General features: G+C 34.9%; 7 protein-coding genes across 7 annotated transcripts; 1 reads left to right on the top strand and 6 right to left on the bottom strand.

Moving 5' to 3' along the window:
- Nucleotides 1-3627: 3627 nt before the first annotated feature.
- LOC116128982 (caffeic acid 3-O-methyltransferase-like) lies at nucleotides 3628-5350 on the bottom strand. The gene is made up of 4 exons (XM_031414725.1): nucleotides 4932-5350; nucleotides 4525-4841; nucleotides 4079-4143; nucleotides 3628-3978 (listed from the first exon to the last, which is right to left on the bottom strand). The coding sequence occupies exons 1-4, from the start codon at nucleotides 5348-5350 to the stop codon at nucleotides 3628-3630; spliced, it is 1152 nt and encodes a 383-aa protein (XP_031270585.1).
- A 7582-nt stretch (nucleotides 5351-12932) lies between these two features.
- On the bottom strand, nucleotides 12933-24453 carry LOC116128981 (phosphoribosylaminoimidazole carboxylase, chloroplastic-like). Its single transcript, XM_031414724.1, is given in 21 exon segments — nucleotides 12933-13118; nucleotides 13225-13331; nucleotides 13880-13974; nucleotides 14061-14178; nucleotides 14291-14388; nucleotides 14822-14889; nucleotides 15092-15201; nucleotides 15701-15762; nucleotides 15765-15794; nucleotides 15879-15979; nucleotides 20482-20545; nucleotides 20548-20554; nucleotides 20846-21019; nucleotides 21138-21285; nucleotides 21428-21501; nucleotides 22071-22126; nucleotides 22427-22565; nucleotides 22698-22760; nucleotides 23475-23586; nucleotides 23692-23907; nucleotides 24224-24453. Coding segments are annotated over 21 exon segments (2139 nt in total). The 5' UTR covers nucleotides 24427-24453; the 3' UTR covers nucleotides 12933-13024.
- A 6860-nt stretch (nucleotides 24454-31313) lies between these two features.
- LOC116129043 (myosin-binding protein 1-like) lies at nucleotides 31314-37790 on the bottom strand. Its single transcript, XM_031414788.1, has 4 exons — nucleotides 37671-37790; nucleotides 34541-36494; nucleotides 32527-34035; nucleotides 31314-31819 (listed from the first exon to the last, which is right to left on the bottom strand). Exons 2-3 carry the CDS (start codon nucleotides 36381-36383, stop codon nucleotides 32552-32554), a joined length of 3327 nt encoding a protein of 1108 aa, XP_031270648.1. The 5' UTR covers nucleotides 36384-36494; nucleotides 37671-37790; the 3' UTR covers nucleotides 31314-31819; nucleotides 32527-32551.
- A 2561-nt stretch (nucleotides 37791-40351) lies between these two features.
- On the top strand, nucleotides 40352-44087 carry LOC116129044. Its single transcript, XM_031414789.1, has 2 exons — nucleotides 40352-40701; nucleotides 41441-44087. Exon 2 carries the CDS (start codon nucleotides 41554-41556, stop codon nucleotides 43804-43806), a length of 2253 nt encoding a protein of 750 aa, XP_031270649.1. The 5' UTR covers nucleotides 40352-40701; nucleotides 41441-41553; the 3' UTR covers nucleotides 43807-44087.
- Nucleotides 44088-48428: 4341 nt separating this feature from the next.
- On the bottom strand, nucleotides 48429-49283 carry LOC116128980. The gene is made up of 2 exons (XM_031414723.1): nucleotides 49105-49283; nucleotides 48429-49019 (listed from the first exon to the last, which is right to left on the bottom strand). The coding sequence occupies exons 1-2, from the start codon at nucleotides 49190-49192 to the stop codon at nucleotides 48694-48696; spliced, it is 414 nt and encodes a 137-aa protein (XP_031270583.1). The 5' UTR covers nucleotides 49193-49283; the 3' UTR covers nucleotides 48429-48693.
- Nucleotides 49284-65756: 16473 nt separating this feature from the next.
- On the bottom strand, nucleotides 65757-66409 carry LOC116128978. Its single transcript, XM_031414721.1, has 2 exons — nucleotides 66170-66409; nucleotides 65757-66085 (listed from the first exon to the last, which is right to left on the bottom strand). Exons 1-2 carry the CDS (start codon nucleotides 66333-66335, stop codon nucleotides 65757-65759), a joined length of 495 nt encoding a protein of 164 aa, XP_031270581.1. The 5' UTR covers nucleotides 66336-66409.
- A 2758-nt stretch (nucleotides 66410-69167) lies between these two features.
- On the bottom strand, nucleotides 69168-69802 carry LOC116128970 (phospholipase A and acyltransferase 4-like). The gene is made up of 2 exons (XM_031414714.1): nucleotides 69679-69802; nucleotides 69168-69594 (listed from the first exon to the last, which is right to left on the bottom strand). The coding sequence occupies exons 1-2, from the start codon at nucleotides 69764-69766 to the stop codon at nucleotides 69257-69259; spliced, it is 426 nt and encodes a 141-aa protein (XP_031270574.1). The 5' UTR covers nucleotides 69767-69802; the 3' UTR covers nucleotides 69168-69256.
- Between the last annotated feature and the right edge of the window lie 2287 nt (nucleotides 69803-72089).

Raw genomic sequence — 72089 nt, 5'->3', positions numbered from 1 at the left:
AAATACATAGTTGCTACGGACTCTCCCCTTTCTTTATCTGAAAATCATTTTTTTATTCACTTGATTAAAACTGCATTTTGTCCAGTAGATACCCCTGTTAGTAGAAGTACAAGTAGAAGAGACATACTAAAACTTTATAACCAAATAAATATTCAACTTAAAAATGAATTTCAAAATTTTAGGAATATATTTATTACACTTACTTCAGACATATGGGCTTGTAGATCAACAACATATTTTTTAACTATTACAATACATTACTTAGATCATGGTTGGGGTTTACAATAAAAATTGATAGGTTTTAGACCATTATATACTGCACATAATGCTGACACTATTTATTTTACAATACTTGAAGTTTTGCAAGAATATGTATTACCTGATAGAGTTGTAGCACTAACGCTAGATAATGCAGCTACTAACACCGCAGCTATCTCTTTATTTGAAAAGAGATTGGATCCGCATGGTAAAGGCAAATTTTTTCACCAGAGATGTGCTTGCCACATCATCAATTTGATTGTTAAAGCAGGTTTAGAAGCTATAAATTCAAAGACTGAGAGAGTGTGTGCGGCTATCGGATTCATCGTCAGCGGTAGCAACAAAAGATGGCAAGAGTATGTCAAATAGTATAAGCAAGAGGATCCACCGATTCGACCTTTGAAGTTATGTATGGACATGTCTATCTGTTGGAACTCCTCCTACTTGATGTTGGAAAAAGCTTTGCCAACCGGAAAACAAATTACAGATTTCATCAATTGAAAGAATCTGCAGGAAGTTGTCAGCTATGATGTTTGGATGGTTTGTGAACTTTTTTATTCATTTCTTAAAGTTTTTTATGAATCCACTAATACATTAAGTGGTATTTATTATCCTACTACTAATTTAGGGTTAGATATTTTACTTCAAATTTCTAAAACTTTTGCTAAATATAGATATAATAACGTCTTAATGGAAATTGTTTCAAAGATGGAAAAAAAATACAAGAAATATTGGTTAGATATTTTATTCTTATATGGATTAGGCCTTGTTGTAGATCCTATGTTTAAATTACAAGTAGTTAATTGCATAATTACTGATAAGACATGATTATATGTATTATCTGATTAACTTTAAGCAAAAATTGGAAAGCCTTTTTCCTTTATATCAGAGAAGGTACAATGGAACTGGAACGTCCAACAGAGATGACCCTGATGAAGACAACTATCAAGAATTGAGCATGTGGACATATATGGAACATGGCGGTGGAAGTAGCAGCTCCAGCTCGTACATACATAGACCAAATGAGCTAAATCGCTATCTACAAATGGACATGTCCTACATGATGAAGAATGAGAAAACGTGAGATGGATGTGCTTAAATGGTGGAAACAACATCAAAGTCGATTCCCCATTGTAGCCCAAATGGCACGTGACATTTTATCTTTGCCGATTTCTACAATTGCATCTGAGTCAGCATTCTCAATGAGTGGCCGAATTGTTGAAAACAGAAGATACTCTTTAACCAATGAGATGATTGAAGTGATAACGTGTTTACGAGATTGGACTCATGTAGAGATAAGACTACAGCAGCACCTTGAAGATCTCGAACTCTTTAGGAACACAAATTTGCACGATGTAAATATTGTTGACAATGAATAATTTAATAAAAATAAATTTATTTAATTATTTATTTCTGAAGTGTGATTGTGTGAATATTATATTATGTTAAAATTAATTAATTAAATTATCTCTTTAAAGTTTAAATTTAAATCCCCGTATTTATAAATAATTATTAATTATAATTAACCATTAATTTATTTATTATTTTATTATTTTTTAAAATTAATTAAAAATTTACTAATCTCTAGGGGTGGAAATAAATTTTCCAAGCCCCTAAAAATTACGTAAACCCCCCTACATAATTTTTTTGCCTCTAAATATAAAAAAAAAAAAAATTGGGGGGTGAAAAATAATTTTTCAGGCCCGTAGGACTGGTCCTATGGGCCCAGGATCGGTCCAGGTCCTAAATTTCTCATGGGCTTAGGACCGGTCCCAAGGCCATGAGTGACTGGTCCCAACTGGGCCCAGACCCAAGCTCGGTTAGGACCAGTCCCTACCCAGGTCTACTAAAATATATTTCATATATAAAAAAATTACTTAGAGGACTTTTTGTTTTAGAAAATCAACCATTGATTTTATTTTTTTTATTTTTTTAAGTTTTCTTTAAATAAACCTTTATCAAATACTTTTTTAAAATAGAAACAACAAGGATTCAGATTCAATTACATAACCAAAACCAAAAGCCATTATTTTTAACTTCTTGAAGAAACGAGATTTTAAAGAAAGTTATTATTTTCATCTTCTCAAAAATTAATTGAAGCTTTTATAAGTGTTTTTCAAATATTGTAGGGTTACACAAGTATGGCGGAGCTATAGGAAGGCCACCCAACCAACAAAGATATTTTTAATTTATACAAAAAACATGTCATTTTCATTTTTTAATATTCATTTCTTTTAACCTTCTCGTTAGTTGAATTTGACAGTTAAGCCCCTTAAAAAAAAAAAAAAAAAAAAAAAAAGGTGACTTCCTAAATTAATTTTCTATATTTGAACAAATTATTTGTTGAACATTACATGTTGACCCCTAAAAATAAACTTCCTGCCTCTGGCCGTATTCAGCACGGCTCTAGTTTTTAATTACATTAATTAATTAACATTTAAGATTTAATAGAGCTTCTTATCTTGGTGAAGTTGGTCAAGACTTTTGATTTTTGAACTTTTAATCAAGTGAAATACTACTAATAAGAAGTAGTCACTAGAAACTTATCTGACCGTTAACTGTAGGGCCTCGAAAGACTAGTTCAAGTGTGCACAAATTAACCCAAACACCTCCAGATACCAACAAAAAAAAATATGCACAATTGTACTAGATAATCACTTCATCAGTGGCATAACATTAGCCAAATCTATTAAAAACTTAATAATAGAGTTAACAACGTTTTCCCACCAAAAAAAAAAAAAACCTTAATGACGTTGTTTTACCTTCAAACTTTTAAAATACCACTTTAGTACCTAAAACATAATTTTATTAGTAATGTTTGTTATGAGGGAGGATAAGATGGTTAAAAGTCTGTTATAAGTAAGAGTAAAATGGTCAATAAACATTTTGGCAGAGAAGAAGAAAAGAAAAGAAAATGGATGATGCATGTTAGCAAGAGATGGCAACGTTAGCAGCGTCGTAGTCGGTTGTTTTTGCCGTTTTCCGGCTAATCTCACCGTTCAAAATCACTTCCAAGAAAACCCACAAAATCCCCACTACAAAGCCCAAACCTTTATTTGTCATCCTCACTCACCATTTCCCACCACCTCCAATCGCACGACCGACTCTTCAAAAGGAGGATATTTTTGTGTTATTGTTTGATCTTCTTTGCCGTTGTTTTATAACATACTATATAATAATATTTCATTCTGTTTTAATTCTCTTGCATAAAAGACAAAGAAGAATATTTTATATTCAAAGTATTAGCTTATCAATTATTAACACTTGGAGCAAAAGAAATTAAGTAATTAAGGAAGTCGTTGATATATAAATTCATTATTTTATTTTGATAGAATTCTCGCAGATACATCATAAATAGATTCATGATTTTTATTTTTTATTTTGACGGAGAGAATACTCTCGCAGATAGATCATACGCCCTAACTTATAACATTCTATGATTGCATGAATACCCTGAAAAGAGCATACAAGTTGAAAGTTGGAAAATCCAGCTTTTCTGCACAAGGTTTCATGTTCTTTTTCTGTCCTCTCTTTCCCAGCTGGAGTATGCATTAACATAAGGTTGTCAGCTCTAGAAACATACATAGAGTAGTTGCTTGACTCAGGTTCTTCTGGTAATACTGCGCTTAAAATGATAAGTTTCCCATTACTTGGCAAAGCTGTGTAACAGTTCCTTAAAATTTTAATGCAGTTTTCATCACTCCAGTCATGAAGTATATTCTGTAAAGAGGAGAGAGGACAAATTAAGCCAACTAATTAGTCATTGAAATGTTCAATATATATCAGATCTTACGGAAGAGAAGTTTATTTCCAAACAAACCTTTAACGTAATTGCATCTGCTGTTGGGACGTTTGAAAACATATCTCCTCCAACATGTTCGATACCTGTGTAAAATTATATAGAGATTAAGACTTTACGTAAAAGTTTCAAGGTGTTGACTCAGTTGACACTGTTGATACCGTTGAGAATTCCAGTCAACAATCTAACTAATGGTGTCGGAGAAGTTCTACTGAATCTCCTTTGACCAAACTGCCAACACCATTCCTTAGATTGTCAAACGATGATCTCAGTGGTTGTTGCTCCACTCGTCATTGACGGCAACAACGGCAATCGGCCACCAGCGTGGCGACTCCGCTGGCCAGTTTTCTTTTTTTGGTTTATTTCTAATGCTTTTTATTATTATATTAATTTAAATAAAAATCATTTATAAAAAAGATTATTAATTTAAGTATCTAAGAATATAAGTATATACAACAAATTAATACCAGGATAAGATGGTGCGCTTTGTATAACATGAGGCAAATCATAATTAATGCCCTTAATATGAGGGTACTTGGAGGTGATCATGTGTAGGCATTTCCCAATTCCACCACCAACATCAACCAATGACGAAAGCCCTTCGTATCCTCTGTATACCTCTAGAATCCCCTTCATCACAAACTGAGACAGACCGACCATTGCCCTGTTGAAAATATTGTTGAAAGTTGGATCATTGTTCATGTACTCGAACAAAGTCAGACCATGAACTTTCTTGAACAAATCACCGTCAGTTTCTTCAAGAATTGCATCCTTCAAGCGAAACCTATACAAACACAAAAACCAAGTTAAAATAAATACAACATTAAGTGTTGAAGTTGAAGACGTTTTTGCGTATTGAAGTTCCACTGCATACCGAGCTTCCATCACAGCTGGGTGATAGGAAAGGATCGATACGTCTGATAAGCTCAGTTCATCATCGTTGCTGACAAAAAGTTGAGAGGAAGGTGTGAGAGCGTAAAGCTTTTCAACTCTACCATCTTCAAGCGTGCGCAAAGAGCACTTAAGCATGGAATGGCTAGCCAACAACCGCAGCATGCGATCAAGCATTGAAGCTGCGGATGGGTTGTTAGTAGGTAGCCGAGACGCTATTTCAGAGGCGGAAATATGAGCACCAGGGCCTGCTTTAGCCATTATTGCAAATAAATTCAGTTCAATGGCGGCTTTGAGGACAATAGGGAACGCGATTAAGTTGCTGAACATAAAGGCATTCAAGCAATCTTCATTCCCTGTGTTGTTAATGGACTGTTGTTGTTTGTTATCTGGAGAACCCATTTTTCTATCTTCTAATATGCTGTTATTTTAAGATTACAAAGATTTATTCGTAGTTCAATCAGCATTATAAGTAGACTTTTATAGTGATCACTTACCCCCCTCATTGCAATCAATTATAAAAACGTGGCGTCAACAATGTGTCACAATTATTCAACATCAATGACTAAAACAAAAAATCCATAGAAAAATGAGCATTGTTCAACATCAATGACCAAAACAATAAATTTATTTTTACTTTCTAAATACAAGACTTTAATGGTTATATTAAATAAAATGTCACTTGTCCAACAAAAACATCTCCCTGATGGCTTAAAACCAAAAGAAAAATAAAAAAAGAAGCTGAAAGCTGAGAAAAATCAACATTGTTAGGCCAACCCTGGGACTTTTATTGAGATTGAATTTCCCACCTTTTAACTCATGACAGGCCCTTATTTGAATGCATGAATTTAATAGTTCATATAAAATAATATTTTCACTCAAAACAAAATACTCATCCAATTAAAACACTCCTCCCTGATGATTAAAAACAAAAAAAATTCGTAGAAAAATCATCATTGTAATAGAGATTGGAGAAACTATTTAACACCTTCAATTTCATACTGATTTGAGAAATTATTATTTAAAAAAAAAAAAAAAGGTTCGATTGATTTGGATTGATGTTCAAGAAATTAGGAAATAGTAAAATTTAGGTTCTTCTCTCAATATCTTATAATGGGGATTGTTAAATTTTTTTATAATATGTCTTTTGATGCTCTAGAGTTCCTTACTGTTCCTCTTTTGTATAAAAGCCTTCATTCAAGAAATTTGTAATCCTAACCCTAAAGGATATTTTTATTTTTTTGTTCTTATAATTGAGGTATCCGAACATAATTGTTCGATTAGACTAGGACTAAAATAAAAGTTTTAGTCTTAGTAGATTTAGGAAAATATTTATAAAAGAATCATTGAGAAAATATATAAATTCTTGTAGTCTATTGTCAATCAATAAGAATGTTATTTCTTAAATTTTAAATGTTACTTCTCTTCTATGGCTAATATCAAAAAATCTTCTTACAAATGGTATCAAAGTCACACATGGGCGGATCTACATTGTGAGGAGTGGAGGCTGATGACCCCACTCTAAGTATTGTCCCTACTTTGTGTTCATATATAATTTCTAAATCAAGTTCCAATATTTGTGGTATCAAATCCAGATTACCCATCAAATATTCTTTCAACTTTATTTTCATAATTTCTATGTCAAATACCAATATTTGAAGGAGAATATTACAAATAGTGGAGCGGTCAAATGTAGGTTTTTTCAACTCCCAAGATTTTTGGGATATGATAAAAAAAGAATATGAAGAACTAGAAGAAGATAAAAATAAAAATCCGTAGAAAAATCAACATTGGCTTAGGATTTTTATTGACAATATTGAATTTAGTGCCTCATGTCTATTAACTCACTGTAACTCTGTAAGCAATTATCTAAATACAAGACTTTAACATTAATATAAAAGAATATATTACAAAATTGAAATAATAAAGATTGGGGAAATTATTCAAGACTTTCGATGTCGATGTCAGAATGATCGAGAAATAAGAAATTAGATTTGGACTTTTATGTTCAATAAATTAGGAAATTGTAAAATTTAGCTTCTTCTCTTAAATGTCCAATTCATTTTACTTTTTGATGTGCGTTTATTCTATGGTTATTAGTATCCTACAATATGAGTCTTTACTGATGCGTATCAGAAAGTGTATTTTAAACCTTCCGATACATTAATATATATTCTACGATACGATACATATTGGTTTATATCCTTAAAAATATCAATACAAATCAATAAGACTTTATTAATTTGGGCCGAGGGCCCAAAAAAGTTTTCGGATTGGTTCCGGGTCACCCAACCGGATTCACTGAAACTTACTCAAATTCACCTATTTTGTATGGAGAAATTAAAGAGGAAAATGTATTGCTTATTTTGCATGATAATAATAACACGAGTTGGGGGTGGAAAAAGAAAATCCGGAAACTGAATCGAACCGGAAAACCAGACCAAAACTGAACCGAAAATTTGGTTTCTTGAGTAAACCGCTTCAGTTTCGATTCAGAAAAAATGGTGAACCGATTATTCGGATCGGTTACGGTTTGCTTTCTCAAATAATTTGGTTACTTGGATCCGGTTTTTTAACCCGCTTTTTTTAAAATGCCCTAAAACTAAAATCCCTAAAAGTCTAAATCTTCCCTCTATATTAGATTTAGACTAGTACTAACTCTCACCTCTCAAATCTCAATCCTTAGTAAATCCTCATCACACACTTGATTTCGACAACACCTCCACACCAGGCCTTCGATCTATTTGATCTCCTCATCATCATCACCCATTAGTTGTTTACACCAAGAGACCATATATGAGAGCCAAACCGAAGCTGCTGAGTCGTCGACAACACCACCAGGTACCACAGAGCAGGCCGATGACTGAGCAAGGTGATTTTATTCATGAGCTTTCAACATAGTTAAGTAGATTGCAAACTGATTAGTATACACGTACATCCATGGAGATAACAAGTTAACAACTACTACTATGTCTATGAGATTGATTAATGATTGTCCAAAACTCCTTCAATTTCATAGCCCTTTGCTTCAATGCCATGCCCCAGTTCGAAATTCACTTCACTTTCCCATATTTCGGATATCAACATATTTTGGATCAGATTCGGATCAGGATATATCCTGATCCAAAAATCTGGATCGGATCATAAATAAGGTCATTTGGATTGGATATCCGGATTTGAATAGCCCTACGCCCTTGCCTTCTTTTTTAATTAGCTTATAAAAATAGAAATAAAACAATTTCAGTTTGACCAAGTCTTATCTCTGAGAATGAAAAAATATTTGACCCTAGAAGTTAGAAGAGTCAAGTCAACACAACAGTATGAACAGATCAGACAGAAAGGGATCTCCAGTTTGGCTGGTTGTCTCGTGATAAAGCCAACTCAAATTCAGACTTGGTGTCACGGTTTCTAAGCCCTTCCTTACATACTTGTTACCGACAACTTTTTATTAATTATTAAGATTAATAATTATTAAAAAACTTTAATTACTTGACTATATTCACCCACGGTAACATAGGATACTGATATTGAAGTCAATATTAACAACCAAAATTGCCCTTGATTTTAAGAGAACATTAGGAGCATTGTTCAACATCAATGGCTAAAACAATAAATAAAAGACTTTAATGTTCATAAAAAATAAAATGTCACTTGTCCGACGAAAACATCTCCCTAGCCCTAATGGCTTAAAAACAAAAGAAAAAATAAAAAAAGAAGCTGAAAGCTGTAGAAAAATCAACTTTGTTAGGCCAACCCTGGGGCTCTTATTGAGATTGAATTTCCCACCTTTTAACTCATGATCATGACGGGTCCTTATTTGAATGCATGAATTTAATAGTTCATATAAAATAATATTTTCACTCAAAACAAAATACTCATGCAATTAAAACACTCCTCCCTAATGATTAAAAACAAAAAAATTCGTAGAAAAATCATCATTGTAATAGAGATTGGAGAAACTGTTTAACACCTTCAATGTCATACTGATTTGAGAAATTATTATTTAAAAAAAAAAAAAAAGTTCGATTGATTTGGATTGATGTTCAAGAAATTAGGAAATAGTAAAATTTTGGTTCTTCTCTCAATATCTTATAATGGGGGTTGTTAAATTTTGTTATAGTATGGTCCGTTTGGTTCATTATTTTGATACTTTTTATAATAATATTTTGAAAAAAGTTAAATTGGGAGGGTATTACGATGAAGGATTTAAAAATTAACAAAAATACCCCTTATGTTTATTTATTTACTAAACACCCATATAATAAAATATTAAAAGTTAACAAAAACATCCCCAACCCACGCATTAAATACAGACATCCGGCCAATACCGTCGAAAGGTGGCCAGAGTCGCCCTATCAACGCATGACCGGCTGGATCTTGCCGGTCGTGCACCGATATGGCCTTTTCTGGCCAGATCTACGGCTAGATCTGGCCATTGACAGCCAGATCTGGCCGCATTTGGTCCTCAACGACGGCCAAAGATACAGCCGTCGTTGATGGTCAACGATGACCATATCTTGGCCATCGTTGACGACTGTAGATCTGGCCGAAAAAGGTTAGATCGGTGCACTATCGGCCAGATTCAGTCGGTAGTGTGCCATTATACTAGATTCTGACTAGCTTCCGGTAGTGGTTGTCGGAATCTGGTAAATGTGGGTTATTGGGGTGTTTTTGCAATTTCTAAAAAAATATTTGGGAGTGTTTAGTTAAATTTATAAATTTAAGGAGGTTTAGAATAAATTGAATAATATAGAATAATATTTTTGAAAATAAGTCAATTTTACTATTTAACTTTATTGGAAAAACCCATAATAGTATTCTGAAGAGTATAACAAACGAAGTCTTTGTCTTTTGATGCCCTAGAGCTCCTTACTGTTTCTCTTTTGTATAAAAGCCTTCATTCAAGAAATTTGTAATCCTAACCCTAAAAGATATTTTCATTTTTTTATTCTTATAGCTGAGGTGTCTGAATACAATTGTCAGATTAGACTAGGGCTAAGATAAAAGTTTTAGTCTTAGTAGTTTAGGGAAAATTTTATAATATAAATAGTTGAGAAAATATATAATTTCTTGTAGTCTATTGTCAATCAATAAGAATGTTATTTCTTAAATTTTAAATGTTACTTCTCTTCTATAGCTAATATCAAAAAATCTTCTTACGAATGGTATCAAAATCACACATGGGCGGATCTACATTGTGAGGAGTGGAGGCTGATGACTCCACTCAAATTATGACATCAAATATTGTCCCTACTTTGTGTTCATATATAATTTCTAAATCAAGTTCCAATATTTGTGGTATCAAATCCAGATTACCCATCAAATATTCTTTCAACTTTATTTTCATACTTTCTATGTCAAATACCAATATTTGAAGGAGAATATTACAGACAGTGGAGCGGTCAAATGTAGGTTTTTTCAACTCCCAAGATCTTTGTTATATGATTAAAAAAGAATATGAAGAACATAAAAATAAAAATCCGTAGAAAAATCAACATTGGTGCTGGGGGATATGATAAAAAAAGAATATGAAGAACTAGAAGAACATACAAATAAAAATCCGTAGAAAAATCAACATTGGTCCTGGGATTTTTATTGACAATATTGAATTTAGTGCCTCATGTCTATTAACTCAAATAATCTAAATAAAAGACTTTAACATTAATATAAAAGAATATATTACAAAATTGAAATAATGTTGTCTCAAATAAATGCTCGTCCACCAAGGACTAATAGGCTAACACATTCTTTCCAAATGACTAAAACAAGAAAGTCAAAAAAAAAAAACAACACTATTGTTAACAAAGTCATAATGTAGCAACTTGTAATTAATAAAGATCGGGGAAACTATTCAACACTTTCGATGTCTATGTCAGAATGATCTAGAAATAAGAAATTAGATTTGGATTTTTATGTTCAAGAAATTAGGAAATTGTAAAATTTAGCTTCTTCTCTTAAATCTCCAATTCATTTTACTTCTTGATGTGTGTTTATTCTATAGTTATTAATATCCTACAACATATGAGATGTGTTTTACAGTACGATTCGATACATGTCTTTAATAATACGTATTAGAGAGTGTATCATAAACTTTATACGTTGATGTATATCATACGATACGATACATATCGGTTTATATCTTTAAAAATATCGATACGACTTTATTAATTTGGGTCAAAGACTTAAAAAGGTTTTCGGGTTGGATCCGGGTCACCCAATCCAGTTCACTGAAACCTACCCAAATTTATCTATTTTGTATGGAGAGAGTGAAGAGAAATATGTGTTATCTATTTTGCATGATAATAATAACATAAGTAGAAATATAGATATTGACATTGATCTTGGAAATAATATCAATGGTTAAGAGGAAATGATATAGATTCTTAATTTTGTGATTAATTTTGATTATGTAATACTATAATTTAAAGTCAATAATACCACAAAATTCGTTAATTAATCTTGGGGGATGATATTAATTTTTAGAAGAAAAAAAAAATTATGAAAAAGATGTGTCCTACGATACACGATTTAAAAAATTAGGTTTTCGATAAAAAATAAAATACGTGATTTGACAACCATAATTTATTCTATTTGTATGCCTATAATTAATATCTCTTGAGAACGCTTATGTTTTATTTTGTATCGTTCAAATGATAATTTTCATACATATGAAATTTAACGTATGAAATTTGTTAAAGAGACAAACACTTAATAATAATGATTTATTCGACCCTCCTATAAAAACCAATTAATTTTAAGTTTTGTAGTTTTTCTTTTTTTTTTTTTTATAAGTTTTCAGGATAACTTAAGATCTTGTCATCCAACTACAAACCAAGTTGATTATAATTAAACTAATATAATGTTGAGTCTTCACTTACTGGCTTAAGCTTTTATAAGACTTAACACTGTATAATCCAAGTTTTAAGGTTTAAAATTTACTAATCCCTAATTTGAATGTGGATGAATTTAAATCTAGAGTGAAAAATAAATTAAAAGCAATGCTATAATTACTGAAAAAATATATCAAATTCATACACCGAACAGACGTATCATTATCTGCTTTTTTTTAAAATAAAATTCATAATTAATCAATAGTCATAATAATATCACGTCTATCAATGCATAAATTCGATGTCCCTTTTTGAATCATTTTCCATAAATTAAAGCCTTAGTAGCTGGGTGACTGTGGAATACCGCTACGTCGGATAAACTGGGTTCATCACACTATTCTTCTGAACAAAGAATTGAGAGGAAGGTGTGAGGACCGTGAGGTACCAAGTATTTCCCCAAAATTAATTTCTTAATCTTATAACAAATTGCAAAACTAAGTAGCTACTGAAATTAAATAAAAAGAAAAGGTTGAAAAGAGTTTTAATAATTTCACAGGTGATTACCTCTGATATAGGAGTAATACTACACTCACAACCTCTTCTCACAAACTTTTTCTCACAATCCCGACATAACAATTCGCAAATAAATCTCGCTTATTCGTCATGGATTTCACCTGTCTATTTACAAACTGACCAATAACGGACAATCAGGTTGAGAAGGTCGAGATTATGAGAAAAAATTTGTAAGAAGAGATTGTAAACGTACTATTTTTGCTAATATAAATAAGATGCATGCCGAAATTAAATAGTTAATCAAACCAGTACAGGAAAAACTGATTTTAATTTATCCATTAAACCCACCTTATAACAACAAAATCACAGACAAAAGGCTTGCCTCTTCCCTCAGCCTTTTTCCCTACAATGATTTTTGCTACATTTCAATTCTATTAGAGTTGTCAATTTATTCTATCAAGGTAATACTACACTTACAACCCAATCTCACAAACTTTCTCACGCAATTTCGAAGTGACAACTTGCAAATGAGTCTCGTCTACTCACTACGAGGCCCACATGTTCAATTGCGAACTGATCAATTGTGAGAGAAAGTATATAAGATTAGATTGTGAGTTAATCTTTATTGATTCTGTAATCAGACAAATGGTAACCAACTTTTACACTTATTATAGTAGACCCAAGTTTTCAGGCAAAAAACAAAAAACACCTCTCCATAAAAGCATTAACATAGTTAATGATTCAAATAAGACTCCCAACCATCTTGCTCTAGCTTCTCAGTTTTTGTCAAGACATCGTTCTTGATGTCTTTCAAGTACTGGCTCATTCTGCACAAAATTTTTTCAAAACATCAATAAGCAGGAGCAAAGGAAAATCATTTAAATTACTATTTTCATGAATTATCTATATAACCATAGGGAGAGAGGAACCCACCTTCCCAGTAGATCAGCATTGCCAACCCCCAACATCCTTACTGCTAACAAACCCGCATTTGTTGCATTATTTATTGCGACTGTTGCAACTGGGACATCCCCACGCATCTGAATAATCAAATTAGAATTTATCAGTACGAGGAAAAAAAAAATTCTGAAAGCACTAATATAACATATAAATTTCCATCTTGAAGAAATTGATACAAGCAATATGTGCTATGTCAGGCTATACAATTGGACGTTACTTTTGTGCAAGGGAAGTCATCATGGATACACCAACAGGATTTAAATAGTTTTTGTCATTCTGTCATTTAAATATTCTCTAGTACCGTGAAAGTTATAGATCCAATAAATGTGGCCTAACATAATAGCGTCATGATGTTTCTAGAGCTTACATGAGTCAAGAAAATAAACTTACTGAATAGTGATTTCACTAAAAATATCCAAAAGACTACAATGTAATTAGCCACTGGCTATTGCAATAATGCTTATAAGAAAAGAGAACCGACAAACCAAAAGGGTACCTCTTAGATATATCATACATGAATTTTGGGTGCCAATAGATTAATTTCATAAAAATTTAAGACCATAGGAGAATGAATATTCTGAGCATTACATCTATAAATATAATAGTAAGAGTTAAATAAACAGACTACCTGCACAATTGATAAGAGTGAATCAATTCCATTCAATGCAGAAGACCGCACTGGAACGCCAATAACAGGCAAGGGAGTAAGTGCAGCAACCATACCTAGAGTTCATCCCAGAGCTGATGTAATTCCAAACGAAAAATTGTGGATTATGATACTGTTTATGGAGAATATTACTAAAACTTGCCTGGCAAGTGGGCTGCACCACCAGCACCAGCAATGATGATGGAGATGCCTTGATCCTGAGCAGAAGAGGCATAAGTAAACATCATTTCAGGAGTCCGATGTGCTGATACTATTTTAACCTGAGAATTAGAATTACAAAAGGTCAGGTAGAAATAGATTATACACAAATGAATATCACACATCAAATGGCTGAAGAATATGAATATATGCATATAACAGTAAGGTTCTAACCTTATGAGGTAAATCAAATAAGCTAAGGATCTTAGCAGCATCCTTCATAACAGGAAGATCTGAATCAGAGCCCATGATTATCTCAACATGTGGGGTAACTGTATTAAGCAAATAACAGAATTTCAGTGTCATACTTTCTCAATTCATTGGTGAAGGCATTAAGCAAAAGCGCATCCAGCTACAAATCACAACCAATGTAAACAACTGTTGTTTACAGTATGATCCAACAATAAAATGCCAATATGAATCAAACATCGCAACTCTCAAATTGGTGGAAGGGGAAAAATAGTATCATTATTTGCAAACCCAGACCAAAAAACAATAGTTTCAGCAAAGAGATGGAGCTGACTGAAGGAAATAATACTATAAATGTTTTTCAATCTGTCTTGATAAAATCTTAATACTATTTTTTCTGAATTCAAGTATACTATTCAACAAACTAAAACTTACAGTAGCCAATGAAATCCCATATTTAAATATAAATCACCAAAAAAGCATTGAGGTACCCAAGGATTCAATAAAATGACCAACCATCTTTCTGTAACTTCTCTGCTTTTTTTAGGACATCATCCCCTGCATCTTCCTGATACTGGCTCACTCTGCAAATAACATGTCCAATATCATAAATTGGAACAACATGAAAGTTATATAGTTTATAGTGCACCACATTTCAACAAGAGAGAGTAATACAATAATTTTATTCGTTTGGAATTTAAATAAAATTCATCTAATTTTTTATTTATTTATTTTAAAAAATTAGAAGTTTGCATTATTTGCAACCACAAAGAGAGAGGATCCAACCTCGCAAGTAGATCAACATTGCCATTTACCCCCAACATTTTTGCTGCTAATAAGCCTGCACTTCTTGCATTATCTATTGCGACTGTTGCAACTGGGACACCTCTAGGCATCTGATTAATCAAACAGAAAAGCTTTTACGAAGAATATTTTAGAAGACAAAATACATTAAAATAAAAATCAAATTTCATTTTGAATAAAACAATAAACGGAATATGTTGCATGTGGGTACCTGAAAAATGTTTATAGAATGGAACTCGTTAGGCACACGCTAATGGGATGTATACATCTCTTGAAATTGTCATTCAAACATTACTTGGAAACATGAAAAAATTATGCATTCATAAGCATGATGTAAGAGAAATGCCTCAAGAGGCCCATTGCAAACAATTTTCACATGCTGTAAAAATAATTGAAAATGGTAAATTTGCTTCTTACATTCAAAAATATGTAATTAGCTCTCTGTCAATAGATAGAGAAAAAATCAAGAAGCAAACAACAATAAAGGGTACCTTAGGTTCCAGTTCTGAATTTTGGAGATGTGCTAAAATATCCATTTCATGGTATTTAAAGAGGAAAGATAGAAAAAGAAACATTTTTGTACTACAGTACCTGCACCACTGATAAGAGTGAATCGAGTCCATCCAATGCCGAAGCACGCAAAGGGACACCAAAACAGGTAAGGGAGTAAGTGCAGCAACCATACCTAAATATTGAGAAAGAGCACATAATCCCAGTAAGACCATTTGTGCATTACTTCACTATACATAGAGCAGAATGTATAACCTGCCTGGCAAGTGGGCTGCACTACTATCACCAGCAATGATAATCCGAATGCCTCGCTCCTGAGCAGATAAGGCATAATCAAGCATCATTCTAGGAGTTCGAGTGCTGAAATTGTTCTAACCTGAAAACTCATAGTATATACGATTTTTAGAGTTAGCATTGGATGTACGGAAAGATACTTTACATAATTTCAAAAGTAAACTATAAATGTGACTATGCAACCTCGTAAGGTACACCACACATGCTCAAGATCTTAGCAGCATCATTCATAATAGCAAGATCTGAATCCGAGTTCATGATAATCCCAACACGATGTGTGACTGCAATAAGCAATAGTAGGAAGAACTTAAATATCAGCTAAATTGGGAGGGATAAGCAAAAATGTAAGCAATGCAACTGAGATCATAAGAACCTAAGATGGAATGGTCAAACAAAAAAACCCAGCCACAATACTATCTAGTGTAAGCGAGAAAAATATCAATTTGAAAGCTAAAAAAAAATCCCATTTCAGCAAAACCTATGTAGTAAGAAGGAAAGGATACTCCAAATAGCAAAGCGTGCAGCCTATTTCACTTCAATTTTTCCAAAAAAGAAAATGCATAAGCATTACAGTTGTCGGGCAATACTTCAATCTGTTTGAAGCTATCAACACAATGATTTTCAGCCAATACTATTAATAATGAAACTTACTGAAGACAGACCATTCGAGCTTTCTTCAGAGTTTCTGGACAAGTGAATCATCCTTCCTACACAGTTGGATTCCTATATAAATAAAGACCATTAATATTTAACCACAACTATGATTCCTACCATGAAAGGGTCTACAAAAGGTGTTTTGAATAACTATTGAGCATTTCTTTATGGCATAAAGATGGTAACTCTATAGACTTGAGTCTATGCCTACACCTCAATGAGATATAATACTCAACTCCACCTTGGACACTGAGAAAATGTAAAATATAAACCGTTTGAATATAGATACCATTTGGATACTTTGCTAATCGCCCCGTTACAATGCCAAAACGATACTTACTAACTTAAGCTGAATGTCACTAATACAACAGTGTATGCCCAAAGCAAGGATACTGGACTAATATAATTTCATATAAAAGGAACTCAATTTCAATGAATAAACTGTCCAAACAGCAAATCAAAAAGAAAAATAAACAAGTGAAGCAAATTACTGAAATTAAAGTGTGGACCTCGGAGAAGAAGTCCCAAGAGAGTCACGTGAGGCTTGGCAAGTTAGATTCGAGTTTCATAAGACTTGCTAGGTTGATTTTCCATTAGAAAGTCAGTTGTATGGTTTTCCAAGTGAAATTTTATGAAACGGAGACTGAAGGTGAAATTGGGAGTGAAACAGACTCAAAGTTTTTGAAAGCACTACGTTATGAAGATTTTAAGTTTCACTGACTCTGTGCCAGCACCACGGCGGAAGCGGCAGCGGTGGCGACGGCTGTACTTTAATCGCGGCAGGCGTGGCCTTACTGTGGACTGTCTGCTGCACTTACCTGTGATTTATATAGCAGAGAAATTAAGCCGAATTAACCGGGTTTAACCAATAAGAAGGGTCGGGTTCTATCAACCTGTCAAAAGGTATAAAATTAATATTCAAAATCTTTTTTTTTTTTCACAATAAATTTAGAACATTTTAGATTTGTGTTGCCTAATTTTTTTCCCAAACGAATGTTAGTATATATATAGTGTTAGATTACGAAGATTTATAATACGATAAAAATCTAATTAAAAATTATGGAAATAGAAAAAAAGAAAAAGAAAGGGATTTTTAGCATTTATCTAATTAAAATAAAACAAAAACATTTCAATAATTATGAAAATTTAGGATTGTTTTATGTAAGATTAAATGTTAAAAATTAAAACAAAAAAATATAATAGGTATGAATGTATTAGAAATTATAATATTATTCTAGTGATTTAAATTAAAGTTAAATTTATCAAAACAAAAAAAAGATTTAAAAGTGGGGGGGGGAGATCAATTAGGTGGGGGATAAAAATCACTTCTTTTAGAAAATATGTACTTAAAATTTAGTGTAGAAAACAAAATAATGAGGTAAAAAGGGTCCGTTTAATTTATGATCCGAAAATAATTTTCAAAACCTAACTAATATTCAATTTTTTTAATATATAGTACAAAATGTGTTAATATAATATTCACTCAAAGTATTTAATTATAATATATATTTTTTGAATTTTATACTAATTTTTAGGATAATATTCAGAATCTATTTTAAAAAACATGTAGACTCGTTTCTATCAAACGAGTTTCGTACGATTAGCTTTTAAATATAAAACTTTACAAGTTCATAGAATAAATAATACAGTATAATGTGCCTAGGGGTGTATATGAGCCGAAACTCTTGGTGTTCGAAACTTGATTCGTGAAATTGGAGCAATCTTGATCTCGATCTCGAGCCTTGCAAGCACAGAGAATTCAGGCTCAAGATCAAGCTCGATCGAGCATGTGAAGCTCAAGCTCGGATCGAGCTCGACTCGTTTAGCATTCGGTACCCAGCTCGTATAATATACGAGCCGTTTGGGCTTGAGTTCGGCTAACTCGAGCCAAGCCGAGTAGCTGGGAGCTAAATTTGAATAAAAGCTGTGTTTTTAATTAACAATGTAATATGAACACACCCATTTTATAACAGATGAGGTAGGTTTATATTTTTGACCGTATAATCAAATAAAAATTCATTATTGGAGATAGAACATATTCTCAATAACAGAGTTCTTGATTCAGCAAAGCAATTTGCTTTCCCCGAACTTATACAGAAAGATAGCAGAAAACCTGTGTAATACTGTAGTCTGTCAAGACCAAAAAGATAAAAGATTAGCTTGCAAGGTCATTAGGCTTACTAATAATTTTACTTAACTGAATTTGAGTGATCCTCAAAACAATCGTATGCATCCGAAAAATTGTAGCTCTAATTAAATTCATATCTTATGGTTCATTCCTAATGCTATCTGGTTTTGTCGAGTCACTGTTTTTGTCTTCCTGATACCGGTTCACTCTGCATGTATTGTATATGCCATAGATTATATTGCGCAAAATTCAGCATAGAGATCTGATCAACGATGAAACCATAACAGACAGAAAGGGAGAAGAACCAACCTTGCAGTAGGTCAGCATCACGACAACCCCCAATGTCTTTGCTGCGAAAAAAGCTGCACTTTTCGCGTCATTTACTGAACTCTTGCAACAGGGTCATCCGCTACTCCTGAATAATCAAAATATAAAATTTGTAAAGACTTTCAACATTGATGAATAGAAGAGAAAAAATTGCAAAAACAATAAAAAACTTGACCAAATTTAACCATTTTGTAAAAATTAAAAGAATTATGCATTAAATAACTATAGCCTAACAGAAGTATATTCATCATCCCTTTGCCAAAAGTTACTGAACCACAAAGCACATGTGCTAACGTATATTATACTGTTCTCAATAAATCTAAAACCCACAAAGTAACTAGCTCTCTATCAATAATTTAACCCAAACAATAATAATAGCTAAGAAAACCAACCCATAACAAAAAGCGGCATATCATAGATTCCAAGTGTGGTTTCTTAATTGCCCATAATTAATGTGGTATTATTACGTACCCTATAATGTTAATATAAGTTAAAAACAGTCTTACCTTCCATCCAATTCAGAGAGCGAATAGGGACACGATAACAGGTAAGCTAGTAAGGCCAGCAACCATACCTACAAAAAGAAGGCAGAGCTTTTAAACCTGGCGAGGACATTGATGCATTAAACGACATATATGAAGCATTATTATAACTTGCCTGGCAAGTGGCCATCACACAGCAATGATAATTTGAATGCCTCGCTGCTCGAGCAGTTGAGGCATAAGAAAACACAGTCTGATGTTTCTGAAACTGTTCTTACCTGAAAATTAAATTTTGTATTGCAAAAGATGAGATAGAAATGGTAACATATAAGGACGTATTATACAACCAATAACTGGTAAATTCAAAAATCAGAACCAGCAATCAAAGGGTAACCTCATTAGCTACACCAAAATGCTCAATATCCTCACTGCATCCTTCATCACATGAAGATCTGAATCAGAGCTCATGAGGATTCCAAAAGATGCGGTGTCTGCATCAGGCAAACAATAGGAAGCAACTTGAATATCTAATTCATTGAAGAGAAATAAGAAAAAAAAAACATAAAAGAGTCATCTTAGCACCTAAAACAAATGCAATGGGATGGTCAAACAGTAAAGCCAATAACATAACCACAAGTTTGGCATCAGCTTAAGCTTACGAAAAATGACTTAACAATAGCATTTACACTCAAATCATCATAATATTAATCCAATAAGATTTGATACAAGTACTAAGGCATCAAAAGGGCAAATTACTACAGATGGACAATTACAACTGTCTCCTTCAGCATCGAATTAGCGTGCTTCTAGAGTGCCATAGATGGCCCACATAGTTATATGACCATCTTCGTGCTTTCTCATTGCAGGAGCATTATAGCAATGCCAGTACTTGTTACAACCATCAAATGGAAAGAAAACTGAATAAGCGTTGTAATTAGCTTATATGATCAAGGGAAAAATCTAACCGGCTTACATACCAATGAACACTAGCCCCTGGAGTACCCAATGCCCTCTCAATCAATTGATGAGCTAAACGGAAACAGGCTCCCCCTGATCATAAAATCGGGTGACAATCAACATTTTAATAAGTGCTTCTTTCTAAGAACAAAGTGGTAACAGCAATGAACAAATTACTTTATAGGCATTTAATGCCATCCAAAAAGTAGGACCAGAATAATGCACAAGCCAGGTACATCTGTGCATACAAACACACATGCCTAATGCATGTTCACGCACAAAATAACTTTAAACGCAATCAAGCCACATGACCTGAAAGAAAAAGTTTAGGCCCCAGATTTTACAGTAGCATAACAACAGAATGAAAAGAGAAAAGAATTTCACCTCATCTTCACCCAGTAAATTGTACATGATAGCAGCTGGACATTTCATTGATGGATCACCAAGCGGAAGGCCAACAACAGCACGCAAATGCTGCTCAAATTGTGAGGTGTAACAAGCCTCAATTGTGTGGTGACCACTATTGTGAACTCTAGGAGCCACTTCGTTTAGTAAAATCTGTTCATATGTTTATAGTAAAGCATAAAAACAAGGCTAAAAACTTGAAAAAGCTAATGCAGCAGCTTAAAGAAATGAATATGTCATGCAAAGTTAATAATAGTTGCAAAATTACAACCTGTCCATCATTCGTCAAAAATAACTCCACTGCAAACACACCAGCACCCTCCAATGAACTAACAGCTCGGTAAGCAACATCATTGGCAAGTTTCTTAGTTTCCAATGGCACAACAGCAGGTGACTTGACTATGTGGCATATGTTTTCCCTACAAGATCATATCCAGATCAAATGCACAGATTACTTGGTAAAATTCATCTGGAAACTTAGACATTATTGAAAGTTTAAACACAACAGAGAAAACAAAAAAAGTTATCCACAGAAAATGAAATGCTGAATCTAAATCTTACTTGTGAATTGTTTCAACAACAGGGTAGCACAAGATAGAATTGTCTCTTCCTCTTGCGACAATGACAGCCAGCTCCTTTAGTCATTGAAAATTAGAAAGCAAAATGTCATCATTATGAAGACGAAAATTAAACCAAACAATAGGTTCTAGAAAATAACTTGAAATCTTCTCATAAATCAAAGAAATAGGAGGTAACGGGGAGTGAGTTCAGCGCCACTTCCTAGAAGGTAACTACTAAATTTTGAGTAAGAAATAAGAATAAACTTCTCATACTTTTAAAGTTTGGAATCAACAATGTTTCCATTACAGAATCTATGAAGTTTATAACACCTTAAAGTAGAAAAATGTGCTAAGGGAAAAACCTAAGAAACTTGAATTGCACAAGTGACTCTGCAAGTAAAAGATCCAGCAATGTAAACAATTGATAAAAATGCTGGTACTGTTGTGCATCTGTCAAATGATACCATAAAACCTATCTATTTTCATATAACTCTCAAATCCTATTTCGCCTGTTTCCAATAACCTTTTATGTGCATATGAGATTTTGCAATGCGAAGAAAAGGTTTGAGAATAAGACAAAAAGAACCTGAAGCAAAAACTACCATCATCATTATTAGAGTAAATGGTACAAGCCAGACACTGACCTTGACAAAGGGTGCCCATTTCTCAACATATAAACCACGATCAAATCCTCCAAGCGCTGCAAAAGATTGAAAAGCTTAAAATCACATGGAAATAAGAAACACCCACTCATTAGTATTATGAATTCAAAAATAAATAAAATACCACCAGTAACCAAATTTTACACAAAGCATAACTAGGGACGAGGTGACCAGAATATTTATAATTCCAAATAAGTGGCCATTATATTTTTTATCAAACCAAACAGAATCTTCCATAACATGGCAAGTAAGAGTAACATTACTTCATGAAAATAGATGTAGGTTTCAGTTCATTCGGAATTCATATGGTTTACATTTTTCAGGAAACAAAATTTTACCGTTTATTGCAGAAGAAAGCTCCTCTTCACTCTTGGCAACAGCATTGCCACGCCCATCATAGGCTAACCTTTTGCTCTTGATCATAAGAGGGTAGCCAAACTGACAAGCTGCTCTCCTAGCACCTTCAAGATCATCTATCTGTCTCAGCCATATATCAGGATCAAGAAATTAAAATCTGAAAATATTTTCTTTCACGAATAATTTGGTAGGAAAATATGAAAATCACTCTGTAAATCCTCAATAAAACATTTATAATGAATGAAAGCCAACCTGCATGAACTCAGGTAGTGGAATTCCATGCTGAGAAAAATGGACCTTTTGGAGGAATTTATCCTGTAAGATGAAAACACGGGTCAAGCAAAATGCAGATAAAGAGGAACAGAGTTATGTTTGACATCAAAAATTCTGAATAAACAATGACAATAACTGGGTTTAGGATAATTAGGTGGAAATTCATGGAAGAGTTGTAACACATTACATGCACAAAGATGGGTCTCTACAAAATTATATATAACTAAAGATTCTTTAGAGAGACACACAAACATCTAAACCATTTGACTTGATTGTACACATTACACAATAAAAAGGCTCCTCTAACCACCCAAGTGCTAACCTAGCCTGAATAGTAATACAGTAACATAACATTAAAAATCAAGTATTTGCAACTCTTGCTCCTCACATCATCTTCCCTAAGGATAACAGTATCTATGGTAGTTGTCAACAAAAGATATTTAGAGAAACAAGCCCAAAAGAAAAGGGGTACGACAGTAAAACCTTCTTGTTTTCAAATAATTTAGCCTCATACATGCATAAGGCTAAGTACAAAATTTATATTATCAAATACCCCAAATGAAAAGTTTAGCTATAGTATCATACATCCAAGAAGAATCTACATTGGTGAATATGTATATTATCCACTAACAAAGGTACACTGTTCGAGCAGAAAAACTCCAGGCCTAAAACATTTATTTGTATAGCTTATATATGCATACACTTAACAATTTGGAAGATGACATTCAAAAACAATGAGAATGATGAAAGACTTACTTGGATTATCCGAATGGTAGAGGCTTTAGGTTGACAATCTACTCCTTGTTGTTCAAGCTTATGCAATGTGGCGACATCAACATGTTCAATCTCAACAGTCAACACTCCACATCTAACTACCAGCAACAAAGACAGCATATAAAAAATCTGTTTCCACTAAAAACTATAGACATAGTAGCATCACCACAAATTACAACAATTTCAAGAAAAACTGAACCTCTTCGCGAAGTTCTCAACCGTAGCACTATCATCAAAACTACCAACCATGTGATGATAAGAAAGTGCACTCGCCGGACAGTTTTCAAGTGGGTCTAAAACCATAACTTTAATAGCCATTTGTGAAGCCGCTTGGCATAACATTCGACCTAACTGCCCTCCTCCAAGAACACCAACAATCATCTCAGATAATCCATGAACAGGTGTATGATCCTTCCTACACGTACAACAAATAATGAATAAATACTTCTAATTGAAAACGTAATTATCACAAAGTAAATTGCAAATGGTGTTTTTGATAAACATTAACTTCCTTATCTGATCAAATATTACTTTCCTTGCAACCAAACACAAAGCAAAATAAGATGAAAAATTCTAATAAATGATAAAATTTGCTAAAAATAACCATTAATTTTTTATTCTAATTTGAAATAAATATAGTACAAAACATTGCAAACCAAACAGCACCTAACTCATTCTAAAAAATAAATTAAAAATAAAAAACTTCTCAAAAAATGAAACGAATTACTGACCTGGTAGTAGAAGAATCGTGAGAGTCACGGGATGCTCGGCACGCCAAAACCGGATTTTTATAAAACTTTATGCTGTGCTTTTCCATTAAAAAACTCACTTTGTATGGTTTAGGAAGTGAGAGTTTACGAAGCGAAGGCTTGAAAAAGAAACTTGAACCGAAAACGGATTCAGCGTTTTTTGAAAACGCAACGCTTTGAAGCATTTTGTTTTAGCGGTTTATATAAGCACCACACTGGCGGCGCTTCACTCTCTCACTACTGCTACCAGCCCTTCTGAAGGCACGGCTCTCACTACTGCTACCAGCCTATGGCGGCACGGCGGCGCTACCTATCGCCGAGAGTCTCGGTTCTTGTCTGTGTGACTGATGTCTAGTTACTCTGCTTTGTTGGTTTAGAACATAAATATTTCGGGTCAGGTAACCGGGTTCGGCATAGAAATTGGATATTTACTTAAAGAAACACAATATAAATAGGTATTAACCTAATAAGTAATGTTTTTTATTACTCTTCCATTAAACCTTTTAGAGAAAAATGTTGAATTAAAAGAGTAATATTACACTTATAAAGAAATTTTATAAAGATTTTCGTACAAAATGATGTGACAAAATATGAATAGAAAAACGAATTTAATAAGTTTGACTTTTTTTTTCACTCTTTCATTTATCACTCTTCCATTTATAAGTATAGTATTATTAGAATTAAAATCATACATATCTAATTTATGTATTTTATTTTTAAATATATTTATATTATAGGGATATTGTTATTGGAGGACAAGTTTTTTATAAATTTCAAAATATATTAAAAAGAGATAAAACTCCGTTAATTTCATTTAAATTTAACAGAAACATATTGAAAGACATAAATGCTGATACATAAATATTTGTAAAAAATATTTTTAGAAAAATGTAAACAATAAAAAATTAAAAGAGAAATAACCAGTAACGATTATTCAAATTTGTTGTAAAAATTAAAATAACCAAAGGATACATTTGTTTGAAAAATTGAAATTATAATGAGAGAAGCAAGAAACTTATAATTCCATTTATTTTCAAAAATTAAAAACATAAAAAGAAAAAAGTAAAAAAAGCCAATTTAAAAAGAATAAAAACCAAAAAAATTGGAATAAAACGAATCGCCATTGCAACCAGCCGCGGCGCTAGCTAGAGAGTGGCCAAGCCAAGCCACCGCCCTTGCCTAGCCAGGACTATGATCAACGGCTATATTCTAGAGAAACAAACAGTATCAACGGCCTGCGTCTTAAACATCACTAACTATTGCAATGAAGTAATTTTAGCCATTGATCTTACAGTCAATCCGCACAATTTATATCCTCCATAAACTGCCCCATCCATATGAATTCGTTGACAGTGAAGGGTGCGTTTGGTTTATTATTTTGGATAGGATTTTGAGAATAATATTGGGTAGTTAAATAGAGGAGTATTACGAGGTAAAATTTAAAAATTTATAGAAAAGCCCCTAGGTTTACTAATTTAATTAAACACCCCAACATATAAAATGACAAAAATACCCCCACCACCAGTAGTGCCAAATTCCGGCCACCACTGCCAGAATCTGGCCAAAAAATCTCGTTATGACACATACCAGTCGGATTTGTGTCGTAACACGTCTCTATGGCCTTTTCCGACCAGATCCACCACGGATCTGGTCAGAAAAGGTCAGATCTACAACCTGATGTGGTCGTCGACGGCCAGAAAATGCCAAAACGACAGCATGACCAAAGATATGGCCGTCATTTTCAGTCAACGACAGCCATTTCTTTGGCCATCGCTGACAGCTCAGATCGATGAATTACCGGCCAGTTCCGGTCGATAATTCACCATTGTGGCAGATTCCGGCTATCACCGACAGTGGTTGCCGGAATCTGGCAAGTATGGGTTACGGGGGTGTTTTTGTTATTTTTTAAACTTTTTTTTAGAGGGTATTTAATGAAATTAATAACCTTATGGGGCCTAAAAGTAATTAAAAAATAGGGTAATATTTCTGGAATAATGTGTCAAACATTATTTGAAGAATATGATTGGGAATATAGGTAGAAATAATAAGCCAAACATGCCCGAAACCATTCTTTATTTGTTTATTATGGTTTTTTTTTTTTTTTTTTTTTTTAACTACCGGAGTGTCTAGACCAACTTGCTCATGCCTTAACTAATCCCTTAGAACCTTGAAAGTCTGACCAACTAATCCTCTAATGACCATCCATATTAACAATTGGGAGGACTAGAACTTAGGAACTTGGGGAGTCTTCTTTTGTTCTTTTACCATTTTACCATTAGGCCACCGGTTGTGGTTATTTGTCAATTATGTTCCTCTTCCAAAATTGTTGTCTCATGTTGGCCTGAATTGTTTAGTTTAATAAGTTTCCCAAGAAAGTCCAAGGCAAACCAAATGTTAAATTTAACATTTTTTTTTTTTTTTTTTGTGACCCAGGATGTTCGACCAGCTCGCGCATAGCTCTACTAATTCCCAGAGACTCACACCTCCACTAATCTTTCAGGATCCTGAAGTTAACGACCAGATAAACCCTTCAGTGGAGACCTCTATTAACAATCGAAAGGGGATCGAACTCAAAACCTTTGAGTAATATATCTAAGAGTCTCTATCGTCTCACTCGACCACCCTAATTTAACCCTTTAATTTCTATAAGTAAGCTTTTTTAAAATATTGTCCCTCAATTGACAATATTTCTATATTATACAATAAAATAAAAACCAATAATACTATAGTTACAAATAAATTTTACAAAAAATTTCATACAAAGTGAAGTGACAAAAAATGAATGAAAGAGTGAAACAAAAAGTCAAACTCATTAAATTCACTCTTCCATTCATTTTTTGCTACATCACTTTATATGAAAATCTTTGTAAGATTTCTTTACAAGTGTAGTATTACTCAATAAAAACCCCATTCGGTATGATTGAATAATTATTCCACTACATTATTTATTAAGAAACTTGTGTCATAAAATAGGCCTTTAAAGTAAATAATAACCAAATTAAAAATAAGTAGATTAAAATAGAGATGAACTGAGTGATTAACACATAACATAAACGACAATATATTGTTATCAGGGCCAAATATATATATTCATTGATTTTCAATTATATTTAATCACCCTATATAATAATTATTATTTTATTTGTGTTTATATTCGTATTAAAGGAGGAATGCATCGAATCAATTTTTATTTAATTTTAATCTTGGCAAAAATCAATATTCATTTAATTTTGATCTATTAAATATAAATTTATTATTTGAGATACTAGAGGAAACTAATATTAATTTAACTTTTTGATATATCCTATATTTAATATATTTACTCTAATCTACAATAAAATAAAAGTTAATTTTATCATTTTCATTAAAGCACTGACATTACTCTTGTCACTTGTTCTTCCTTCATTTCTAATATAAATATTATTGAATGAAAAGGTATGACTCACACTATCCTTTGAAATATAAAATATTTCTTATATTTGGCATTAATTCAAGTTAAAGTAAATATAAACCTAATCGAGCGATACTTTTGTTAGCAAGCGGAACTTAGTTGAGTATCCATAATGTTTTATATTTTAACAAATCCATAAGAAATTTACTTAGTTTCCAAAATATATGACTCAATGGATACTACATTATTAAAACTTTAAGCGAATGTTGGGTAATTGGACAATGCACATGATCCTAAATTAGTTGGCCACGTAGATGTTTGGTACCTTTTTGATGCCCACAATCCTGCTCACAGACGGGATATGTTTTTATTTATAATGACAGTATGACACTGCAATATCATGACGCTCTACATTGGTTTCTACTTTTTCCAATCATCCGAGATTCTTGCGTTTCATGAAACCAGTTGAGAATGCATATGATTAAGATCTGTCATCCATTATATTAAGAGTACATGCAAGTTCCGACGTACTTTATAAACTCCTACAATCATAAAGGAAGACAATATAGCACATATTGCTCAAGTCAAATGGAGATATATCAAGGGAGACAAAATTAAGGATATTTCACTAAAGTTCTTTTACACTCACAAACTCGAGCAGAGTCGAGAGATTGATGTAAAAAAAGTACGTTATAGTGATAATCTTGTAAATTTATTCACTAAGACCTTACCAACATCAACATTTGAAAAGTTAGTGTATGACATTAGTATATGTCCTCTTAGTAAGCAACTAAGTTAATTTTGTCATTATGAGGAGGAATGTTGATCAGGAGAGCATCAATTAGGGGCAGTTNTCTTAAACATCACTAACTATTGCAATGAAGTAATTTTAGCCATTGATCTTACAGTCAATCCGCACCACGTATATCCTACATAAACCGCCCCACCTGGCCACCCATATGAATTCGTTGACAGTGAAACCATTCTTTATTTGCCGATTATGTCTTTTTTATTTTTTATCTTTTTTTTGGGTAATCATCGGGGTGTTTATACCAACTTGTTTCGTACCTTAACTAGTCTCTTAAAATCCTAAAAATCTGATCAAGTAATCCTCCAGTGACCACCCCTATTAGCACCTGGAATGACTCGAACTTAGGAGCTTTGAGAGTCTTCTTTTATTCTTTTACTATTTTACCATTAGGGCACCAGTTGTGGTTATTCGTCAATTATGTTCCTCTTCGAAAATTGTTGTCTCACGTTGGCCTAAATTGTTTCCAAGGCAAACCAAATGTTAAATTAACCTTTTTTTTTAATGACCCAGGGTATTCAAACCAGCTCGTGCATAGCTCTACTAATTCCCAGAAACTCACACCTCTACTAATCTCTTCGGGACCCTGAAGTTAACGACCAAATAAACCTTCTAGTGGAGACCTGTATTAGCAACTGAAGGGGATCAAACTCAAGAGCTTTTGAGTAATATAGCCAAGAGTCTTTATCGTCACACTCGGTTATCCTAATTTAACCCTTTAATTTCTACAAGTATTTTTGCTTTTTTAAGGCCATTTTAAAACTTTTTATCTTTTTTCTACCGATTTTTAAAAATATTGTCCCTCAATTGACAATATTTCTATATTATACTATAAAATAAAAAGCCCATTCAGTATGATTGAATAATTATTCCACCACATTATTTATTAAGAAACTTGTGTCATAAAATAGACCTTTAAAGTAAATAATAACCAAATTTATAATTCATGACGCTCTACAAAATATGCATTGGTTTCTACTTTTTCCAATCATCCGAGATTCTTGCGCTTCATGAAGCCAGTCGAGAATGCATATGATTAAAATCTGTCATCCATTATATCAAAAGTACATACAAGTTACGATGTACTTTGTAAACTCTTACAATCATAAAGGAAGACAATGTAGCACATATTCTTCAAGTCAAAGGGAGATATATCAAGGGAGACAAAATTAAGCATATTTCACTAAAGTTCTTTTACACTCACAAACTCGAACAGAGTCAAGAGATTGATGTAAAAAAATACGTTCTAATGATAATCTTGTAAATTTGTTGACTGAGACCTTACCAACATCAATATTTGAAAAGTTAGTGTATGACATTGGTATACGTCCGCTTAGTAAGCAACTAAGTTAATTTTGTCATTATGAGGAGGAATGTTGATCAGGAGAGCATCAATTAGGGGCAATTTAGAAATAATTATTGTAATGGACATATATGTATTGTACTATTTTCCCTTAATTAGGTTTTGTTCTACTAGGTTTTTCTAATGAGGTTTTTAATAAGGCAATATTAAGCACGTCCAACACCACTTTTCTGCTCATCATAGAATTGTATTTCCTTACTTAGGTTTCTGTCTCATTGGGTTTTTTCTAAGTAAAGTTAAATGCAATTATCTATAAAGGGTAGATGTACAACAGACATTGTTATCATTATAAGAATTGATTTTTTTTTTTTTTTTTTTTTGGGGTATCGGAGGTGTTCGTACCAGCTTATGCATACCTCAACTAGTCCCCCGGGACTTTGAAGTTAATGACCCACCTCTAGTTGCTATCCCTTATTAGTAGTTATGGAGATTTGAACTCAAAACCTCTTGAGTAATACAAGCGAACCGTCAAACTACTAAGAGGTAGTTGTGTAATTGATTCTTGTGGGCGGTTTGTTGGTTGGCAATGACTATAAACTCAGTCCATTTCTTGCATTCTATGTACACAACACAATTGATAAAACAGATATAAAAAAATCTTCTTATTTCAGCCCTTTCTATTATGTTCATTTACTTTCAGTCTTTCTTAGTTTATCTTCTTGCAAATTACATCACTAAAATTATAACAGTTGTAAAGATTGATGGTAAAATAAACATATATATATAATATGAAATTTCATTAAGTTTATTTCCTTCAAAATTTTAAATTAAACATCTTTTCAACCTCAATATTATAAGTTAACGATAATAATGGTAAATCTAACCAACCACCCCTGGATGGCCTGTAAAAGGGTCCAATATAGGTTTCTGCGACGGGTTATACTCAAACTCGACTCGACCCTACTACGAGCCAATCACAAGTCTAAGTATTTAACGAGCCGAACCTACTCGCAAGCGGACAACCCTGGGTGGGATAATCATGTAAAGATATCTAAAAATGCTGGTAAAATATTGGCAATAGTAATTTTGAGATTTAAGATGATTTTATTTAACCAAAAAAAAAAGTTACAAAAAGAAACTCCACACTTCTATATCATTCTCTTTGAATAAAATCTCAATTCCAACAACAATTTCATTAGATATCTTATAATTAGAATCCCTCTTTCTTCTAGCCAACTCCTTCACTTCTGCAAACCCTAGTTAGATTTAGACATGATACACTTTTGATTTATTGGAAGAACTTAAGTATTCTCTTTCAGATCCAGGAACGAGATTTTTTTTTTTTTCCCTTTGGAAGATACAGTAGCAAAACAATCAAGCTATTGATAATTCCTATACGTATCATTTCTGGGTTCAATGGAATTCATTTCCAAATATAGATTTTTTATTTCACAGGATTACACAGACCTTCCACCCTTGTGTCTGCAGAAGTCATGAAGCAAAACTTAAGACAATGGACACTAAAATGCATGCTAATGCAGCTAACACACCAAATAAATTACAAAAAAACTTGAGCAATTAAAGAAGCAAATCAAATTGGTATGCAGAATTGTAACTGATTTCAACCTTTTTATTGTTGACTTTACACAAAACTTTTACAATGCAATCACTCATTCACTCACTCCCCAACCTTTCCAATGAAGAATAGTGTTGACTTTACACAAGAACTTGTACAATACAATCACTCACTCACTCCCCAAATTAAAGGGAAAAAAGAAAAAAAATAAATTACAAAGTGGGAAAAAAAAAATACCTCACCAACCGCTTGATGCTTGAATGTTAGCCGTAGTATAATAAACAAGGAACCTAGCGAAAGGAACCCAAAAAAAAAAAAATAAAAAAAATAAAGAGCCAATATGAAAAACGGAAGCACACCTTATGAAGTCAAAACCTATTGAAGTCTTTGTATATGAACAAAGCAAGCCTGTGATGCTGTACAATTAATTACCGGTCTTCATTGCCATAACTGTAGTACACTTTGACCTTCTTTCTTGATCATCAATGCATTGCAGGAATCTGGTGAACGAACAAGTAAGTTGAGGATTAAAACTTGTCTTTGTGAATAACAAAATTGGATTGCAGAATACATATAAACTTCAAAATTCATGGAACAAACTAACAACTATAACGTGACCAAATCTAAACTTCATTGTGCACCATTCTACTAGCCTAAAATATAAAACTTCATTTTCAGTCAAAATTGGAATTAATATCTACTATTAATACAGGTCCTTGAAAATATAAAGTCACTTTTTATCATTACCAAAGGGAGAGCAGCTTTAACCAATCATCTTATGCTTAACTATAAGATAAATTAGTAAATATTCAAAGACTAAAAGGTAACTGTTAAACCCAAAATAAAGCACATTAGAAACAGAAAAACTTAATCTACTGATGAAATAACCTAGTTACTAATTGCTAATTAGTAGTCATTTGAGTGTCTCTGTGTGTGTTTGTTTCTCATAAAATGAGGTATCTGTATAGTCTGCATGTAGACTTATATGTATATAAGAATTTGTGTACAAAATAGCTACATTTGTACAATCTTCGCATTACTCACCAACAAACTAAGTTACTTTAGTGAAACTATAAAATCTACTTACCACTATACTAACATGGATCATTTCGACAATTAATTTCCACCGTCGGTAAGAAATAAAGAAGAATAAGATGAATTAAAGTATACAAAGGTGTTGACATGAGTAGAAAACTGAAGTGTTCACCTTGGAGATGATTATGCATATAGCCTCAAGCAAAAGTTTCATCTCTTCTTAAACCAATCCTTCGTAATTCTTGTAGGTGAGAAGCTATCTCCCGAATGAATCTAGTTCCCTCTTCATTTTTGAGTGATTTAATTGTGAGCTCAAGAAAGTTCTGATCTGCCTCAAGTGCTTCCAACCTCTCATTCAGATCAGCAACCTCATTACCAAGAGAAGCTAAATCTGTCCCTCCACAAAGGACAGGAGTTTGCCCACTGCAATTCAATTCGGTATTTTCCTCACTAGTGAGCTGAGGTTTTTCATGTGAGGAAACATGTCCATGAGCACGTGGACTCCCTCTTGATGCAGATGCATTATTTACCATTGACAAGTCACTCCATTCTGTTCTGCTGTTTGCTAGAGGAACCCCATTACAGTTGATATCCTCTGAATCACTTACATTAACTCCATTTCCAGAATATTCACCATTAACCAAGTCTGAGCAAAGCCCATTATATGAGAACATATAAAGCTTCTTCTCCAATTTTTTCAAACTTCGTAAAATATAGGACCTTTCATCTTCAAACTCTAACAGTGAATTCTTCACAGCAGCTGTATTCGTATCGTCAGATGGCATATCTGTTTCAAGATTTTTGATAACTGAGTTTGTAAGAGTAGCTGCCCTATCTTCACCACAAGTATCTTTTGAATGATCCATTCTGATCTCTCTTTCCTTGCAGTCATGAGTTGGCTCCAACATGTTCTCCACCGTATATACATTTGGAAACTTCTTTCGATAAAACTCAAGCTCTTCTTCTAGATCTTGAATCTCTTTCTCCTTCTCTGCTAGAAGGTCATTTGTCTTTTGCAGTGCTTCCATGTCATACTCAGCTTGCTCTTCCATCATTCTCAAGTTCTGCAAGGCTTCCATGTGGAGAGACGCCTTCTCCTCCTGCAGTCTAGTAATCATTGCCATTGATTGATTTACAGCAACAGCTGAGGCATTTCTTTCTTCCTCCAACTCCCTATACAAAGCACTCAATAATTTTTTATCATGCTCAACCTGCCGTTTCAATCGATCAACCACACTTTCACCTTCAATTTCACTGACAGTGCTTCCGTCCAGAGATTCAAAACCAGATTCATTTCTCTCAAGTGAAATCCTCTTTTGAAGAAGTTGCATCCCATTAGAGCTAGAATCATCACTATTGAAAGACACTTTAGGACTCATATCAGGCAGTACCTGCTCAAACCCTCGAGTGGCAGATAGTTGTGACAACAAGAGCTTCAGATCTTCACTAAGTCTAGAAGAATCCTTCCCAGTCCACTGTTCAGCAAGCAGACCAGACAACTGTCTTCCTCGGTTTCCAACTGCTACCTTATAAGCATCGCTGAGGTCCAATAAATTGGAAGCTTGCAGACCAGTATCGCTGGAAACAGAATTTCTTTCCGTAACTGGTTCATTTGATGTATTTGGCTCACTTCCAGCCTTGCAGTTAGATGTCTCCTCATTTTCATCACTTCTTGAAACACCTAGAAAAAAGGATATGAAACAAGATAAATGGTCAGACAATAGCCATTAGTGCTGTAGCATTTCAGGTGTTTTAACAGCACAAATGATATGTAATTCAGGCTTCAATTTGAGAGCTTTGTACTCTCCATAGATTGAATACTTCTAAAACAATATCATTTCTGTATCAGATGCCAATAATTCAATTATCACCCTCTGTTATATCTCACACTTAAACATATCTGATATTTGGAAGTAAGTTCTTCAGTTTATGGAAAATGCATTTAATCTTTTATACATCCTTGAATATATGTATTAATGCACCGCAAACAAAAGGATAAGACCTTAATAATTATGTATACAAAGCTATAATTTAAGTTAGTTTTTGATAGCTAACTAAGAACTTATTCTATAGAAGTTCTAGAGGATGGGCACCAAATTTGTTATAGATGCACGACTGCATGAGGAGAATATGATATGCAAATTGATCAAAATTAATAAAGAAAAATTCAAAAAGATATAACTTACAGCTCTCTTTTGTTGCTTCAATAGAAGATCCAGTATCGTTGGACAATTGTGGGACATCATCAGGGAGAATAACCTTGCTGTCTTCTGACACTTCAGGAGTATCCCTACCATTTGATGGTGAAGGAACATCATCAACAGAAATAATCTTGCTCTCCTCCAATACATTAACAGCAGATTCAGTAGGATTAGACACTGGTGGGACATCATCTAGGAGAATAACTTTGCTATCTTTTGACATTTCAGAGGGGGTATCCATGCCAGTTGAAGAGATGTTACTGACAGAAATAAGCTTGCTCTCTTCTGATACAACAATAGGAGATTGAGCAGCATTAGACATTGGTGGGATATCATCAGGGAGAATAACTTTGCCATCTTTTGACAATTCAGGATGAGTATCCCTGCCCTTTGGTGAAGAAGGAACATCATTGGCGGAAATAAGCTTGCTCTCCTCTGATAAATGAACAGGTCTTTTAGCATCTGATGAGAGATGAACCTGATCAAGGAAAATAAGCTTGCTCTCTTCAGTTGCATCAACAAGAGATTCCCTTGAATTTGATGGTGGAGGGACATTATGATAATTAAGCCCAGTCTCCTCTGATTCGTTAACAGGAGTTTCAGCATTGGATGGTGGAGATACCTCATCAAGGGAAATAAGCTTCATCTCTTCGGTTACCTGAAAAAGAGATTCCCTGAAATTTGATGGTGGAGGGACATTATGGTTGATCAGCTCACTGTCTATTGAGACATCAATAGAAGTTTTTTCTGCATTTGATGAGGAAGGAACATCATTGAGGGAAATCAGCTCAGTAAGTTCAGAAGGATCAGCCTTGAAGCCAATCTGTTCCCTAAGTTCCTCCAAGCTGTGTCTAACTGCGGTAGTAGATGCAACAGATTTGTCATTATCGGGGAGGATGATATCTGATTGTAACTGTGAGAATGGAATTAAAGGCTCAGGTGCAATGGCGGGATCTATTAATTTTTCTAAAACTGATTCATGTGATAGGGTAATAACGTGAGGCTCCGAATGCACACATTTGTGTGCAAGATCATCCTTGGGACCACTAGTTTCATGGATTACAGCATCTGCATCATCGTCATCAGATAAAACTTCAGATTCAGTATCTGAAGTAATCTTCAGCTCTGTGTATCCTACATGAGACAGCGGATCTGGCCCGCTACTCTCCACGTGAGTAGCTCTTATTGGAATTGATCGTTTTTCATTTCTCTTCTTCAAGTAATGCAGGCTATGTTCACCAGCATCTGATACAGGCAAATCAAGTTCAGAAGTCTCTGACCCAATTGATTTAGTCTGTATAAGTTTCTGGGCATACCCTCTTGGGATCCATGGTTCATTGCAGCAAGAACAATGCTTAACACTTGATTGATTATTGTTGTGATGACCCTGAGGCAATGGTTCCTCATCAAATCCAAAGCTATAATCCTCCCCTAACTTACCAACCAATAACCTGTATGTTTCAGTGTTGGACTTGTTGACTGTGGCAAATGAGAACAAACAATTTTCACACATTCCATGGACATCAACAAGCTTATTGTGCACATGGCAGAAACCTAAGGATGAGATTTCCAACTTATGACTGCCGCAGAACAAATCCCAATAACATTTTAATTTTTTTTTGCCCAAAACATGATCAAGTCTTGAGCAAAGCAGACAGGGGGTTTGCAATTCACAATAACAGGCAAATCTAGTAATTAAATATGAAAATATAGCATCGATGAACAAGAAAAATATCAGCAACCATTCAAGAATAGCCGATGCCAATGCTCTGCGAAAACCCTGGGAAGTTCTCTGTTGTTTAACAGCTGAATTTCCCCTGGCAGCCATGCCCTAGCAAAATCAAGTGGCTTTAGAAAGGGATTAATTCCTTGAAAGCTGAAATGCACGAAACTCCAATCCTCCTAAAAGGAAATTAAAAAATCCCAGACAAGAACAACACTGTAACCATCATTGGACAAATAAAACAAATCAGATCCAATAGAAGAAACAACGGCAAAACAATAGCAGTTCACACTTTCCCCACATCATAAAGCTAAAACTAAACAAGATGAAAACAGAACACTTCAACGTGAATGGCTATTACAACGCATCAACAAAAGAAGCTATAGCATTAACAATCATACATAGAATTTAACAAAATATAATTCTTTACCTAATGAATATGATTGTTTACCTAATGAATATGATTGGTACCAATAAAAGATTTTAAGCCAAAAAACAAAACACTATATTTGGAAATTGACCCATTTCCCATGCAGGCTCTCGAAATCAATGAAAACTCTAAAATATGCCTTGAATAAGAAGCTAATAAACCATAACTGATATTATATCCACACACAGATAAACAGTCAGATGAATCCATCTCTTTTCAAGATTACTAATTATAAAAAAATACTCATTTCCTCAGGAAAGTCCTACTCGCCAGAAAACCGACATGCACCAGAAATCTGAACCTCACAAACCAAAATTTATATTGAAGATAAACTAGATTTTCTTACAGGTCACGCTAATAGGATAACAAGCAAATGAAAGAAAAACATTTCTGGGAAGATCAGTCTCACAAGAACACTAACATATGGTTAAAACAAGAAGTTACCAAAGCCAAGCTCATTAGAGGAGATCAAAACAACTCCAAACTTGAGAAGATGACAAACCAGAAGCTACCAAGCCATATTGTTAACAAAGAAACACAAAAACTCAGCAAACTTAAACCTTAAACCCACCCCTTGCAAAAGACCAATACTCATGAACAGGCCAACGTAAGCCAAAAGCAAAAGATGACAAAACTACAAAGATCAATCAATAGCCATCATAATATAGCCATAAACAGAAACCATAAGGACCACCAAAAAAAAAAAAGAGTAAAACTTTCATAGCTTAAAAAAGTTTATCAACCCAATTCTCATTAAAATCCAACACTTCACAGCAATCAATGCAACGATCATATTCATCCAAAACTTAGAACTTGATAGCCAACATCACAATCACAAACTCAATTCTAATATATAATCAACACCGATGACAATCCAATCCACCTCATCATTCAACGAAAAAGGTCAACAAAAAAATCTCAAACAACAAAACTGTAAAAAAAAAAAGAAAAAAAAAAGTTACCTGGTCATGTGAGGCGAAAGAACAAGGAGATTCAGAAGGAAAGCATAAAATCAAAGAGACCCAGATTGAAATTGACGACAAAGAACAGAACCCATGTAGTAGTTGCTAAAGATACAAAGATTGAAACGAAGAAAAACAAATGTTTTTGTATATATACAAACAAGAGTGCACGTAGTTTTCACTTTATATAAAATAAATAAATCAAAAGAAATACATACATAGCCGACAAAAGCCAAAAAGTCGGCTGCCGATGAGAGAAAACGACATGTACCGAAAGTTTAACATCAAAAATAAAAGTGCTTCCGTTCATTCCAATTCAATTGAACTGTCAAAATAGTTTTTTTTTTTTTTTTTTTTTCAAGTACTCAGTATATGAAAAAAATTATGAGAAAATTATGGTGATTAATTTCCATTTACTTAATTAAAATTCCAAGTGAATTCCAGTACTTCAAAAACCGTATTGAAAATTTATAAAATCATGAGAAAATTAAAAAGTAAAATTAGTTGTATAAATTTTAGTCGAGATTAATCCTAATTTTGGACTAATAGTAATTACCCATTTGAAAAAGATGGTTAATTAAGCAATTATGACATGCGGGTGATGAAATAAAGTGACCGACTAACGAAAATGGAGGTTGGCGGGGGCGCCGACCAATGAAATCTGTGAGGTAGTTGAGAAGGCAGCATGGGAAATGAGTAAGAATGATTTGACAGTTAAACCACCTGAAATATTTGTATTTTACCAAAATGACCTTGTTCTTGTTGGTTCCAAAACCGTGTTGACTTGGTTATTCAGGTCTTTGGCATGTTGGGCGAGAGTGATATTTTTGAAAATGGTATAGGTGTCATTTTAGTCATGCCGGCAACGTTTCCATTTAGGAGGAACAATTTCAAATAATTTTAAAAAAATTAAGACAATATATATTAAAATAATAATGTTAATTTATAGGATTTTATTTAATAAATCCATTAATAATACATAATTTTTTCTTTTAAATTCCAAAAATCTCTGTATATACTTAGCGAGCCCGAGTTTGAAACTGGAATTGTTGTTAAATATTGCTATTTTTTGAAAACAAGAAACAATGAACTTTGGTTATGTTTGAGTTCTAAACTTGAACTTTTATTGAACCTTATAATCTTTGAAATAATAAGGAGAATTATTAATAAAGAAAGATGAAATTAATAGTTTGATTATGTTATCACACTAGAGAAATGATATATTTAATTACAGAAAAAGTGTGGTCGGCTTGAATATTTGAAGTTTGTTTTAGTGGCTATAGTCTATATTTAATTAGAATTCGAGAATTGTTTGTGACTAAAAAAAGATGTAATGAAGTTTTAAAACATTGAATTTTTGGAGATTTTTAGTACTTTTGAAAAGTTCTATATAAGATGAACAAAAAAAATGGTTACTAAATATTAAAAAAAAAAAAAAACATATACCAACTATTGTAGTTTTTCAGGCCATTATTCTTTACTCATTTCTTAAAATAGGGTTCGGAGAATTACGTTCGTCACGTATTGTTTTTACCTAACCCCACTCAACGAGGTAGATGGAGGATATTATACTTTACATGATATTTATCTTTTATAAGTTTTGCTGAGTATTTGTTAATGGTTTCAAAGTAAGTTTAACATGAAAATATGAATAATTTTTTTTTAAATTTTAGATGTAATCAAAATAAAAATTACACTAATAATAGGGTATATATAAGAACTAATTTTGTATTAAATAATAAATAAATATAAGAAAAGAAAAGAAGAAAAATTGTTGTGATGTCACAACACACTTGAATAATGGTGAATTGGTTTATATAAAATTAGGTATGATACAAACAAACACAAGATGAATCAACCTTACTTTTATGGGTAAACTTTTTTTTAAATAACCGAGAGTATTCGGGTCAACTCACGTATACTTCAACTAATTTCTTGGGATTTTGAAACTATCGATCAGGTAAGAGTCCTAGTAGACACCTCCTATTAGTGTTTGGGGGACTTGAACTTAAGAGTTTATGAAACTTCACTTTATTTTTATGGATAAAGAGTTGATAAAATAAGAATTCTCTCATGAATTGAATTTTCTTAAACTTTTAAAGATCAATAACGCTCGGCAATATGTTACATTATTGGACCAAATAAAACTAGTTTTTTTTTTTTTTTCAAATAAAAGCAAATTTCCATAATTAATTGAAAAATTAATTTGTGAGGTATAAAAAAGATAATTAATTGATGTTATAAGTATAATGTTGAGTGTTGAATTTTGCAAAAAGAGTGATTGATGTTATATGATGATAACGATATTCACACAACCACAAAACTTATTTGGATAATCTCCCAAATTAATTTGAACAATTATTAATTCAAAATTTACCTAATTAATTAATCATTTTCATATTTTAAAACTATTAAGTCTAGATTCAAATCACAAAAAGCTTTATATCGTTTTTCATATTTTTCTCTCCTTTTTTAATTATTTAAAAAAAAAAAAAATCCATCTCTTTATTTTAGGTAAAGACTTATTACTGGAGTTGGAAAAATAGGAACAAACCCATATATTTTATTAATTAACTTAAAGAAAAAATAATAGGGCCAAAACAGTAAATGTGAAAAACCTAGCAAATTATGACATATATACCCTTGTGTTTATCGCAAACAACAATAAGCTTTGGATTTCCCTTCTCATCCCTCACCACTCTCCCTCTTCTGCCCCTGTAATTCCCTTTCCCAATCCCACCCTTGCCACCACTCTTCACTGCCCTTCTCTTCTCTTGGTATTTACCAGATCAATTTACCCGCCAATTTTCCTTCTTTCCATTTTTTCAAATTTCCCCCAATTCCCACAAACCCTAATTCTTTACTCCGTCCCAACTCCCACTCGTTCCTTGCCGTGTCGTGTGGTGTCGCGTTCTTGCTTCTTCCTTCGTCTTTAGTGATACCCACTTCCTGTTTTTCGCTTGTTCAGTTTATTTTAAGTGGGTGCGGTTTCTGGGCCTAGTTACGTTTCCATGTGCGTTGTGAAGTTCAGGTAATTTTTTGATTTTATGTTCACTGTTGAGACTTTTCTTTGTGGGTTTTTGTTATTTTGTCATGTTTCTATTTTTTGGTGGGGTTTATTGGGTTTTATGGCTGTTTTGATTAATAAAAATGAATTGGGTTCTGTTGAGATTTGTTTATTTTGCTTTAATTTTTTTTTTTTTTTTTGAAGGATTGTTGTTAATTATGTGATTGTGTTTACTGCTCTTGATTTTTGGCTTTAGATTGATGTTTATTGCATTATGTTCTCTATATTTTGGTTATTGTGGCTATAGTTGCAGAAATAAATATATTTTATGGACAATTTGGAGACATATTAGGTTATTGATGTTCATCAGGCTTTGCAAGGTTTGAGAATTAAAAGATTAGCATCTTAGGTGGACTGTTTGATTTGGTATCTTTTTTCTGTTTAAAACTGCTGAGTTGCTACAAGTCTTACTGAAATCATATAACAAAGTCTGAAATTTCATGGTTTATTATTTGATAAGGAGCTTGCAAATTCAATGTAAAACAGTGTTAGGAGGTTTGAAATTTGGTTTGCCCAGTTTCTTATGTCAATGTCATGTATGGAAAATTTTGTTATGTTTGCATTTCTTTTCCTTTTGTTTTGGGACATGTTTGGGGTCATTATGTGGGACGAGACTTGTTTTTCCTTTTGAGTATTTGTGCTGGATTTGAAATAAATGGAATGACTTTTGATTTAACAGTCACATTTATTTAACAACTTTCAGGCATATTTTGACACAAATCGAAAGAGCAGTGTCTTTGACCATCTGAATACAAACTCGTAGTTCCTTTTGACAGCTGATTTTGTGCTGGTGACATATCGTGATTGATTTCTTCAATGGCGAACCACGATTTGATTCTTGGGCAACGGCACAATTTAGGTATGGGGCAGAACCAACAGTTGGTACTAGGTCATAATCATAATTTGGGTCTGGGCCAGAACCATGAGATGGAAATGGGACAAACCCATGAGCATCATTTGGGTTTAGGACAGCAAAACCATGAATTGGGTTTAGGACATCCTAATGATCATGACTTGGGTTTAGGACAGAACCAAGACCAACAAGAGGAAGATGGTCAGGACTACGGAAATGAGAATGAGTTAGCTATGGAACGGAAACCTGATCATGGTGACCATGAATTGGCTCTCACCGAACAAGGTCATGAGTTAGCTTTAGCTGAGCATAATGAATTGGCTGTTTCAGAAAGTCAAGATCTTGATGAGAATCTAGAATTAGCAGTGGACCAGCACCATGAAATGGCAATAGAACCTGTCGACGATTTGAGTCTCCACCATTCCCATCTTATGGTTAGCACTCCTGTCATACAGGCTCGCACTCTTGCTCAAAATCCCACTTACGAGCTGGTGGTCGGGCAAGAGTTCCCAGATGTTAAGAGCTGCCGCAGGGCATTGAGGGACACAGCTATTGCCCTTCACTTTGAAATGCAAACCATAAAGTCTGACAAGACTCGTTTTACTGCCAAATGTGCAACTGAGGGATGCCCATGGCGCATACATGCTGCAAAGCTCCCAGGTGTTCCGACCTTCACAATCCGGACCATTCATGAGAGCCATACATGTGGAGGAATTTCTCACCTTGGCCATCAGCAAGCCTCAGTTCAGTGGGTTGCAAATTCTGTGGAGCAACGGCTCAGGGAAAATCCTAATTATAAGCCAAAGGAGATATTGGAGGAGATTCATCGGGTTCATGGTATTACCTTATCATACAAGCAAGCCTGGCGAGGCAAGGAGCGGATTATGGCTGCCATGCGTGGGTCTTTTGAAGAAGGGTATCGCTTGCTTCCTCAATACTGTGAACAGGTTAAACGAACAAATCCGGGGAGTATTGCTTCTGTTTATGGAAATCCAGCTGATAACTGCTTTCAGCGTCTCTTTATATCATTCCAGGCATCAATTTATGGTTTTCTGAATGCCTGTCGACCCCTCCTTGGACTTGATCGGACATTTTTGAAAAGCAAATACTTGGGTACTTTGCTTCTTGCTACTGGTTTTGATGGAGATGGCGCTCTGTTTCCTTTGGCATTTGGTGTTGTTGATGAGGAGAATGATGATAATTGGATGTGGTTTCTGTCTGAACTTCATAATCTGCTTGAAATTAATACAGAAAACATGCCAAGGCTTACTATTTTGTCAGACAGGCAGAAGGGCATTGTAGATGGAGTGGAAGCAAACTTTCCAACTGCTTTTCATGGGTTTTGCATGCGTCACTTGAGTGAAAGCTTTCGCAAGGAGTTCAATAACACAATGCTTGTCAACCTTTTGTGGGAAGCTGCTCATGCTTTGACTGTGATTGAATTTGAAGCAAAAATTTTGGAGATTGAGGAGATATCTCAGGATGCTGCTTACTGGATTCGGCGAATTCCCCCTCGTTTGTGGGCCACAGCTTATTTTGAAGGGACACGGTTTGGTCATTTGACAGCTAACATAGTTGAATCATTAAATACTTGGATTTTAGAAGCCTCTGGGCTTCCTATCATTCAGATGATGGAGTGCATTAGGAGGCAGCTCATGACTTGGTTCAATGAACGCCGGGAGACCAGCATGCAGTGGACATCAATTCTTGTGCCTTCTGCTGAGAGACGTGTTGCAGAAGCCCTAGAACGTGCACGCACTTATCAGGTGCTTCGTGCTAATGAAGCTGAGTTTGAAGTTATATCTCATGAAGGGACAAACATTGTGGACATTCGAAACCGCTGCTGCCTTTGTCGGGGATGGCAGCTGTATGGTTTACCCTGTGCTCATGCTGTGGCTGCTCTCCTCTCTTGTAGACAGAATGTCCATCGGTTTACTGAGAGTTGTTTCACTGTGGCAACCTATAGAAAGACATATTCGCAGACTATTCATCCAATTCCAGATAAAAGTCTATGGAAAGAGTTGTCAGAGGGAGATCCAAATGCACACAGAGCAGTTGAGGTTATTATCAACCCACCAAAATCACTTAGGCCTCCTGGTCGACCACGGAAGAAGCGAGTTCGGGCAGAAGATAGGGGACGTGTTAAGCGAGTAGTGCATTGTAGTCGTTGCAATCAGACAGGCCATTTTAGAACAACATGTGCAGCACCAATCTAGTTTACTGTTGAACGTGTGTTCACTACTGTGAAAAAGGATTCTTCTTTTATTATTGTTCATGTAGTTCTTGGTAGTTATTAGGATTCAAGTAAATGCTTAACTTAATTTTATGTGACTTGACAGTATTGTGGATTTAGCTCATTATCAGTCATCTTATGAGTGTTCGCTTCAATAATGCATTCATGGTAGTAGTATTCAATGGGCTAGATTTTAATTTTTGATATTATGTAAATCTTTAGTATTCTTGGCTGCTAGAGATGTAAATTGTTAGCTTATTCTCAGCTCTTCATCTAAATGCTGCTGTATGAGAAACCTGCTTGTAGGAAGCCAGGAAAATGTATGAATGAACTGAAACGAGAAGTTGTACACTGTAAAGCACATCTTGGTGATTTTTCAACAATAGAAATTACACATCAAATAGAGACGTGCAATCGCATCACATATGCGATTAGAATTTTACCTCAAAAATTTAACACATTCAAATCATCAGTTTATTAAGGTTGCCAATTATGGAACATGCATTGTATTGCAGAACCATGGCTTCCTGTCCCGGTATGCCAATTCTTTTCCAAATTATTATAAGGGAGAACAACATTTCATTTTCCCACCTAAGGTTTGGCGAAACGACACTTTCCCACCCTTCAAGTTTCAAAATAACACTTTCCCATCTTAAGTTTCAAAATGACACTTTCCCACCCTTCGTTAGTAGGGGTGTTCGGTTCCGAGTATCTTGCATTTTTTGAAAGAACCGGAACCGACGGTTCCTTGAAATTTGGAATTGGAACCAGAACCAATGGTTCCAATTCCTAGGTACCCAGAATCGGAACTTGTAACAACGGTTCCGGTTTCGATTCTGGATACCCTGTAAAATTACAAGGACCCCCCAAAAGTTTTTAAAATAGAAAAAACCCTTAAAAACTTACAAATAGCCCCCACCTGACACTTGTTAACAAAAATAAAATTACAAATTACAAATTACAAACTCCATTACGTTGTGAAGATAGATTCTCGAAAGTCAAACCAACTTACTTTAAATATTATAAAATATAAATATAAATGTATTCACATTATTTTTTCTCCAAAAGTTTTTATTAACCCCTTGCTCTTTAATTTTATATTATATTAGTCTCGGTTCCCGATTCTAGTTTCAAGAATTTGGAACCAGAACCTACCCGTTGACAGTCGGTTCCGGGTAGGAACCGAAACCAAATCCTAGATACCCGTCGATTTTGATTCTAATTTATTCTTTTGAACACCCCTATTCCCTAGGTTCTGTAATGTCTTCCGTTAATATTTTACTGAAAAGATGAAAATACGCTTAAATATTTGATTTTATTATTTTTAATTACCCAAAAAGTCAAATATTAAAAAAGAAAAAAAGAAAAAATAGTTAACCCCACCTAAAAAATTAGGAGTAATGCTATGGAATTGTTTAAAGTTAAATGATTTTAATATTTATTTATTTATTTATGATGTCATCAATATCCCATCATTATTATTCAATAACCTACTAAATTTATAATGTTTTTTATAATATAATGATTTTCATTTTTACTAATTAATATATAAATTCAATATTCATAATTAATTAAATAAACAACGGAAAAAAGATATCTTTACACTTAAGCTAATAAATAATCGAGTAAAGATTTTGACTTAATTAAATTTTAATTTATAATAAACTATTTAAGGGTATTTTCGTCTTTTCAATCAAATATTAACAGAAAATACTAACAGAATCTAATGAATGGTGAGAAAGTGTTATTTTGAAACTTGACGGATGGGACAGTGTTGTTTCGTCAAACCTTGGGTGGAAAAATGTCGTTCTCCCTTATTATAATTTGCGAAAGAGAGCACACTGTCAAATTCTATGAAAGGAAGCATAAGAAATATAAGAAAGTTGATTGAAAAGAAGGGAAAAAGAGGGTGGCATGTGATGAATTGTATGCAGGATAGATGGAAGCCAATATCTTGTGAGAGGGCTGGCAAGATTGTATTTGTATTTGGTTAGCAAAGTAACTTTTTATATTCTGCTCTGCTAAGTTACTGAACATTTCTTTACACAAAGGAAAACAAGAAACTGTAAGACAGAGATTCAAGATTCCTCATTTATATTTAGACAGCCCCAACATACTTGGTGGTAGGGTGCTAAAGTACCCTATCATTAAAGATTGTCACAGTAATTAAAGTCACCATAAGGGAGAAGAACTCGAGGTCTTTTGGACTCTTATCACTCAAGTCACACATTTAAAAAAGGTGAGCAAAAATTAACAAAAGCCACTGTTGCGTCCAATTTCACTGGGTGATGTTAGGTCACAACCTTCTCTTATAATTTTCGGTGTGACAGCTCACAAAATAGGTCAAGGATGCCACACAAAGTCAATACCTGTCTATTTGAGAGCTAACCAATGATAAACTGTTATGTCAAAAATTGTGAGAGAAAGTTGTGAACCTAGCATTACTCAATGAAATTCACTAAGCATTTGGAAACCAAAGGGAACTGATGTAAGAAATACCGTTAAGATGACAACTTATCTTAGACCACAAGCCTCATATAAGGATTTTTAAAATTTCCAGCATAGAAATCGAATAACTTAATTCTCCATGTAATCATGTAATCAACATATATGCAAGGATTTTAAATTAAGTTTGTTTCAGCTTTCATCTGGGACTGATATATATGGAAATTGCTCACATCCTCACATCTAACATCACTAGTGTCTGTGGCTCTGGACTAAAAGCTGACCAGTTTTAGGGTATTTCAATTAGAAATAGTAGATGTATTTTTGAGAAACTATAGATTTGTCAGTTCAGGGTTTTCTGCAATTTGTTGCCTCACAATTTCTAAGGGGCAATATGTGGCTGCAACATTAAGTGTTGTACCCTTGTCCAAGTTCACCTTTCTTGTTAGCTTATCATCTGCTTCAATTCCTCCACTTCATTTCTTTAGAGCATTTATTTGAACTTCCTCCATTTTTAAACAACCTATTCTTGCTGCAATACATAATGGAGTTTTCATCCGTTCGAGTTCTTTTCATTCACGAGCGATGGCTACAAATTATTCATTATTTCTACCACTTTATTCTGTTTGTACTTTGATGTCATCCTTAAGAATTTCATCAAATAATAGCGTTAAAAATGCAAAATTAATATGACACGCTTTTAGTGGTCCCCTAAAGCTGCCGCTCTGTACAGTTCATGGAGTCAAGGAGATAGGTTAGTATTAACCGAAAATGCCAAGTACTCATGAAGATCCATCTTTGTTAGGTTCTTTCTAGAGCGCTTAAAAAACAGCTAGCATAATCTAACAATAGTAAGTTTTTGGTTCAAATTAGTTTAAGCTCAATGCCATCATTCCGGACCAGGCACATTCATACAAAATTTTCCTTTGATATGATAATGAACATGAACATGCTTGATTAGTAAAAAGAAGACCAATTGTTTGCATGATCAGCAGAGAAGAGTTAGACATTGCAGAACTCTTGTTTATTAAACTAAGATTTTTCAGCAGTTTAATGCGTTACTTCTAAAAACCAAAATCCTTCAACCAAGGGCTGAGGATTTTTCTCGTCGCCCTCACCCATAATGACTGCATACTAAACGCCACACCTCTCTTACAGTACGTCCCAAAGTGCTCACAATTTCTATCCAAAAGGTCGTACCCACCGAAAATATTGTTTCCATAAAGTTCTCCATAAGCCAAATCGACAACATCCTGCGGTGACTTTACAGAAGACATTTGCTCCTCTACATACCTACTCACAGTGCTGCATTTTTAGTCATACACATAAAGTGAGTGGCCATCCAGGAAGCAATCCACACAGGTTATTACTATCCCACCCTCGATACTATTTTGACAACATTGACGAGAAAAGGGACATGCAGATTTCCATCCAGATGATGAGGAGCTTTTCATTGCAGACGATGAGCTGCTGAATTTCCCGGTTCCTTTTCTAGGTCCCTTCAGGTGAATGACCATGCCGTGCCCAACATATATTCCTATCAAATGTAAGAAGATTAACTAAACAATTCGTCATCTCACTTTATTAACAATAAGATAATTAGCCAATTAGAAGTGCAAAAAATGAAGCTAACCATGATGATAGAAGAAACCATTCAACCTATCACTACAAATGTGATCACCCTTTTTCAGCAAGTCCTTGCTGGTTTCCTTGCATGGTTGTTCTCCCATATCTTTATCTTCTTTCAACTATACTTCTGCTTTCAGATTGTCTACTGTTTAATACGGATATTACCAATTTATATGTATAGACAGATGGTTTTGATAGAAAACTGGGCAGTAAATCAAGTGACTATTGGTTTCTACACAGGAAGACTAAACGGACACATACAATATTTATTGAGTCAGAAATTCCAGAGATTAATTTGTATGCATCTTGAGATCGTACATGAATCTGAAAGGTGTACGAATATCAAAAAGTAGAATGAGTAATTTATAGAATCAATACATATTTGTTAACATTATTTCTTTATCCCTCAAGAGATTTAAACAGTTTAGCTATCACTATGATAATCTCTATGCAAGACGGTCCTCATCAATAGATAATATTATCTACTAAAGTTTTTAATTCCAAATTATTTATGATGATATTTTAGTAGTACATACTCAAGACAAGTTATATAAAACTCGTCAGATAACTCTATAATTATTTTATGAAAGAATTTTAAACATCCTTCCATTGCGTTAGAACTCGAATTTGACTGCATACACATATTTTAATGCAGGAGAAATCTGAAAACTTTGACTAAAAGTAGAAACTGTATCCGTCCAAGATCGTTCCAACTCTTTATCCTCAGGGCGACTTGAAGGATCGAGGTCACAGGTCCGGTTCCGGGCGTCGGAAAAAGACGCACTGTCCTGACAAACTATTCCCTTTGAGAACATAAACGAAGGCCTGTTTTACAATAGGATGCAAAATCCTCGCAATTGTTAAATGCAAAGTTGTACTCGCCAAAATCTTTTCCTTGGAGAAACTCCATGGCAGTACTGATAACTTCATCAGGTGATTTGCAAGGCATACAATATTCAAAGATATGTAGGTTGTTGCTATCGAGGAAACAGTCAAGACAAGTTTTGACAATTCCACTATCTCTGTCTCGATTGTAGCCACATTTTGGGCCCAAAGAAGATGAACTTTTTTTAATTCCAGCTACCATAAGATGAATCACCATGTCATCGCCCACATATATGCCTATAATAGCAAAAGAAGAATACATTAATCGTAAGAACTAGAACAAAGTTATAATTAAATATAATAGTGAGTGAAAATTACTTACCGTGATGATAGTAGAGAATCCCAGCCCTATTACTAAAAATATGATCTCCCGGATTGAGCATAGACGGAGTGCTTTTTTTTTGTCCCATTTAATTTCTCTCGCTTAATCTAAGCTGATTGGGAATACAAAAATGTCTCAACCAAGGATACAAATAGAGATTTGGATGAGTAGTTTAGCAGCACAAGATCCTTGGGTTTGAAAATTGATCGAATGAAAGCTAAAAGCTTACATATTCCAATATGGGTCCCCCTGATAAACCTGGATAGTCAAGGAATTTATTGCTTTTATATGAATGGTTACAGATAAACATTCAAGGAATTGCTTTATGCAAATGATCCTCATGTAATTGCAATATATGTATTCCATATGTTGAGAAATTCTTCAAAATGTGCTACATGCTAGTGCTTGCATCAGGTGCTTAATTTCATTAAAAATATTCTAGACGTTATTGGCAGTGTAATTAACATAACTTTGTAATTTTGTAATAACACAAACATTAACCTGTAATTTTGCAAAAAAAAAAAATTCAAATAATACATAAGAGATAGGCCTATGCAAATTAGAATTCGAACTATATATAGATATGTTCAAAGATCACAAACATTTAGTCCTACTGTCAGAATTAAACTTTTACATATAATTCTAATAGTGCGTTTGGTTCGGGAATATTGTATTACTGGGAATATTACATAAATGGAAAGATAGATTACTTTAAGGGTGCGTTTGGTTCAGAGAATGTTGTATTATTGAGAATGTTATATTAATGGAAAGATAGATTACCTTGAAGATTACCAAGAATGTTTGGAGAAATGTGTTTGGTTTGTTAGAATAAATTAGTGGGTATGTTATATTAATATGTTTGGTTTGGAGAAATTAAATTGATGGTTATGTTATGTAGATTACTAAATTACCCTTCTTCTTTAATATTATTATTAATTATATTATTTTGTTGCAAATTGGAACTCGGTTTTGCATTTTCCCCTTTTCTAATTCATCGGTATAACATTCTTGCTCCTCACAGTCATCATATTTTTCAGTAAAACCATCTTCAAGAGTTTCTTCAAGATTTAAGAAACGATGAAGCTTATGGTTTCCTCTATGTTGTTGGGTTAAGAAATTGATTTTCACTCATAAGAGAATCATGTTTAGGCAAAAACACAGTTCATCTCATTTCCAAAAGACAAAAAGTAAGAAACTTTTCAAAGACAAAAACACTGAAACATGAAATACTTTTTCCTTTTCAACTAAACACAAATACACAAGTGGGGTTACACTCAATCAAAATTTGAAAAACAGAACCCAGCAAGAAATGACACATTTTGATTACTACAATTACATCATCCACACATTATTTAACAAAAATAAAGAAAAGAAACTGACATTGAGCTTCTACTGAGTGTATAATCAAATATTTACTGAAACACTCAACACCCTCTTGCTGAAATTTGATTTTAGGGCTCATCAACTCTCCGCTCAATTTTGATTTTAGGGCTCACTAACATAGTTAGAGATCCGAAGCTGAAAACTAGATGAGTACCTCGAAGAAGATATCAATGAACTTCTATGAAATGGTTTCACAGGATTTAGCCAATTGTCTTGATCGTGGGATATCATTGAGCAATAGGAATCTGTGTTATCAAAAGATTTCCTGCGATTATTTCTAGTATGGAATGAGTCAATCATCCACTTTGGTATCTTATTGAACAAAAATGGTGATATTCTTCCTCTATTGATTCGGCGGGAGGAGACGCAGAAATTTAAGGAACAATGACGATTTCCTTGGAAATGAAGTCTACTCACGGAATCCACAGAAGACGCACTCCACCTGGTCTGAAGATGAAAGGAAGCTCAAGTTTAAAGGGAAATCCAGTTGGGTTTGTGTTCAACTGCGAAAAAGTGGGAATGAGAAGCAAAGTTCGAGTTCATGGAAGCAAGATAAAAAGGTAATTAATTTGGTAGATGAAGAATAAATGAGTTAGGTTTGGGGGATTTGATGTAGTAATAAATTTAGGAATTTAATTTTGTTGAAATTGAAGGGTATAAATGGGTTTAATTTTTTTGTATAAAGTTAAAAATGTCCATAAATTTTTTGTAAATTATTTAGATAACAAGAGCATTATTGTCCAAATAGTTTATTGATAAGTGATAAAATTATAACAAAATTAAAGTTACCAAGTAATCTTACAATACCTAAAAAAACTGAGGTAATCAAATTACCTTATATATTACCAACAGTAATTATTATTAATATTGGAAGCTTAATGGAATCTTATATTACTTGACAATCAAACGTGGTAATCAAGTAATATAAGATGATATTATCTCAGTAATCCTATATAACCTCCAACCAAACGCACCCTAAAGATACTGAAAATATATATATATAAAAAAAAAAAACAGTATTCCATATATTCATACATAGATAGATAAATAGAATAATTTATGATTGGAAATTCAGTTGGAAAGATGGAACAAAAACTGTTAGTTTGTCAAGGAATCGTTTTATATGAATGGCTAGACTAAAAGTATTAAGGAATTACTTTATATTAATGGCATGGCCTTAGCTATACAAGAGAATACCCTAAATAGTTGAGCAATCACTTCAATGATTCATATATGTTATTTGTTTTAATAGGAAAATCTCTCCTTTTGTCAATCTAATTAATGATTTTCTTTTATGATTTGCTTCTCAATGATTTTTTCTGTTATGAATTAAGCCAAAGATTTTAACCAACCCTCAGATCATATCATAATTAGTATCAAGTCAAGTGTATTAACATCCAACATATATAAAAAAAAAAAAAAAAAAAAAAACATTTACATTATTCTAATATGCTTGATATTTATTATAAGCTGATAACCCTTGTGCTTGGGACATCAAGATATGAAGATAATTTACTCAAACCTCATTTAAACGAGATTAGCTTGTTTTGTGAAGTGCTTAACAAAAGAAAAAGTTAGTCATAGTCCTATTACACAAAACTAAATTTATTTAGAGATGGCAATGGGACCAGGTACCTCTTGGCTTGAGCCCAAGCCCGACCCCATGACAAAGGCTTAGTCTTGGCGCAAGCCCGTCACAGAGATGACAGGTAAAGCTCAAGTCCAACCCAATGGGCTTTTTGTAATCTCAGTCCCGACCCAAGCTCACCCATTTTTATAATGTGAATTTTTAAATATTAATAAATTTTAATTTTTTTTTATTTCTAGAAACAGTTTTTAAATATTAATTTATTTTTGAATACTCACCAAATATTAATAAATTTCAATTTTTTTTTAATATATATGTAAGATAATTCTGTAATTAGATATATAGTATAAGGGTAATTTAGTAAAATTGTCGGGCTAGGTCGGGATTGAAGGCATACCCATGCCCAACCTGTACCCGAGGGCAGGCTTTAAAATCAGTCTCAAGCCTAAGCTCAAGCTCGCTAACACTAGATAAAGCCCGGCCTTTTCAAGACAGGTCAAGCCAGGCCGAGTACCCAAAAACACCGAGCCCATTGCCATCTCTAAATTTATTGTCTTTTAATTCTCTAGTTAGTACATCCTTTTATTTAAAAGTTGAGCATGGTTGACAGACGTGACATCTTTACTAGAAAATTTCCTCCATAGAGTGAAACCTTAATCTAAAACCTAAACCCAAAACTTACTTGTACACCGTCATCACGACCTTGTGGACCAACAATCACTCTACCACCAGATAACACCGCAGAGGGCAAGGCAGCTAATATAGTTGCATTCCTTCTTTGCCTAGATGACTTTTCGCCTGTTTTACAAAAAGATGCAAAGTTTTCACAGTTGTTAAAAGCAAAATTGTAGTCATCAAAGGTCCTTATTCCTTGGAAAAACTCGGTGGCAGTCTTCACAACCTCATCAGGTGGTTTGCAGCCAATTGAAGAATCATAAAAAATATATAATGACTGGCCATCGAGAAAGCAATCCAGGCATGTTTTGACGATCCCACCATGTAAGCTTGGTGTGTGCCCACATTTTTGGCATGGGAAAGAAGAGTTACTTTGCTATGAAAGTGGTAGCAAATGAATGACCATGCCGTCCCCCACATATATTCAAGAGAGTTCTCGACGAAAGAGAATACAAATACATATACAGTATGATTATATATGACTTTTATTGAATTGAATAAAATATAAGAATAACAATTTAAAATATATGGACTTACCTACCAAATTGTCAGTAGTACCACAAAATATAATAAGATTACAATAATTCCATCGAAAATTTCGCCAATTTATCTTAAGAATGCAAATTTATGTCGCTGCAAAAAGTTGGTGAAATATGGAGTTGATATATCATTAAAATTGAAGAAAGCTTAGATCATGTACGTTATCAACACTATATATATAACATATACTAGGTTTTTGTTTTGGAAAGTGAATTATATTTATACTTATATATACTTGCAATTAGATGTAAGTTTAAAAGAGTGTGAACACTGAAAAAACTTACCGTGATGATGGTAGACAAACACGATTCTGTTAGTAGTGATCTGATCAACCGGTTGGAGCCCCCGATGTTGGCTTGAACGTTGTCCCATCTTACTAAAAATTTCCTTTAATTTCTAATTTGTGATTAGAGATTATCTGCTTTCTAATTAAACCATTACAAATTTATAGATAAATGGAGAGAAAATGCAAGAACTATTAGAGATTGGAATATAATCTTAAAATGATATGAATCCATTACAAGGGAATTGTTTTATAATAATTGTTAAACTGTTAAGGAAGAAATTTTAATAATGGCTCTTCTGTGAAGTCTTATTGAGATATGTCCATAGATTAATTGAGATTTATTTATTTTCAGACTAAGAGTACAGTTAGATCCATAATCTAATCTCACAACCTTTTCTTAAAACTCCCATCCCAACATAGCAGTTTGCCATTGATCAATTCGTAAAATAGGTCCCACCTGCTTGTATATACGGATTATGCCTACCAATTTGCAAGTTAACCAATGATAAGCTGTCACATCGGGAGTTGTGAGAGAATATTATGGACCTATCATTATTGTTCAAAATAAAATTAAAAAGAAAAATATATTAGAGTATCTCATTCTAATTGTAAAATTATGAAGAAAAAAAAGTGACAAACCTATCTATAATGACCACGGACAAGTCTGTTCGTTCAATCTCACCAAAAATCATGTCATCAAATATTGGACATGGGCTGGGTAAATAAAACCAGCAGACCCAGAGCCCAAGACTTGAAATAGTTCTCTCATGCGTCAGAATTGGACTTCTTCAAACTTTGATTAAGTCGCATGAATACATATTAGGGACTCATTGGTTGCCCTTAAAGGTAAAGGTCCGTGTCTCTCATTTAGACTTTCATTCAAACTTCAAGCCCCGCGGCTTTCAGTCAACCCCTTCTAAACCTTATAATATAAATACACATCGATTCATCCATCTCCATAACCATTTTTAATTCATCTTCAACCTTCAACTTCCATTTCTTTTCACGAGAAATCTTTCACATCTCAAATGGGTTTACGTTGCTTCATAATACCACTCGTTTCCGTCCTTCTTTGTGCGTCATTTTGTGAACGAACTTCGGCAATGAGGCCGCTCGAAGGAGAGCAATGGAGGCAAAAAAGTCTGATCGTTCAATCTCTACAAAAGGGTCCGGTGGCGCCTATCGGTCGCAACCCATGCACGTATATTCCAGGCCGTGGCAGCGCTCATTGCACGTTAAGTGAAATGAATTTTGCCGCAGCTGTTCATGCACCACCGCCGCCAGCTTTTCCTGATTTCGTCGCAAAATTTGCAGGAGCTTCTACTGTTAATGACAACTCTAGTTCTTGACCATCCTGGTGTATATAAATAATTGTAATTTTCTACTGTTTTTTAAATTTTTTTCGTTTTTGTATTTTGAGAATGGGAGCAACCATTACAAGGCAACAAGCCATGTGGTTGTGCAATTCGATCAACCCCATCATGTGAACTCATATTCATTCATTGAAATTGATTATTGGATTCTTTGATTATTATATTTTTAATTATTTCCCCAAATTATCATATTATAAAGATGATATATCAAAATATTGACCATGCAGCATATATATAATAAATTAATTAATCAAGTTAAATCGAAATTTTTTTCGAATCATTTGTACTATATATATATAATTTCGATTCATTGTACAAGAATGAGAGTATTCAAAATTAACACAATAATATTATCAAATCAGTTAATGACATCATAAAAATGATAATATATATTTATCAATCATGCTTGATAACATTTGTCAGTGGAAGCTTTCTCATAGCAATTCACTACCGCAACCCCACGAGAATGGGAGTTTAGTTTAAAATTAACACAATAATGTAATCGAATCAATTAATGACATCATAAAAATGATAATATATATTTATCAATCACACTTGATAACATTTGTCAGTGGAAGGCTGAAAGCTATCTCACAGCAACTCACTGCTGCTGCCCCTGGGTAAATTATAAAGGAGGGTATTACCTTTGCGCCTAGCGAGAATTAATTTAAGTCTTGATTGTGAGTTAGACCATTTGTAGTTCCCTTGATTTGCCCTTATCGTTGGGCTACCCATGGGTGGTGGGTTATGCTGATTATTTTGATGTTACAAGTTATTAATATGACATCTCAAATTACTAAAACCATTTGTTAACATTATTTCTTTATCACTCAGAGGTTTAAACAGTTTAGCTATTACTGTGATAATCTCTATGCAAGACGGTCCTCATCAATAGATAATATTATCTACTAAAGGTTTTAATTCCAAATTATTTATGATGATATTTTAGTAGTACATACTCAAGACAAGTTATATAAAACTCGTCAGATAACTCTATAATTATTTTGTGAGAGAATTTTAAACATCCTGCTATTGCATTAGAACTCGAACTTGACTACATACACATATTTTAAAGCAGGAGATGTTGATGCTGGATTTTAACACCAACTACTCGCACGTGAGAAATGTTGAGTGTGCTCAGAAGTCACACATCCAAGACTGCCCTTCCAGTAGGCCAGTTGAGGACCTAATTGAAGTACTGGTCGATCAAAATGAACCGAACAGGGTGTTAAGGATCGGTAAAAATCTCAACTCCCAGCTCGCTACCGAACTGACCAGCTTCCTCAAGGAGAACATCGACGTGTTTGCATGGTCGCAAGCAGATATGGTCGAGATCAGCCCGAATGTTATATGCCATGCGTTAAACATTGACAGCGAAGCCAAGCCGGTTCACCAGAAAAGAAGAGCAATGGATTCGGAGCGATATGCCGCCTTAAAGCTAGAGGTAGATAACCTCCTCCGTAACGGGTCCATCCGAGAGGCACTCTACCCGACCTGGGTTGCCAACCCGGTTTTGGTAAAGAAGCCCAATGGCAAGTGGCGAACCTGCGTCGACTTTAGCGACCTCAACAAAGCTTGTCCTAAAGATAGCTTCCCCCTGCCAAGAATTGACCAGCTCGTGGATGCCATCTCGGGGCACGAGCTGCTAAGTTTCATGGACACATACTCGGGATATAATCAAATTCTGATGTATGCGCCAGACGAAGAGCATACGTCTTTCATTACAGATCGGGGACTGTAGTGCTATAAAGTCATGCCCTTCGGCCTCAAGAACGCTGGTGCGACCTACCAGCGATTAGTTAACCGAATGTTCTCCGACTAGATCGGTAAGTCAATGGAGGTCTACGTAGATGACATGCTGGTCAAATCCCATGTTGCTTCAGATCACATAGCGCATCTCGTAGAGATGTTTGATATCCTCTTACTCTACATAATGAAACTGAACCCTCTCAAGTGTTTGTTCGGGGTATCCTCGGGTAAATTCTTAGGATACATGATTAACCAGCGGGGAATAGAAATCAACCCTGAGAAAATCTAAGCTCTCCTTGATGTGGAAAGCCCGACAAGCAAAAAAAAAGTCATGAGTCTTAATGGGCGAATAGCGGCACTAAGTCGCTTCATATCGAGGCTAACAGATCGCTGCTTGCCGTTCTTCAATGTTCTGAAGGCCAATAAGAAGTTCAAATGGACTCCCGAATGCGAACAAGCTTTCCAAAGTATAAAAGAACACCTCGGGAAGCCATCTCTCCTCTCCAAGCCTCTTCTGCAAGAGATCTTGCCCCTGTATCTGTCCGTCTCTCAGTTCGCGGTCAGTGCAACCCTAGTTCGAGAAGAGGAAAAAGTCCAATGGCCTGTATACTATGCAAGCAAGCGCCTGTCGGATGCTGAGATGTGGTATCTGGAAATGGAACGATTAGCCTATGCCCTGTTGATTGCTTCCAGAAAGCTACGACCTTACTTCCACGCCCATACGATCCATATAATGACTAATTACCCCCTCAGGCAGGTCCTCCAGAAGCCAGAGGCCTCGGGTAAACTGCTCAAATGGGCCATGGAATTAAGTCAGTTCGACCTAAAGTACAAGCCAAGGTCGACCATCAAAGGGCAGGCTGTTGTTGACTTCATTTTAGAATTCTCCTATCTTCCAAATGAGTCAGAGCAATAGCCTAGCAAAGCCATCCAGGGAATCATTCAGAATCTATCGACCTGGAGCCTCTACGTCAACGGATCGTGGATCAGGAAGAGGGCGGGTGCAGGTCTCCTTCTTTTGAGCCCCAAAGGGGCTCGCATTCACGGCATCCTCCGGTTCGGATTCAAGGCAACCAACAATGAGGCGAGTATGAAGCTCTGCTCGCTGGATTGCGGTTAGCCAGAGAAATGGGTGCAACTGCGATCAGCATCCATAGTGACTCCATGCTGGTTGTTAACCAGATTCTAGGAGAATACCAAGCCAATGAAGAAAACATGATCCGTTACCTGAAAGAAGGTAAGGCTACACTCGAGTCGTTCAAGCACTTCGCGATCACCCAGATCCCTAGAGATAGCAACTCTGTGGCGGACGCCCTAGCAAGGATTGCCTCATCGTTAGAATCAGAGGCACCAGATAGCATTCCTGTTCGATTGGTCGAGGCCCCGAGCATCAGCCCGACCGAATAGGTCGTGAATGTAACACAATCGGATTCCTGGATGACTCCCATTTTTCGATACCTCAAGGATGGGATCTTGCCTGGCGACAAGGTCGAGGCACGGATTCTGCGAACAAGATCTACTCGTTACTCTCTCATTGGAGACCAGCTATACAGGCAAGGGTTCAGCGCCCCTCTCCTCTGATGTGTGACCAGCGAAGAGGCAGATTATATCATGAGGGAAATTCATAAAGGGATATGCGGTAATCACACCGCCGCACGATCTCTTGCAAACAAGGTTGTTCGTCAAGGGTATTATTGGCCCCGAATTCAAAAAGATACCTACAACTTTGTCAAAAGGTGTGACAAGTGTTAGCGGTTTGCGAACATTCTGCGAGCCCCCTCTCACGAGCTGATAACGATGAATAGCCCCTACCCATTTTTCATATAGAGAATCGATCTTATAGGTCCCATGCCAGTCGATAAAGGGGGAGTCAAGTATGTCGTGGTCGCGGTAGATTATTTCACCAAATGGGTGGAAGCTGAACCACTAGCAGCGATCACGATCAGAAAGCTGAAAGACTTCGTTTTCAAGAATATAGTGTGCCGCTACGGAATTCTTCATACCCTCATCTTGGATAACGGAAAGCAATTCGACAATAAGGAGTTCAAGCAGTTCTGCGACGAGCTGGGCATCCATAAAAAATTTGCCTCAGTCGCAAGACCACAAGCAAATGGCCAAGTTGAAGCTGTCAACAAAACTATCAAGCACACTCTAAAGGCCAAACTTGGAGCAGCCAAGGGGAATTGGGCTGACGACCTCCCCGAAGTCCTATGGGCGTACAGAACAACTCCGAGAACCTCCACCTTAAAAACACCTTTCTCGCTGGCATACGATTGCGAAGCAATGATTCCTGTGGAGGTAGGGACTGGTTCACTTCGGAGGGACTTGTACAATGAGGCCGAAAACGAAGCACTTATGAGAGCAAGTCTAGATTTTGTCGAAGAACATTGCAGCAAGGCCTCGCTAAGGATAGCGACCTACCAGTAGCGCACGAAGAGGTTCTTCGATTCAAAGGTCAAACGAAGAGACTTCCAAGTCGGTGACTTTGTGCTTAAGAAAGTTTTCCTCGAAACCAGAGAACCAAGTGCGGGGGTACTAGGACCGAACTGGAAAGGCCCGTATCATGCCAACAAGGTGATAAGGCCAGGAACTTATCACCTAAAAAGGTTGAACGGTTCCAAAGTACCCCGAGCTTGGAATGCCGAGCACCTTCGGTCATACTATCAGTAATCTCGAAACTTAGTTTTTATTGTAAATTACTTTTTGAAATGATTTCCTTGTAAAGTGTTACTCTATTCGTTTGTAACAGTTTGTATGTAATGTTGTTCGTGTAAGTGTGTTATAGACTTGTTCAAAATTGTACTGCAAACTCATGTATAATAAAACAAACAGAAATTGTAAAAGTAAAATATATTTCATTAAAGATTACAAATGGTGAATTGACAATTATAAGCCTTAATCTCCTAAAGCATGACCTCATCCTAGGGCTGGTCGGCCGGGGGCTTCTCAGAGGCTAGACCCGAGCCTCCCACCTGATCGGGTCCTTGGTCGGTCGCCACTTCGGCATCCTGCAGCACCATGGAGATCAGAGTTTGCCGCCAGTCCTCAGGGAGGTCGGTCAAATCAAGGTGCGGGTTCTTTGGCTGCAAGGCGTAGATAGACCCAATCACCCAGTCGGTAGCTTTCTCCTCGACCTCCGCTGCCTGGTTTTGCGTCTCTTTGGTCAGGGAAGCAACTCTTCCCTGACTTGCCTGAATTTCAGCCTCGAGAGCTTGCCTTTGCTTCTCGGAGGCCTCTCTTTCTTGTTCAGCTCTTAAAGCCTGCATTGAGGTCGCTTGGAGCTCCTGGTCCATCTCTCTGACCTCCTTGGAGAGTTTGGCTACGGTCCGTCCACCGTGCAAAGAGCTACATTCTTCTGGTTCAAGTATTCGTTCACTGCCTCAGCGAACAGTTCTCTTTCTGCTTCGATAGCTTCCAGGCTTCGCTTGAGCGTCACGTTCTCTTCCTTTAGATCGCCTTCCCCTTTTGCGGCTCCCAGCCGAGCCTTCTCCAAGGACATCCGCTTGGCGAGCAGGGCCTGCGAATAAGAAATGAGTTAGAATTATCAAAAATAGCTAAAGAATTCCATGCCAAGGATAGTTCGTTCACCTTGCTTAGGTGTTGAACCGATGTGGTCATCAGGTCAACATCACCAGAATCAGCGAACTACTCGTACGATTCCAATAGTCCACACTCCAATAAAGAGTAGACTACCGGCTACAGGTACTCGGGCAAGTTCCTCAACGAGTCCAGCATTGGGGTCTCCTCCTTGCCCTCAGCAGTGGTCGTTTCATCCATCGATTCCTTGCCTGACCTTCTCCCGACACCCTGCTGCGACCTCTCGAGCTGATCGCCCTCAGATTTGGTCTCTGACTCATTGACCTGGATCTATTTTCTCTTCTTAGCTCATTGAGCTGTTGTCTTTTGCCTCTGGTGAACAACCGATAGCTAGGAGACTTGTGCAGCTCGAATGGGCACATCCTCTGAAGGTTGGGGTTGAGAGGCTACAGCAGGTCACACCGGTGGGCCAGACGTCGCACCTGCAGCCGGGGAAACAGGGGGAACAACTGCGGTCGCCTTGGCCTTCCTCATCCGAGGAAAGTTGAATGGCCCTCGTCGCGGCTGTCCCAACTCTTTTGGAGGCATGGTCATTGCATGAAAGAATCGTTAGTAAAAACATTTCATTCTCCGACTAGAAAAGAACCAGTCTGCACAACTTACTCGGTGCGAGCTCTAAAGACGCGTCCGCATTGAAAAAACTATACTTCTGCAAGTTCATGGTCGTCACGAGCTTCCTCGTGGCATGACTAGCCTTAGGAAGAACTTCGAAAGATACGATCCTGTCTAGGTCGGAGAGCAGCTCTAGGCTGGTCGACTTGTTAATTACAAAGGGAAGCAGGTCGTTAGAAGAAAGAAATGCACAGTTAATGAATTTAACGAAGAAGAACCTGCTTGGATCCTGAAAGCGGCAATGGCCGTCATAACGAAAGAAGAAAAACTTCGTTTCGTAGGCCCCCGCGTTGCTAGGGTAGCTATGTATCCCTTCGGCAATGGTAGGTCGTCTGACCAAGTAGTATGAGTCCTTGTCCTTGCTCCTTTTCAAGTAGTACGAGCAGCCGAGCTCCATAGCGGTTAGCTCACGCAGACCGCTCTCATGACACGTGATGTACAGCACAACAGCAATGACATACACGTTCGATGTTGCCTGCATCGATGTGATCCCGAAGTAATCCAGGACCGACCTGATAAAATGGTGGAAAGGAATCAACCCCTCATCCTTAAAGATCTCTTCGGAGATCGTGGCCAACCCACTGGAATGGTACCGCGACGACCGGGTGATGTCGCGAAAAACTTCCACATGAACACGTACTATTTGACCACCCTCTCGAGCTCTTCCCCGATAAGAATAGAGTAAACCTCGTGGGTTACGCTCGCAGGAACACCCTGCGAAGATGAGCCGGTTCCTTCCTCGGACCTGGTCGTTGAGGGTTCTATTCTGCAGTCTGCAAAAGCGACGAGCAGAGGGTCATTTAGCCATCGTACGTTGTACCGTACGACGACGTGGAATAAACTCCCTAAACCCTAATAGTATGACTCGAGCCGCCATTCACGGCTCGAACCCGACGCCAGCGTCACGTCTCCGATGAACCATCAGAAGACTAGACACCATTACACCACCATGAAAACTAAGAAAATGAAGACAAAGAAAGGTTCTTACCTCTCGGAGTACGAAAAGTGATCTCTACTTCGAATATCGGAAAAACACCGGTTTGGAAGGCAGGGGTTCTAGTTTGTGGAAATCTTTCGTTCTCTATGATAAAGACTCTGGTGGCATCATCTGAGAAGGATTTGAGCTTTTATAGCATATGAACCGATGTTCGCTCTCCTCGGAATCGAAACGACGTTTGGGCGGCAATAATCTCTTACCGTTGATCACGGACACGTGTCGCAGATCAGTGGGGGAGAGAGAGAGTCGCGATTAAGGATAATCAAATCCCCATCTCTTCCGTTGAGAAACTCAAACGACGGCTCTTTCTCTCTCTCTCAGTATTAATTGCGCCTCAATCTGCATTTAATGCTGTGATAAGGGTTATCGTTTCAGCGTGCCATGCATTTAATGCTCTGATAAAGTGATAACGTGTCAGCATACGGTGCATTTAATGTGCCTGGCAGACGCTTAACACCCGCAGAACACCTGTCAACGCAGGGGCTACTTCATTAAATGCACTCGTCCCTAAGGCACAACAAACAATGCCTGACGAAGTTAGGTCACTCAGACGATGGCCATACGAGGTCGTGCTCGCAGAAAGTCCTATCCCGACCTACTTTCAAACAGGTCGGAGCCGACAAAACTTCCAAGAAACCTCCAATCACAGCATGACTTATAGTTTCCAAGGTTCGATCCTCAAACCTTAAAAACTAGGGGGACTTCTGTTATGCCTGGGAAATATAGGGCTGATGTGGGAAGTCAAGTGAGGGAGAGGGCAGCCTGCTCCTGTCAGGATGGTAGGTGCGCGCCAGACCAGCCAGAAGCTGTGATGATCCCACGTGTCCATTCCCTGCTCCAAATCGCGCAAATCACTCTGGAAGGTAGGCAATGTGACATAAAGAAGGATTTGCCCTGACATTCCCACCAACTCACAGATTTAATGATCATTACTTCCATCCATCTCATTATAAATTGGAGAATACTCTTTCATTGAGGGGTTTTACTCTTAATTAGCTATTCTCTCTCTTGTACTTTTACTCATCTTATCTTTTGTAAATCATTTGTAAGTCAGTCCGCTGTTGCGACCTGACCCCTAATATTAATACAAACATTAGTGGACGTAGGACTTGCTACCTTAGCATCCGAACCACTTTAAAAAGCTCTCACTACTGCATTTACTATGTCTTTTATCTATACCCACGTGTGTCTCCTAAGCCAATCAACGTTTCACACGTGCTTTTTGGTTAGTGTCAAAATTTCGCATCAACAATATATATGAATGGTTACAGATAAACTTTTTAAGGAATTGCTTCATGTAAATGATCCTCATGTAATTGCAATATATATATTCCATATGTTGAGAAATTCTTCAAAATGTGCTATATGATAGTGCTTGCATCAGATGCTTAATGTCATTAAAAATATTCTAGACATTATTGGCAGTGTAATTGACATAACTTTGTAATAACACAAACATTAAACTGTAATTTTGTAAAAAAAAAATTCAAATAAGAGATAAGAGATAGGCATATGCAAATTAGAATTCGAACTATATATAGATATGTTCAAAGATCACAAATATTTAGTCCCACTGTCAGAATTAAACTTTTATATATAATTCTAAAGGTAATTGGGATCTGCAAGAAGCATGATACTATGATAAAAACAACAATGGTTGTTGGATAGATTTGGTGAATAATAACCCTCTCAGGGCTAAGTTTCAGGATAACTTCACTTATCTACAAATTAACAAGATATCACATAATTAATTATTTACGTGTTACATATTCCACAGATTGCATCATCCTGTAGTCTTGAGCCTTAAATACCATTGTTTTTTATTTCCTTTTGTTGAATAATGCTTTGTATTTTGCTGCTGCTAGCGCCAATGGCCTGTCTGAAATTTTTTAGCAATAAAATAGTATTTAGCAAAGCCATTTCCTTGGAGAAGATCAATGTCTAAGTTGACAATTTCATCAGGTGATTTCGAAACTTATTAGCCTGCAAGAACCATGGCTTTTTTTTTTTTTTGTTTTTATAAATATTTTTAGTATCATTGAATTTTGAAACAATGACAACTGTATCTTATATGTGTGATCAAAATTAGAAAATTATTAAAAAAAAAAAGTATTCCATATATTCATACATAGATAGATAAATAGAATAATTTAGGTGGGAAAATTTAGTTGAAAAAATGGAATAAAACTATTAGTTTGTCAAGGAATCACTTTATATCAATGGCATGGCCTTAGCTATACATGAGAATATCTTAAGTAGTTGAGCAATCTTCATACTTTGGGTGATGCATGGAGATGCTTTTAATGTTAGCATAAACTTTAAGCAAAGGCCAAAAATAATTAGTACGAAGTTCATTAAAAAAATGGTATATATCCTCCGTCTCTCCAAATATTCCGTGAAGGTTAAAAAAAAAAAAAAAATACTGAAAATATTAGAAATATGCAATTGTTTCAGGGACTAATAGATCACCTCATTAATTTGTTCTTCATTTCAGAGACTAATATTGATATTAAAGAGAAGAATGAAGAACAAGCCAAGTCTGTTAGTTTGTGCAGTCTAAGTCAGCTTAATGAAGAAGAGTCAACTAGTCAAGCTAAGTGTGAGAGTAGTCAGGTGCTAAGCATGTAACATTATTACAGTATTAGTAAAGTGCTGAAAGTAGTATAAAACAAACAGTTAAGTCATTGTACCGATTATTATTCTGGAAAATAAAAACTTGTACAGTACTCCTTCTGAACCTTTCTTCTCTTGTTCCTATTCTCTCTTTCGAGTTCTCTGAATCACTTTAATGATTCATATATGTTATTTTTTTTTGGTAGGAAAATCTCTCCTTTAGTCAGTCTAATTAATGCTTTTCTTTTATGATTTGGTTCTCAATGAATTTTTTCTATTATGAATTAAGCCAAAGGTCTTAACCAACCCTTAGATCAAATCATAATTAGTATCAAGTCAAGTGTATTAGCATCCTACATATATAGAGAAAAAAAGAAGAAGAAAAATTACATTATTCCAATATGCTTGATATTTATTACAAGCTGATAACATCTCATATTTGGATGGATGTTGAATAACTCCCGTTGGGCATTTAATTGCATCCTATATATATTGTGTTGCTACTTGGCAATATAAACATTTCTCATTTCTCAACTATGGACATATATAAATTTAGATGGTTTAGCAATAGCAACCTCAAGATTGTAAGGTTAAAAAATTAATCGAACAAAGCTAAATCATGTGTACAATATATGTAGATTCGAGGAATTGCTTTATGTAAATGATCCTCATGCAATACACATGTATACATAGAGCAATTCTTCTACATGCATCTTAGTGCTCGCATTATATGCTAATGCAAATTTTCAGGTCTAGACATTAATTTCGAACACCTGATTAAATAGAAACTTTATAATAATATGCACTAAAAAAAATTATATATTGAATATTATTAAGGTAATTAGTACGTATAACAACAAGAACATTAATAATTCAGTCACTTAATTAATGTCATAATTGCTTATATATATTCTAAGGAAGAGAAAGATAATATTCAAGTAGGTCGAACAACTTACACCTACCTAACATTTGTCATGAAGATAAATTGGTACAACTTTTTTTTCTAAACCCACCCAAACCTTTGATAAGATAAACCAATGCCTGTTTTACAGGAGTAATGTTATACTTATATCACTCTTTTATACAATTTTCATTATATTATGATGTGGTACATGTCACAACCACACAAATTCTATTATAATATTAAAAATTAAAAATAATTAAAAATTTATGTGATTATGACATATATCACATCATCATGTAATAAAAATAATATAAAAGAGTAGTATAAATGCAGCATTATTTTGTTTTACAGTACTTTGCAAAATCAATGCAATTGTTAAATAGAGGGTCGTACGTGCCAAAATGTCGTTTTCCTAGGAGAAACTCTGTGGCAATCCTGATAACTTCATCTGGTGGCCTGCAAGGTTTTAGATTTTCAAAGATAAAAAGGTAATGGCCATCAAGGAAACAGTCAAGACAAGTTTTGATGATTCCACTATCCCGGCCTCTCCTGTAGCCACAGTTTGGACACGGAGAAACTGATTCACACAGAGAAACTGATTTACACCCGCCTTCCTTTTCAGCTGGCATAAGATGAATCACCATGCCATGGCCCACATATATTCCTATAATTACAAAAGAATAATGCAGTAATGTAAGAACTCCAACAAAATTATAATTAAATATAATAGTGAATGAAAATTACTTACCGTGATGATCGAAGGCAACAATCATCCTATTACTACAGATATGATCTCCTGGATTAAGCTTAGACCGATCTACCGGAATAAACTTACCAAGGATATAACGTACTGGATCAAACTCAGACCGATCTCCCGGATTAAGCTCAGACTGAGTGCTTAGTATTGGTCCCATTTAATTTCTCTTGCTTAAACTAAGCCACTTGGGAATACAAACATTTCTCAGACGAGGATATAAATATAGATTTGGATCCTTGGGTTCGAAAATTGATGGAACAAAAGCTAAAAGCTTACATAGTCTAATATGGGTCCTTATGATAAACGTAGATAGTCAAGGAATATATTGCTTTTATATATATATGAATTGTTACAAATAAACTTTTAAAGAATTGCTTTATGTAAATGATCCTCATGTAATTGCAATACATATATTCTATATGTTGAGGAATTTGAACTATATATATGGACTATGGGTCCCTATGATAAACGTAGATAGTCAAAGAATATATTGTTTTTATATATATGAATAGTTACGTATAAACTTTAAGGAATTGCTTTATGTAAATGATCCTCATGTAATTGCAATACATAAATATTCCATATGTTGAGGGATTCGAACTATATAAGGATATATTCAGAGATCACAAACATTTAGTCCTACTGTAAAAATTAAACTTTACATATAATTCTCAAAGCAGGATATTATGATAAAAACAACAATTGGTTTTTGGATAGAATGGGAAGGTAATAGCCCTTCAGGGCTGACTTTCAGGATAACTTCACTTGTCTAAATTAACAAGAATCACAAATTAATTATTTTTAATTTATAGTGTTTTTAAAGAAGCATTTCCAGTATATCATTACGTGTCATATATTCCACAGATTGCGTCATCCTGTAATCCTGGGCCTTAAATACGATTGTTTTCTATTTCCTTTTGTTGAAATAAAACTGCTAGTTTGTCAGGAATCGTTTTATATGAAGGCTAGACTAAAATGTTATGGAATCGTTATATTAAGGCATGGCCTTAGTTAACAAGAAAATACCTTAAGGGTGCGTTTGGTTCGAGGAATGTTTATTACTGAAATATAAGATTACCACGAGATAAATTATCTTAAAGATTACGGGAGGATATTATATCAATAGTTTGGCTAGATTAGTGGGTATGAATAATTAAGATGTTTAGTTGGGAAGAATAAAATGTTATCGATAGGACTTTTATGAATTGCCCTTCCTTTTTAATATCATTATAATAATAAATAATAATAATTATTATTATTATTATTTAAATAAATTCTTTTACCCCTTATATTTGAGAATTTAGCTAAAACACCCCAATAAAAAAGTTTAAATTTTAACAAAATACCCCCAACCACCCAAGACTATCGACGACCATTGGCACCACTGCCGGCCATGGCGTTAGTCACCAAAACAGCGCATGACCAGTGAGATCAGGTTGGCCATGCGTCGTTTGCGTTATTTTCGGCCAGATCAAAGGCTGAAAACAGCTAGATCATTGTGGATCTAGCACAAAAACGACAGATTCATGGCCATTTGGCTGTTCCGCCAAATCCACATTAATATGGTTGTTTCTGGCCATATCGAAGGCCAAAAACAACCAGATTGTCGTGGATCTGGTAAAAAATGGCCAAAATGGTCGATCTATTCTGATTGTTTCCAACCAAATCCATCGCGATTTGGCCGTTTTCCGCCTTTGACTGGCCGGAAACAGCCAAAGTTGCACACGGTTAGCAAATCCCGCTGCATCGTGGGTCAATCTGGAACTATTGTCGATGGCCGACAATGGTGGCTGGCGGCCAGTGGTTGTCTTTGGTGGCTGTCGGTATTTTGTTAACTTTTAAACTTTTGTGGCTGGGGTGTTTTAGCTAAATTCCAAAATGTAGGGGTCTGGGTGATTATTATTTGATAGACATTTGAGGGCAATTATGTCCGGATGGTATTAATTAAGGGTAAAATGGGTAAAATTAAGATTACCCCAATAATTTAAATATCACCCCTTGAGGAGGTAATCCGACTACCCCTATTAACCCACAGCAATCACTATTGGTATTGAAAGATTACCGAAACTTTTGTTACTTGACAACCAAACAAGGGTATATTCGGAATTAAAGATAGATTACCAGAGTTATCTTTCTAGAGCTCTAACCAAACACACCCTAAATAGTTGAGCAATCTTCATACTTTGGGTGAGTGATGCATGTGGTAAAAAAGCATGGAGATGCTTTTAATGTTAGCATAAACTTTAAGCAAATGCTAAAAATAATTAGTACGAAGTTCATTAAAAAAATGGTATATATCCTCTGTCTCTCCAAATATTCTGTGAAGGTTAAAAAAAAAAAAAAGAACAACTGAAAATAGTAGAAATATGCAATTGTTTCAGGGACTAATAGATCACGTCATTAATTTGTTCTTCATTTCAGAGACTAATATTGATATTAAAGAGATGAATGAAGAATAAGGGATTTGCAAAGACTTGCAGCCGCCATCTTAGCTTGAGAATGTTGACTTTTTTTGAGAGACATGTAGCTAAAATTTATGAGCTATAGACAAAACCACGTGAACTCAAGGGGTGAGCACGGGTAGCGGATAGAACCGGAACCGAGGGATAGAACTGGAATCAGAACCAGAACCTATCCAGAACCAGTACTATGCGGGTAGATTCCGGTTTCAATTTTTTGGAACCGATATTATGCGGTTCCGATTCTGGTTCTTGTGTATGGAGAAACCGAAACCGGAATCGGAACTTGTAAAAAGGGTACCCTGTTTGAACCTGTAGGGGGTACCCGGTTTGGAACTGATTTTTGGAACCTGTTTTGAAACCTGGACTATAATGAAATATTTGTGAAATGTGAATAATGGAGGGTTTCTATCTTTTTATTAAAAAAAAAAAAAAAAAATTAAATAGAAAAAGTTAAATTTTTANGTATAACAACAAGAACATTAATAATTCAGTCACTTAATTAATGTCATAATTGCTTATATATATCTTACGGAAGAGAAAGATAATATTCAAGTAGGCCGAACAATTTACACCTACCCAACATTTGTCATGAAGATAAATTGGTACAACTTTTTTTCTAAACCCACCCAATCCTTTGATAAGAGAAATTAACGCCTGTTTTACAGTAGGATGCAAAATCCTCGCAATTCTTAAATACAAGGTCGTATGTGCCAAAATCTCGTTTTCCTTGGAGAAACTCAGTGGCAATCCTGATAACTTCATCTGGTGGCCTGCAAGGGATGGGATGTATAAAGGTAAAAAGGATATTGCCATCAAGGAAACAGTCAAGACAAGTTTTGATGATTCCACTGTGCCGGTCTTTACTGTAGCCACAGTTTGGACACAGAGAAACTGATTTATCTTTCTTTTCAGCTGGCATAAGATGAATCACCATGCCATCGCCCACATATATTCCTATAATTACAAAAGAAGAATGCATTAATGTAAGAACTCAAGCAAAATTATAATTAAATATAATAGTGAATGAAAATTACTTACCGTGATGATAGTAGAGAATCCCCGCCCTATTACTAAAGATATGATCTCCCGGATCAAGCTTAGACCGAGAGCTTGGTTTTAGTCCCATTTAATTTCTCTTGCTTAAACTAAGGCACTTGGGAATACAAACATTTCTCAAACGAGGATATAAATATAGATTTGGATCCTTGGGTTCGAAAATTGATGGAACAAAAGCTAAAAGCTTATATAGTCCAATATGGGTCCCTATGATCGTAGATAGTCAAGGAATATATTGCTTTTATATATATATATGAATGGTTACAAATAAACTTTCAAGGAATTGCTTTATGTAAATGATCCTCATGTAATTGCAATACATATATTCCATATGTTGAGGAATTCGAACTATATATATGAACTATGGGTCCCTATGATAAACGTAGATAGTCAAGGAATATATTGTTTTTATATATATGAATGATTACAGATAAACTTTTAAGGAATTGCTTTATGTAAATGATTCTCATGTAATTGCAATACATATATTTCATATGTTGAGGAATTCAAACTATATAAGGATATGTTTAGAGATCACAAACAGTTAGTCCTACTGTAAAAATTAAACTTTACATATAATTCTAAAAGCAGGATACTATGATAAAAACAACAATTGGTTTTTGGATAGATGGTGAATAATAGCCCTCTCAGGGCTGAGTTTCAGGATAACTTCACTTGTCTATAAATTAACAAGATATCACATAATTAATTATTTTTTAATTTTATAGTGTTTTAAAAAGAAGCATTTCCAGTATATGGAAAATAAAAACTTGTACAGTACTCCTTCTGAAACCTTTCTCTCTGTTCTATTCTCTCTTTCGAGTATCGCTAATCACTTTAATGATTCATATGTTATTTTTTTGTAGGAAAATCTCTCCTTTAGTCAGTCTAATTAATGCTTTTCTTTATGATTTGGTTCTCAATGAGTTTTTCTATTTGAATTAAGCCAAAGGTCTTAACCAACCCTTAGATCAAATCATAATTAGTATCAAGTAAGTGTATTAGCACCTACATATAGTAGAGAAAAAAGAAGAAAAAAATTACATTATTCCAATATGCTTGATATTATTATAAGCTGTAACATCTCTATTGATGGATGTTGAATAACTCCGTTGGCATTTAATTGCATCCTATATATATTGTGTTGCTACTTGGCAATAAAATCTCATTCTCATTCTCAACTATGGACATATATAAATTTAGATGGTTAGCAATAGCAACCTCAAGATTGTAAGTTAAAAATTAATCAAGAACGAAGCTAAATCATGTGTACAATATATGTGATTCGAGGAGTTGCTTTATGTAAATGCCTCATGCAATGCACATGTATACATAGAGCATTCTTCTACATGCTGTGTCGTGCCGCATTATTCAATGCAAATTTTCAGGTCTAGACATATTTCGAAACCTGATTAATAGAAACTTTAATATTTGACTAAAAAAATTTAATTGAAATTATTAAAATTATACATTTTCCTTTAATTTCCAATTTGTGATTAGAGATTATCTGCTTTCTAATTAAACCATTACAAATTTATAGATAGATGGAGAGAAAATGCAAGGACTATTAGAGATTGGAATATAATCTCTAAGATTGCGTACAAAAGAGCTCTCAGATCGTATGACTAGAGATTGGAATATAATCTTAAAACAATATGAATCCATTATAAAGGAATTGCTTTATAATAAATGTTAAACTGGTAAGAGATAAATTTTAATAATGGTTGTTATGTGAAGTCCTATTGAAATATGCCCATAGATTAATTGGGATTTATTACTTTTCAGAATAAGAGTAATGCTAGGTCCACAATCTAATCTAATAACATTCTCTTACAACTCCGAATATAGTAACTCGTCATTGATCAATTCGTAAAATGGGTCTCACCTGCTTGTATATATGCGTTATGCCTACTAATTTGACAGTTAACCAATGATAAGCTATCATGTCTGGAGTCGTGAAAGAATGTTGTGGACTTAGCATTATTGTTGAAAATAAAATTAAAAAGAAAAATATATTAGAGTATCTCATTCTAATTGTAAAATTCTGAAAAAAAAGTGACAACCCTATCTGTAATGACTATGGACAAGTCTGATCGTTCAATCTCACCAAAGATCATGCCATCAAATATTGGACATGGGCTGCGTAAATATGCCATCAAATATTCCAGGCGGTGGCCGCGGTCATTGCACGTTAAGTGAAATGAATTTTGCCGCAGCTGATCATGCACCACCGCCACCAGCCTTTCCTGATTTCGTAGTAAAATTTGCAGCAGCTTCTACAGTTAATAACGACTCTAGTTCTTGACCATCCTGGTGTATATAAATAATTGTAATTTTCTACTGTTTTTTAAATTTTTTTCGTTTTTGTATTTTGAGAATGGGAGCAACCATTA

Source organism: Pistacia vera, unplaced genomic scaffold, assembly GCF_008641045.1.
Source record: "Pistacia vera cultivar Batoury unplaced genomic scaffold, PisVer_v2 Contig206, whole genome shotgun sequence".
Lineage (NCBI taxonomy): Eukaryota > Viridiplantae > Streptophyta > Magnoliopsida > Sapindales > Anacardiaceae > Pistacia > Pistacia vera.
Note: the sequence above shows the minus strand (reverse complement) of the source record. Positions and strands in the feature narration are given on the sequence as shown.

What these genes read in the sequence shown, in the direction of transcription:
- LOC116128982 (XM_031414725.1), bottom strand. Translation starts at nt 5,350, where the DNA reads ATGGGTTCTCCAGATAACAAACAACAACAGTCCATTAACAACACAGGG. An exon ending in AAGCGCACCATCTTATCCTG is followed by an intron (nt 4,144 to 4,524) that starts GTATTAATTTGT and finishes AATTTTACACAG; the next exon opens with GTATCGAACATGTTGGAGGA. An exon ending in CAGATGCAATTACGTTAAAG is followed by an intron (nt 3,979 to 4,078) that starts GTTTGTTTGGAA and finishes TCCTCTTTACAG; the next exon opens with AATATACTTCATGACTGGAG.
- LOC116128978 (XM_031414721.1), bottom strand. Translation starts at nt 66,335, where the DNA reads ATGGGACCAATACTAAGCACTCAGTCTGAGCTTAATCCGGGAGATCGG. An exon ending in TGTTGCCTTCGATCATCACG is followed by an intron (nt 66,086 to 66,169) that starts GTAAGTAATTTT and finishes TTGTAATTATAG; the next exon opens with GAATATATGTGGGCCATGGC.
- LOC116128980 (XM_031414723.1), bottom strand. Translation starts at nt 49,192, where the DNA reads ATGGGACAAAAAAAAAGCACTCCGTCTATGCTCAATCCGGGAGATCAT. An exon ending in GATTCTCTACTATCATCACG is followed by an intron (nt 49,020 to 49,104) that starts GTAAGTAATTTT and finishes TTGCTATTATAG; the next exon opens with GCATATATGTGGGCGATGAC.
- LOC116128970 (XM_031414714.1), bottom strand. Translation starts at nt 69,766, where the DNA reads ATGGGACTAAAACCAAGCTCTCGGTCTAAGCTTGATCCGGGAGATCAT. An exon ending in GATTCTCTACTATCATCACG is followed by an intron (nt 69,595 to 69,678) that starts GTAAGTAATTTT and finishes TTGTAATTATAG; the next exon opens with GAATATATGTGGGCGATGGC.
- LOC116129043 (XM_031414788.1), bottom strand. Translation starts at nt 36,383, where the DNA reads ATGGCTGCCAGGGGAAATTCAGCTGTTAAACAACAGAGAACTTCCCAG. An exon ending in TGAAGCAACAAAAGAGAGCT is followed by an intron (nt 34,036 to 34,540) that starts GTAAGTTATATC and finishes CCTTTTTTCTAG; the next exon opens with GTGTTTCAAGAAGTGATGAA.
- LOC116129044 (XM_031414789.1), top strand. Translation starts at nt 41,554, where the DNA reads ATGGCGAACCACGATTTGATTCTTGGGCAACGGCACAATTTAGGTATG.